Source organism: Arachis stenosperma, chromosome 1 (assembly GCF_014773155.1).
Source record: "Arachis stenosperma cultivar V10309 chromosome 1, arast.V10309.gnm1.PFL2, whole genome shotgun sequence".
Classification (NCBI taxonomy): domain Eukaryota; kingdom Viridiplantae; phylum Streptophyta; class Magnoliopsida; order Fabales; family Fabaceae; genus Arachis; species Arachis stenosperma.
The window spans coordinates 81,132,703-81,201,268 of record NC_080377.1 but is presented as its reverse complement, the minus strand read 5'-3'; the positions used below and the strand labels follow the sequence as shown (position 1 = coordinate 81,201,268).

At 39.7% G+C, this 68,566-nt stretch overlaps 2 protein-coding genes across 8 annotated transcripts; both read right to left on the bottom strand.

The window, feature by feature from the left end:
• Positions 1-22,357: 22,357 nt before the first annotated feature.
• Positions 22,358-34,006, bottom strand: LOC130966156 (pentatricopeptide repeat-containing protein At3g48250, chloroplastic-like). Of its 7 annotated transcripts, none has more exons than XM_057890935.1 (4): positions 31,921-34,006; positions 30,504-30,791; positions 29,166-29,475; positions 22,358-29,089 (listed from the first exon to the last, which is right to left on the bottom strand). In XM_057890935.1, the coding sequence occupies exon 1, from the start codon at positions 33,982-33,984 to the stop codon at positions 32,053-32,055; it is 1,932 nt and encodes a 643-aa protein (XP_057746918.1). In that variant the 5' UTR covers positions 33,985-34,006; the 3' UTR covers positions 22,358-29,089; positions 29,166-29,475; positions 30,504-30,791; positions 31,921-32,052. The 7 variants fall into 7 exon arrangements, with proteins under 7 accessions (XP_057746918.1, XP_057746924.1, XP_057746933.1 ...); XM_057890941.1 differs by having other exon boundaries at positions 22,358-29,475; positions 30,504-30,597; positions 30,677-30,791; XM_057890950.1 differs by having other exon boundaries at positions 22,358-29,439; positions 30,504-30,597; positions 30,677-30,791.
• Positions 28,131-28,541, bottom strand: LOC130981527 (uncharacterized). The gene has a single exon (XM_057905116.1). The coding sequence runs from the start codon at positions 28,539-28,541 to the stop codon at positions 28,131-28,133; it is 411 nt and encodes a 136-aa protein (XP_057761099.1).
• Positions 34,007-68,566: the final 34,560 nt, after the last annotated feature.

The following is a 68,566-nucleotide window of genomic DNA, read 5'->3' as shown; positions in this document are numbered from 1 at the left end:
GTGTCATCATTCTTTCTACTAAGATTTCCAGATTAGTGATCCTCTGAGAGTCTTGTGGACTGGGTTGGTTGTGGGGTGTTAGGGGTTGGAAGGGTGTGTAGTGTGGTTGCAAGGTTGGGAAATTGGGATTGTTGTAGCTGAAGTCCCTTTGTTCATGATAGTGAGATTCCCTCATTCTTAGATACGAATGTGGTTTCCATGGTGGAAATTGTGCTTTCACTGTAGTAGAATGGAGAAAGTCAATTTGTCTAGCTATTGACCCCAATTGTTACTGAGTTTGCTGATGTAGCTGTTTGCTTTGATTCATGATTGCCTTCATTCCTTCAAGATTCTTTATCTCCTCATCTGAAGTTGCATTCTATGGAGTCTCAGGTGAGTGTTGGTTGTTGGCTCTCTTGTTCTTGAGCTCTGTAGTTCCTTGGCCAGCTGCTGTTGCTTTGAAGAGGTTATCTAAGACGTAATCCACTGCTCTCCTTGTTTCTGGGGTCAATCCTATATAGAACGCTCGGAAGTCCTCTTTGTCATTTGCTTTCTTGTATTTTTCCCCTGGTTTGAACAATGATTCTTCCTCTCCTTGTGTGAATGGCTCAATCCCCTCTTTCATCTTGATGTTTTGTTGGGATGAGGAGAATTTGGTCAGAAATTTGGTAACCAATTCGTCCCAACTAGTAATACTGCCCTGGGGCATAGTTTCGAGCCATTGTGCAGCTTCATCCCTTAATGAGAAGGGAAATAACGAGAGCTTCCAGGTGTCATGATTTACACCTTCGAGATTGACAACACCACAAGTTCTCAGAAAAGTGGATATATGCTGTTTAGGATCCTCCAATGGACTTCCACCATAGGAGCAATTGTTCTTGATTAGTGTAACGAGTTGCGGCTTCATGTTGTGGTGTTTTTCTTTCGAAATTTCTTCTTCAATGATAGCCTTCCCTCGTGCCTCTCTTTTTTTCTGTGACATAATTCAACAAACGGAACACACAGTGGTATTTTTGAAAATGGAGTGTAATCAGTTGAGGCAAAACTTCAAATGGTTAGTGGGCTAGTAGAGGCAAATCTTCAAACAGTTAGTGGGTTAGAACAGAGAACAAAAATAAAGAAAATGCTTGATCTAGACTTCTCACTCACTTAATCATTGTTGATCTAATCAATCCCCGGCAACGGCGCCAAAAACTTGATGGGAAATTTTTTGGTTGAAGAATGAATCTCTCCTAAAAACAACACCAATCTAACCGGCAAGTGCACCGGGTCGCATCAAGTAATAAAAACTCACGGGAGTGAGGTCGATCCCACAGGGATTGAAGGATTGAGCAATTTTAGTTTAGTGGTTGAATTAGTCAAGCGAATCAAGATTTGGTTGATTGAGTTGCAGAATTTAAATTTGCATTAGAAGTAAAGAGAACAAGGATTAAAGTGCTGAATCTTAAAGAACAAGAAATTAAATGGCAGAAACTTAGATTGCAAGAAATGTAAATTGCAAGAATCCTAAATGACAAGAAATGTAAATGGCTTGAAATGTAAAGGGGATTGGGACTTAGATTTGCAGGAATTAAACCAAGAGAAATTAAATTGCATTAGACAGAAAGGTAAATGGGAATTGGGACTTGATTGAATTCGAACAGACAGGCAAATTTAAACAAATAAAGCAAGTGCAGAAAATTGAAAATGGTGAAATGTGATCTCAGGACCCAGAGACTAGAAAACCAAGTCTAGATCTCAATGCCTTCCTAGATCCAACAAGAACAATAGAAAAGGAATTGTAAATTGCAGGGAAATTAAATGAGAAAGCAAGTAGCAGAAATGAAATTCAATTTGCAGTAAAAGTAAACAAGATCCAAGGTGAGATTGAAACAGAATTCCTTCAATTCTCCAACCCAAGATCCAAGACAAGTGTAATTGAAAGTGAAAGCAATTAAAACTAAGAGGAAGAGAATGGAATTCTCCTTCCCCAAACTAAGAAACTAAAGATCACTCTCTGTAAATGAAAAATAAAAGGAAAGCTCTATGAAAAATTCTAAAAAGGGAACTCCCCCAATAAATTGAATTCTAGCCTATTTATACACTTTCTTCAATTGATCTTCAAGCCTTGAGTTGGGCCTTTGCTCTTGGTGGAATTGGGTTGAAAGAGGCCTTGGTTGATTGCTCTTGAAGCTTGGAGAGAAACCCAAGTGAACCAATTGAACCGGATGTGAGTTTTGCAAAGTTGGTTTCAAAGTTAGCCTCAAAGTTAGGGGGCTAACTTCAAGGCTAACTTTTTCTAGCAGCAAACACATTTTCCTGCATCTCACGTTGGGGCCAACGTTAGGGGGCTAACTTTGACCCTAACGTTGGCCTTGCTTAGTGTTGGAGTGGCGCCAACGTTAGCCTTCAAGTTAGGGGGCTAACGTTGGCGCAAACGTTGCAGCCCTGGAAGAGATTACTCATGCCAACGTTAGCCTCCAAGTTAGGGGGCTAACGTTGGCGCTAACGTGGGCACACCCTGGGGAAGATTTCATATGCCAACGTTAGCCTCCAAGTTAGGGGGCTAACGTTGGCGCAAACGTGGCTAGCCCTGGGAGGAATTTTTAGCTTCCAACGTTAGCCTCCAAGTTAGGGGGCTAACGTTGAGGCTAACTTCAACTCCAACTTCATTCTTCCTGATTCAATTGCATTTGTTTCATTGTCTTCTCTTAGCTTCTAGCCATTCCTTCTCACTTCAATCCTTTTCCAAGCTTTCTTCACCTATCATAAATCAACCAACCACATCAAAGCTATGCTTGAAATCATGAGATGTTCATTCTATCCTTAATATGCACCAATTATGGCATCAAACCTCATGAAAAAGCATTAATTCACATATGGTTGATTCAATCAAAGGAAGCATGAAAATCTACCTAAATTGGCTTGCTTGTAGCTTAAGAAAGTGCATAATTCAAGTGAAAACAAAAGAAAAAGACTAGTGAAACTAGGCTAAGATGACTTGTCATCACCTACAACATAACCCTCAACCATACTCACAAGCCTTTCCATACCAAGCACCTTTTCATGACCCATACTCATCATACAACCAACCATCCATACCATATCCTTATGACCATTATGAGCAAGAACCTTTAGACCCACCACAACCCTACCAAGATTACTACCAAGAACCACCTCAATACACACAATCTCCACAACCTTACCAAGAAGAACCACCTTCCTATTGTGAACCCTCTCTCTAAAACGATGAACCTTCCTACCCACCACAAGCCCCAATAGACGATTCTCTCACTTTGTTACTTCAAGGACAAGAGGCCATGAAGCGGGATACACTTGAGTTTGTGACCAACTTGACCAAGGTAGTGTCTACCTTAGCCTACTAATGCTTGAATACTCAAGGTACTTCCGTGACCACATGTGAAAGGTCAAAAGAAGAGCAGAGCATGAAGGAGAAATTGGAAAATTCGGTGGAAAAGGAGGAGTCAAATTTTGTGTTGGAACAATTGGAGGAGCCTATGGTTATTGAAGAAAAGGAAGAAGTGGTTGAAGATTTAGGAGATGTTGAAAGTCCATGGGAATGTAGCATCATGGAAAACTCTCCCAAGAAGCTTGACATTGATGTTGAGGAGGGTGCACAACCTCCAAGGCATGTCATCGTTGGAGACTTGGAAGAAGCTTATCAAGAGATGGATTCAATCATGGATGAATTTCTCTCTACAATGGAATCCTCACCCATTGGACATGGAGTTGAAATTATAGAGAAGTGTGCACAACCTCCCAAGGAAAGCGAAAATGGCGTGGTGTATATTGAAATTGAAGAATATGAAGAGGTTGATCAAGAGATGAACTCATTCATCAATGAATTTCTATCCAAAATTGAATCACCTCTCATTAGACAAGATGAAGTTCTTGAAGACAACACCAAGCCAAGTGAAAAAGGGGAAAATGTTGAAATTGAAGGAGCTTGTGAAGAGGTGGAAACAATCAAAGAAGAGCACAAGGAAGTGGACCTTGCATTGTCTAAGTGTGGGGAAGCCTCCCTTCCCAAATCGCCATCCAATACGACATTTAAGTGGGTAAAATCTCTGTCCCTAAGCTTTAATTTCTCACTTGAATATGGTTTGATTGAAAATGATGGTCAACTTAGAACTCTTTGTGGAATTAAAAGTAAGAGTGAGTTGTGTAGTGGTTGGAAAGTAGGTGTTAAGCTCATCAAGGTCAAGGCCTCAAGGTATAGGGATGATGTTGGGACAAGGATCACTTTGTATGGATCTAGAAGGAAGCATTGGTAGAGTAAAGAGAATTCTGTGTGTCCACCACATTTATGTCAACCACCCATCCAACAAAATCATGGAACTCAACTAACGGATGGATGCGAAGATAAGATATGGGATCCCGGTTCGCTATGTGAAGACCAACTAGAGGAACTCATATCTTGGGTAGAACTCTGCCCAAGTTTAATAAAAATGGTTGGAATTTCTGTCAACCAATTGAGGAGCAAAGATCCTTGGAGATTCAAGGATGAGTACAAACATAAGCCACCATGACAAGGAGCTTCTCAAAATGTCCAACTTAAGGACTTAAACTAAAAGTGCTAGGTGGGAGACACCCCACCATGGTAAACTCTTTCCACTCTTTTAAATTTGCCTAATAAGTGATTTGAGTTACCATTGTAGGTAGATGTTTTCATACAAATTTGTTTGTACAACTTAATTGTTAGCTTAGTCACATGCATGTTGTGTTTAGTAGTAGATGAATAATATCAAAAATAATTGTATTTTTGTGAATTGTATGATGATTGAGTGAATAAGAGTTGTGAACACTAAGGGGAGCACCCAGCAATTTGTTTTTTTTAAAAAAAAAAAAAAAGGGTGGACGCGCGCGCACCATGTACGCGCACGCGTCCCTGTGGGGATGCACCACGAGCCACATTCCCGAGAGTTGGGCCTCCCTTGGGCAAACGTTATGCCTTGAGCCAAAGACGATCCACGCGGACGCGCACAACGTGCGTGTGCGCCGTTTTTAAGAACATGAACGTTCACGCGAACGCGCACATGACGCGTCCGCGCCGATTCGCTGCTGCAATTGATTGAGCCAAACCCCAGAGAGTTGAGCCATTTCTGGGCTAACCTTAAGCCCCTGGCCCAACTTGCTTCGCGCGGACGCGCCCTTGCCGCGTGCGCGCCATCTTGTCATAAATCATCACCTTACGCGGACGCGCACTTGCCGCGCGCGCGCCCTTGTGTGCTGCCACCAAACTGAGCCAAGGACCCGAGAGTTGGGCGTGCCTCAAGCCCATTCTAAGCCTCAGGCCCAATCTCTTATACGCGTGCGCGCACTGTACGCGCACGCGCCTATGCCTATTATGCCATTCCACGCTAGAGCGCACTGCACGCTCACGCGTGGATCCCCATTCCTCCCGATGCGCGCGGACGCGTACATGCCGCGTGCGCGCCGATCCGATAGCGAGATTCCTAGGCCATTCTCCAGAGAGTTAGGCCTGAGTTGGGCCAACTCTAAGCCCCTAGCCCAACTCCATGCACGTGTGCGCGCACTGTACTCGCACGCGTCCCCTCCTATATTGCTCATCCACGCTCAGGCGCGCTGTACGCGCACGCGTAGGTCCCGAGTTTCATCAAGGGACGCGGACGCGCAAGGTGCGCGCCCGCGCCGATTCAAAAAAAATGGGAACCCTAATACGCGAAGAACGTTGCGCCGCAGCGCACTTCCCCCCCATTTCCTCTTCTTCTTCCTCCTCTCAACCTCCATACCGCCGCGGCAGCAGCGACAGCCACCACCGTCGGTCCACCATCTCCACCGCCTCCTTTCTTTTTCTTCTCTCTCTCTTTCATCACCACTCACCACATTATCTCTCTCGTCCATCCGCCTCCGCCCGAACACCAACCACCACCGCGCCACCATCTCCGCTGCCACACTGTCACCACTGCCGGCGGCTCACTCCATCTCTACCCCTCCTTCACATTCTTCCATCGCTACCCTCTTTCACCGTCACCGACCCCCCCTCAGTTCCACATTCTTCCAATCACCCCCGCCGCCGCTCGTCTTTCCGGCCACCGTTCACGGCGGTGCCAGTTCCTGTTCCTGGCACTATTACCCCCCCAGTTTCCTTTCCATTCTTACCTCTTCTCTGCTCCCAGGTTCCTGCTCCATTTTTGTATTTTTTTTCTGTTTTTCCTTTTCTTTTTGTTCATGTATGCTAGTACTGTATTGCTTGGTAGTTAGTTTAAATTCTGATTTTGTATGTTAGGTTAGATAGAAATAATTGCGGTTAGGTAGCTAGGGCTGGATAGAGGATTCTAGGCCTGATAAGTGCTCCGTATGTGCTTACTTGCTGTCTGTTTATTTGGAAGTTGTATGCTGCTTTTGGACTGTTCTTATGCATTTCTTGTTGCCTGAATACTATGCCACTGCTACTGTGCTTGTTTGATGTTGTTTCTGTGCTAATTGTGCTAATTTGTTATCCGGGAACGTCCAATTTTAAGCCGGAATGCTGCCCGATTTTCAAGGAAATTAGTCCATTTTGGTCTTTAATTCAATTTTGGGCAAAATTCCGTTTCCTTTTTGACTTCCCAGATTTGCATTATTCATTGTGAACATGAATCACAACTTCTCTTTTCATTAAGCATAAATATCATCATACCAATAATCCACTTTCCTAACCCACTAATTTCTTTAATCATCTAACTTCCACTCACCTTTAACCATTTTTAACAATCCTTTCAAAGAATTGATGATATTATTGACCTTTGAATATGAGTTGTTGATTTTAATAAAGCTTGCTTTCTTGGTTTAATTGTTCATTTTTGCATATTCATTGCAACATCATGATTATTCTTTGATAATTGTATCCTGAACATGCCTTCTTTGCTACATGCTAAATGTTTTATATATTCAATCATATTTTTCAGGATGTCGGATAAAGGCAAAGCCATAGCCACCACCTCGAAGAAGAGAAAACACTCTACCCCCTCCATTCCTTCCATCTACAAGCATTATGCTAAGAACCCATTGAATGATGAGGAAAAAGAAAACCAGTTATTGCCTTCCACCAACCCGGACAAATTCCCCAACCTATACTGTGAGCTCCGGTTTTCTAGATATCGAACCACAAAGCTAAACATTGAGAAGAAGTTACTTCTACCTAATGATGTGAGACGGTCCATTACCGGTCGGATCCTTGATTTGGGCATTGACTTTGTTGACCGGGAATTGGGTGATATCAACATATCTTGGGTGAAGGAATTCTACTGCAACTTCTTCCGCCCAACTTTGGATTCGGTTCAGGTGAGGGGTAGGGAGATTATGATTACCGAGACTGCGATTGAGGAGGCGCTACAGTGCCGCCATGTCCCCGATGAGCTGTGTGCCCATCAGCAGGATGAGTTAGCCATACACAGCATGACTTTTGATTATGAGGCACTCAGGACTGTTATTGGGATACCAGATGCCACATGGGTTATGGATGCCAGCAACACCAAGCCGAAAGGGATGCTATTTACTCATCTGACTCGTGAGGCCAAGACTTGGCAAATGATATTCGCTTGCTATGTCCTTCCCACCACCCACTTCTCTGAGATTCCTATGGAGATGCTTCTACTGATTGGGTGTGTTATAGAGGGGAAGGAGGTCTCTTTCCCTAGGCTTATCAGACAGTGCATGTGGCGGGCGCATATTCGTGGCCTACTCCCATTTCCTACACTGGTCACGAGTATGGCGGCCCTAGCTGAGGTCCCATGGCTGGACGATAATGTGCGACCGCCACCCCCTGATGCTGATGACAGGGAGGTCACTATCCCCTGGGGTGGTTGGGTGCACGAGAGGCCACCTGCTAGACGCCGCTCTCGGGCTAGAACTGTCATTGGGACACCTTCACCATCGGCCCCTACAGCTGCCCCATCATCCTCCACAGCAGCTCCTTCATCATCTACTGATCCTACAGCAGCACCTGAGCCTACTTATCTCCTGGTCCAGCGTCTCTTTCGGTTCTTGGAGCGAGAGCGACGCCATGTTAGACGCCGATTAGACCGGATGGATCAGGCACTGATTTCTTTGGGTGCTGAGCTACCTCCGCTCCCCGATTCTCCAGCCTCCGATGAGCAGGATCATCAGGAGGAGGCTGCGGAGGCACCAGTTCAGCCGGATACCCATGACACTACAGCACCACCAGAGACTCAGGAGGAGCCGGTCCCACAGTCACAGTCAGAGTCAGCACCTATCGTTGCACCTCCCACTGATCCTCCAGTTTAGCATCGAGGACGATGCTTGGTTTTAAGTGTGGGGAGGGCACCGGTAGCATTATTTGGGAACCGGTGAACTTTTCAGCCTAGTTATCTTATTTTGCACATTTTGTATATATTTTGATGCATTTCTAGTTATTTTGGATACTTTTATTGCCTATTTTGGATTTTAGATATTTTGATGTTTGGATATTTTTAGATGTTTTTGATGATAGATTCCGTACTTTTAGTTGGATTTTTCTTTATACATTCTGCATATCTTTATTTTTAGTTGAGATTGTGATTAGAAATCATACTTTGAATTTCAAATACTTAGCCACCCTTTTTGCATAAGATATTGGTTTTAAGTGAAAAAGGAAAGGGTGAACTAAGAAAAAAAATTTTTTGGATTTTTCAATCACAACAATGCTTAGTCAAACATTGAGATTTTTCAAGAAGTTTAAATAGAAGGCATTAACCCAATTGATTGAAAGAGAATTTTTGAAACTTGCTTGAATTTCATACCTTGTGAAGCATGTATTGAATTAAGAACACAAGCTTGTGAGACTTGAGCCTATTGATGTGGTTACATTTTATAACCACTTATTTTCCATTCTTGTGTGAAATTGTTCTCTTTCTATGATTGTAATCCTTGATTTGCTTGATTCTATATGTCCATTTATTTCTTGTATTTATGCATTTGTATGATTGAGGCCATTGCTTCATTAGCCACTTACCCAAATAGCCAACCTTTTACTCTCCATTGTTAGCCAATTTTGAGCCTATGCTTAACCAATTTATTCTCAATTTAGCTCATTACAAGCCCAAGGCGGAAAACCAATGAAAAGTCCTTGTTTGGATCTTTAATTAGCCTAGGCTAGTGAGAGTGCTTATTATTCAAGTTGGTGAGGTTTGGGAACATTGAATGGGATAAAAGGGGTAGTACACTTTCATGTTTAGGAATTGGGTACATATTCATGTATTGATTAAATGTAAAGACCTTATGCATTGATGTTCTTGTATGTAGTTTGAAAGAAGAAAAAGAAAAAAAAAGTATATAAAAAAAATGAAAAAAAAGAAAATAAATAGAAAAAGGAAGAAAAAGAAGAAAAAGAAAGAATAAAAAGGGGACAAAATGCCCCCAAAGTGAAGTCAATAAAAAGGAATCAATGCATAGGTGTTGTGAAATTAAAAAGGAATACATGAGTATGTAAGAAAAAGTGAAGAATGGGTAGTTAGATTAGTGCTTAATTGTATAGGTCATTAAATAGGTTAGGTGGGAAAGTCTATGTTTATCAAAGATTCAATCCTAGTCCACTTAACCATAAATGATCCTACCTTGACCCTAACCCCATTACAACCTAAATGAAAGACCTCATGATGATGAATGTATGCATGCATTGAATAAGTGTTGATTGTTAGAAGAGAATCAAATTTTGGAAAACATGATTAGAAGTGAATTGAGTGAATTAACCCTTAAACACTTGAGTGAATAGAGCGGATATACATCCGGTGAGGGTTCAAAAGTTCAATCACATGTATTCACCCATATTATCCATATTCTTGCAAGTTTAAATTCTTTTTTATAATTCAATACAATTGTGGTTTGGAATTAATTCCTATTACCTAGCCCTTGTGCTCACACATGCTCTCTTGGAAATTGATTTGTTTGAACTAAGCATTTCCATTTGCTTAGATAATTGCATTTAGATAGGACTCATGTAGTTTAGTTGCATTCAATGTCATGACCCTTAGTTCCTTCTTATTTTAGCATGAGGACATGCTAAGGTTTAAGTGTGGGGAGGTTGACAAACCCCAATTTGAGGGTTTGTCTTGTATTGAATTTAGAGCATTTTGATAGCCTTTTGTCACATTTAGCCTAGGAATTAGCATGATTTCGTAATCTCTCCCGTATTTGTGCTTAAGTGTAAAAACATGCTTTTTAAGTCTCATTTTGATGAATTCTATTTCCTCTTTGATTCCATAAGATGCCTTGATATGTTTGTTAGTAATCTCAGGATGGAATAGGCTAGGCATGGATCAAAGGAAGCAAGGAAGGAAGCATACAAATGGAGAGAAGCATAAAAAGTCAAAGAAGCAAAGTCAGCCAAGCACGCGCACGCGCACAAGGCGCTCGCGCGCACATTGCGAGACAGGCCAAGGACGCGCACGCGTACCATGCGCGCACGCGCCGATGATGGCACATGACCTCATTAAGGCAACACGTGCCTGGCGATTTTGGGAAGGTTTCAGCAACCAACTTTGGCGCCAAAATGCATATAAGAGCCAAGGATTGAAGGGGATTGACATGACATTCACACATTCACATCCATAGACTAATTCTAGATAATTAGATAGATAGTTTTAGTTTTAGTTTTCTAGAGAGAGAAGCTCTCACTTCTCTCTAGAATTAGGATTAGGATTAGGTTTAGTTCTTAGATTTAGATTTAGATTCATCTTCTTCTACTTCTATCTTCTCAATTCCTTGTTGTTACATTCATTCTTCTTCCATTCTTTATTTGCAATTTCCTTTATGTTGTTCTTATATTTTGTTGTAGATCTAGTATTGTTTCTTCTACTTTCTCTTCCAATTCAATAAAGGTAATTTATAATAAAAGTGTTTCTTTTGATTGTTGTTGTTAATTTCTTTCAATAATTGTTGTTAGATTTCATTCTTGTTGTTGATCTACTATGTTTTCCTTTTATGCCTTCCAAGTGTTTGATGAAATGCTTGGTTGGATTTTAGTGTAGGATTTTGTGTTCTTGGCTTGAGAAGGTAACTTAGGATTTCTTGAGTCACTAGTGTCCAATTGATTGCTAGTTGATAGCCATTAACTCTAGCCTTCATTAATCCAATTAGTGGAAAGCTAGGACTTATGGACTAGGATTGATATAACTCACTTGACTTTCCTTTGTTAATTGATTTAAGGATGACTAAGTGGGATTAATCCTTGCAACTACCATACTTGTGGCTAGTGATAATGATGAAGACCCTTGACAACCAAATCTTGCCAAGACCATTTTGTTAATAAAGTTTTCTTACTATTTACTATTCATGTTTCTCATCTAAAACCCCAAAATAACTCACAACCAATAACAAGACACTTTATTGTAAATCCTAGGGAGAACGACCCGAGGTTTAAATACTTCGGTTTATAGATTTTAGGGATTTGTACTTGTGACAAACAAATTTTTGTATGAAAGGATTAGTGATTGGTTTAGAAACTATACTTTACAACGAGATTTTTATTAGTGAAATTCTAAACCGTCAAAAATCCAATCGTCAGAGATCTTGAGAGTTTGTGTGGCTTATGGATGAGAGAAAATGCTTAACCTCCTCTCATGACAATTGGATCAAGGAATTGGCAAGATTGATTGTGATTAGAGAGATTGGATTGCCAAGGAATTGGGATCCAATCAATTTCAATCCGCCATAGATCTATTCAGATGAGGGCCATTCTGCGCATTCAACGCCCAACAAGGGAATGGAGGTTTAATTTTCTTAACCCATATCTTTTCCAAATCCTATCTTTTTAATCTTATCTTCTAAACAAGAATCTTTCAACCATCACCTTTTAATTTCAAATTCTTTTCAAATCTAAAATCTTTTCAAATATTTCTCAATTCTTTTCCAAATCTTTTTCAAAATTTCATATCCTTTTCAATTCTTTTTCAAATCCTTTATTAAACTTTCAAAACTTTTCCATATCTTTAATAACTTATATCTTATCTATCTTTATCTTTTTCATATCTTTAATACCCTAACAATTTTAAAATTTATCTTTCCTATCTTTTACTAAAATTTGAATCATATCTTTATTATCTTTTATCTAATTTAATTTTTGAAAACCCACCCTATCCCATACAATCTGAACCTCACCCCATGCTCCTCCATCTTCCATTTGAATTCTTCTCCTCCTTTTCGCCTTCTTTCTCTTCTTTTTGCTCAGGGACCAACAATAATTTTAAGTTTGGTGTGGAAAGAGCCTTGCTCTCTCATTCATTCGAACTCCATGGCTCCAAAGAGTGGAAGATCCACTTCAAGAAGCAAGAAAGAAGACTACCTACCAACACCAATAACTGTTTTCAAACCTTTCATATTCTACACCAAGCAGCATGAGGAACATTACAAAATAATGAGCAAGAGGACAGTGATCTCGAAGGCCATATTCGACTTAAGGAAGATGAGTACCCGAAAATTCAAGAGCAGATTCGAAAGAGAGGCTGGGAAACGCTGTGGATTACAAACAAGCAAAAGAAAGATGGACAAGGGTTCTATACTTTTCGAACCATGGTCCGAGGGAAGACTTTCTATTTCCATCTTGACAAGGTGAGAGAGATCTTTAAATTACCTCCACAAAAAGATGATCCAGAATCCTTTAATAGGAGGGTACAAGCCAATCCAAAGCTGGATCAGGTCCTAGAGGACATATGTCTGCCTGGAGCTCAATGGATCAATGACACAAAGGGAAAACCAAACCAACCGAGAAGAGTGGACCTCAAACCAGTTGCTAGGAGCTGGCTAGACTTCATTGGGCGCTCCATACTCCGCACTAGCAAATAGTCTGAAGTCACTCTTAAAAAAGCTATGATGATTTATTGCATCATGATGGGGAATGATATACAAGTTTGCAAATAGGATGCTAACTCAAGCCAGATTGGCCTTTCCCAACCTTATCTCTCGCCTATGTAACGAGGTTGGAGTCCTGATTAACAGAGACTCATGTATTCCCACAGACAACCGAATTACCAAGAGGAAGACACTTGAGGCTCAGCAAGAACAGAATAATCCCCCAATTGAATATTGGACTAAGTTGGAAGCATCTGTCGCACAATTGCAATCCACTCTGGATCAATTGAGAGAGGAGCAAAAGGACCAACCTTGCATGCTTTGCAAATTGGTTAAGGAACAAGAGAAGCAGGGGCGTGAACTAGAAGAGCTGAAGCGTCAGAAGTTATCCCCTAAAGAGAATAATGACCACCATGATGAAAGTGATTGAGTTTCATCCTATCTAAGTCTAATTTTTATTTTTCTGTCTTTTAATTTAAGAATTGTATGATCACTATTAGGATTTTATTTTTAGTTATTTCCCTTCTGTCAATTAAATATGAAATACTCCTCTTATCATTCCATTGAACTTAAATAAAATTTCAAATTTGTTAAGAAGTAAGTACATAAACTCGAGTTATATAATAAGAATAGTCCAATTAATTGATGTGGTGGCATTGCTTTTACTTTCTGAATGCATGAATCAACAGTGCATATTTGATGTTGGAGTAAAGAATGTTGGTTCTTGAAAGAATGATGGAAAAGGTGAAGTATTATTGGTAATATGAAAAATCCGATTATTGATTCTTGAAGCAAGAAAAAGCAGCAAAAAAAGAAGAGAAAAAGCCAATAGCTCCTTAAACCAAAAGGCAAGAGCAAGAAAAAGAAAGAAAGAGAAAAAGCCAATAGCTCTTTAAACCAAAAGGCAAGAGAAAGAATCCAAGGCTTTGAGCATCAATGGTTAGGAGGGCCTAAAAGAAACAAAATCTTAGCCTAAAAAGTTCAAATGAGCTCCTCCCCTAACTAAATGCTTATGGTGTGAAGGTGTCAAGTGAAAAGCTTGAGACTGAGCAGTTAAAGTCATGATTCCAAAAGCAAAAGAGTGTGCCTAAGAACTATGGACACCACTGGTTGGGGATTCTAGCAAAGCTAAATCACAATCCTAAGGGGGTTCCCTAGTCAAGTGTCTGTGGTGTTTATGTATCCGGTGGTAATACTGGAAAACAAAGCGCTTAGGGTCACGGCCATGTTCTAAAAGAAGCTGTGTTCAAGAATAAAAAAGAACTAAACTAAGAGAGCCAATAATATTATCCAGATTCTGAATTCTTAAAGACATCAACACTTCTGAGCTTCAAAGGATAGTGAGATGCCAAAATTGTTCAGAAGTAATAAGTTACAAGCCCCGCTCATTAATTGGAACTGAGCTTCATTGAAAAAATTCTGAGACTCATTGTATCCTTCTCTTCTTTCTCATCCTACCTTGTTTTTGGTTGCTTGGAGACAAGCAACAATTTAAGTTTGGTATTCTGATGAGCGGATATTTTATACGCTTTTTGGCATCATTTTCATATTGTTTTAGTTATGTTTTGTTTAAGTTTCATTATATTTTCATAGGTTTTAGTGCAAAATTCACATTTTTTATTCTACTTTGAGTTTTTTTATGATGATTTTTTAGGTAATTTCTTGCAGAAATTGAGGAGCTTTGGCAAAGTCCAGTTCAGAGGCAAGGAAAGCGTAGCAGATGTTGTTAGAATCTGACCACCATGCACTCAAACACACATTTTCTGAAGCTAAAGAGGTCCAAATAACACTTTCTAAATGGCGTTGGAAAGCTAACTTCCATAGTTTTCCAGCAATATACAATGGTCTATACTTTTCTTCGAAGGAGACTGCCCATACTGGGTGTTGAACTCCAAGGAGCTACATCATGGCTGGCGTTCAACGCCCCAAGGAGACAAGCCAGCGTTGAACGCCCAAGAACCACCCCATTCCTGGCGTTCAACACCCACCAAAGCAAAAGGCAGCGCCACTCACCCCCTAATGGGCGTTCAACGCCCATTCCTCAAAGTTGGATGCCAAGCTCAGCCCAAGTACTCAAACAAAGTGGGTCCAAGGATGGATTTTTGCACCTCTAGTCTAGTTTATCATACTTCTTGTACTTCTTAGTTTTATATTAGTATAAGTAGAACAAAGATCACAATTGTTAAGACTTTTGATCTTCTACCTCATCTTTAAGTTTTGCTTTCTGTAAAAGCATGAGCGACTAAACCTCCTAAGTTAGGGTTAAAAACTCTGCCGATTCTCATGGATTAATAATATTACTGTTCTATTTCATAACACTTTTGATTCCATTCTCTTGTGCATTTTCATTCGTCATCTAATGAATTGAGGATGACCCATGACAATCATCCTTATTCTACATGGGTTCCATGTAAGTCCTGCCCGGATAGCATTGAACCACAAGCTAGAGAATGCACTGCGGATTCTAAGAGCGTGCCTGGGCGACCTTGGATATGTGATAGATAATCCCGTTGATCGTGTGTTACTAAGGTTTTGGTGGTGTCAAGGCTAGAGTATGAGAAGCAGTGTTCCATGATCCAGAAAATCCGACCTTGTTATGGCGTTTTGAGTAGGATCGCGAAGGGGAGTGGATTGCTTAGGTCTTCACCTTCGACTATGGTGGGAAGCTATGAGTTAACCTGATGAGGATGCTACATGGGTTGCTTGGATATGGTGGACTGCTATGGTTTAGAAGAGACTAACTTAATGAGGATGCTACATGAGTTAGTCAATTATGGCTGCCATTGAATGAGTCATTTGTTGTTGAAATAGACAGTAAGAAAAGTTAGTCTGGAAAAATACGCAGCTCCAAAGCCTTAACTAACTATCCATCATTGCTTTTACACTAATCTGGTATTTCGTTGTTAATATTTTATTTATGCTTTCAAACAAACAACCATCTTTTCTAATTGCATGACTAAGATTTACAAGATAGCCTTTGTTTGCTCAATCCGACAATCTCCATGGGATTCGACCCTCACTCACCTGAGGTATTACTTGGACGACCCGGTGCACTTACAAGTTCAATTATATGGAGTTCAATTTAACGCACCAACTGAGCCTAAGTTAGGCCAAGCCCAACATATATAAACCCTAACTTAAAGTCATTCAGCATAACACACTGCCCATTTTGTGTCTCATGCAGAAATAAAGGAAGAGAAGTGAAAAGAGAGAAACCCTAAGCTCCATAAATACTCAAATCACCATAACTTCTTCTCCAGTGCTCTGATTGCCGCACCATTTGTGGCCATGCGAAGTCCTCGTCATCCTCTACAATTCTATCTAAAAAGATTGGTAAGATTTGCAAGTTCTCACACCCCATTTTTGCAGTATATGATAATTTTGAGCTTTGGATTTTGAGAAATCTTGTGGATTGGTTGTTTAGGAGTGCTTTACTATGAGCCGTTGGTGAATTTCATCAACCAATTCTGTAGATTTAGGTAAGGAATCCTCAAATCCTTGTGATTCATGAATTTTATGAACCCTATGTCGATGTATGTATGAAATTGTGTGCATTAGAGTATTGGGTACACTTTTGGAAATTGGAAATTGCTTGTGGAAGTGTTGGGTGGAGCTTAAAGCTGAGACTTGGTGAAATTACACAAGTAGAAAGCTTGATTTGACTTCCAAGAGGTACCGTCTTAATTTCATTTAAATATCCTATAATGTTGTATGAAATCCTGGGCAAAATATTTCTAGGATTAGGTTTGGAATGTCTATTTGGTTGGTATTGATATGTGTAGATGATATGTTGTGGTAATTAATGATTGGGATAAGAATTGTGTGATTTTGCCTAGTTCTTGTGTTGTGAAAATTGATGATTTGGATGATGATTTTATGTTTATGAATTATGTATTGAATTGGTGATTTTGGGGCGGAGGCAGTGAATTTGGGCCGGAGGCCGAAAAAAGGTAAGGATGGTAAGTGTTCTAAGGGTTACCTAAAACTGTAGGTCGATCTCAGACGAGATCTTCTATACCGGTTGGAGCTGTTATATATGACTTGATGATGATGGCCGGAGCCGCCGGGTCCGACTTGTTGGACTTGGTGGTGCTGCTGATCCTTCGTCAAAGTTGGACTTGGTGGTGCTGCTAATCCTTCGTCACTGGAGGGTAGTGGTACTTGCAAGGGACTCCGATGCTTAAGTTAGCAAGGGTATTAAGCAGGTTTTTAGTAGAATCAGAGTATGAGTTATACTTGGGTGCTCCAGTGTATTTATAAGAGTGTGGAATGATCTTTCTGGAGATAAGATAGTTATCTTATCTTATCTTTGGGTGAAGTCATCTTATCTTCAAGGGAACCGCCCTTATCTCGATAGGCTTTGGGCTGCCTTCGAATTTGGGTCGTGTTCCTCTGTTTGGGCCCTTTTTGGGCTCTCCTGGTGATTTGGCCGAGCTCTTGGAGAAGAGGTCGGATAGTTCGGACCTGAAAAAGTCGGTTGGCTTGTCATCGATCGTCTTGGGTCGGACATCTTCGACCCAGGGTATGAACAGTGCCCCTGCTCGAGTACGGTTTCCTTTTTGTGGTTGAGTCCTTAGTTTTAGGACTTCAATCCTTCTCTGGTGAAGCCAATCTTGAGCATTGCCTCTTTTCTTCTTTGTAGAGCTTCCCTTTGAATACGGAGCGTTTCATTTGTTTCTTTTAAATTTGAAACAGACGTTCCTTCTCTTGGGAATGTGCGAGGGTTTTTAATGCCTTATTAATTTCTTTAATGCTTCGTTTCTTTCGCCTCCCGCTTTCATTTTCGAATCACTCTCTTTGTTTTGCTGTAACTTCCCCTTTTCTCTCTATTCTTTTGTTTCGTTTTGACCTACCTGAGACTTCTCTTCTTGAGAGGGCGATCCTTGCTGGCGTCGTTTTAGTTGCATGTTTTCAACCTTCAATCAGTTTATCGTCTCCTTTTTCTCTACAGGTTGGCTTTCTTTCTTCCTCTTTTACGCTCTTTCATTTTAAAGTTCTGTTTGGCCATGAAAAGCTTTGATCTTGCTTGCATTTGCGTTGCAAAATTTGAATCTTTTCTCTATTTTTGTTGTATCTGTTTGCTGCCCTAATGTGTGTTCTGGGAGTTTCTTCATTTTTTTATGAATCTTGTCGCATTTCTTGATAGTTGACGCTTTTAGGGTTTTGCATATAGCTACTGTTTCTGCTTGTATCTTCGATTTTGTTGCTTTTGGAGTGATAAGTTTGCTTGATTCTGAAAAAAGGTTGCTTTTTTGATGTATAATAGTTCTCTTTATAGAAGGGTGATTTTGATAGCTTTTTTTGGTTTGTGAAAGTTCTTTTCAAAGTGTCTCTTGTTTTGAGAAGAAGGTTATTCTCTTGCTGGGAGACGTCGGGTCGTAGGTTTTAGTCCTTACTCTGTTACTGCTTCCAAAGGATGCCCCAAGACTTTGGGTTGTGTCCTGGGGTTTCCTTTTTTGTTATTTCTGATATTCTGTATGCTGTAGTTTTGAGTTTGTATCCATTTTTGTCTGAGCTGTTCTTCCTCACTTTGCCCGAGTTGATTGATTAGTAACCCCCCTTTTTTCCTTTTTGTAGGAATAGTTGATCCATGTCTTCCCATAAGAATATTGTCGAGACATCCTCCCAAGTTCCTGCTGGCATGGCCGACTGGGTGGATTCTATAGTTCTTTTATGTATTTCGCTGGTTTACTTTGAATTTTGTGAGCAACTTAGGAAATTCCATAGGATTTGTAGTAATGGTAGTGATGAGAAGAACTATGAGCTTGTATCCCCTACTTCTGAAGAGAGAGTTTGTTTTTTCACTCGGGCTGATGGAGATCACCCTTTTTTCTATGCGTACGACTTCTTTTTTAGTCAGATGAACATTACTCTTTCTTTTACTCCTTTTGAGACCAACCTGTTGTGGTCTTGTAATGTGGCTCCGTCCAAACTCTATCCCAATTCCTCGGATTTTATAAAAATCTTCCAGTTACTGTGTCATGAATTGGGTGTACAACCTTCCCAATCCCTCTTCTTTTATCTCTTTTTTCTGACAAAGCCTGGTGTGGTTAAGAAGAATACCGCCTGGGTTTCCTTTCGAGCTTCCCAGGAAAAAAGGTTTTTTCCATGTATGATGAATCCTTCTGCGATGTTAAGAACTATTTTTTCAAGATTCGAGCTGTTGAATAAGCTCGTCCCTTTTTCCTGGATGAGAATGATGAACCTGCTTTTTCTTTGGAGTGGCAACAAAATGTAGTGGTATCTAGATATTCTTGGGAGATGTTGGATGAGGTCGAGCAAACCCTTGTAACTGTGTTGGAAGAGAACTGGGGGCAGCCTCCCCATCTCGATACCAAAAAATTTCTAGGAGATCCTTCACTTCTCCGAGCTGAGCTGGGTAGTGGTCAACTTTTTTTGTATCTGTTGTGTTGCTTTATTTTGTTGAGTTTATCCCTTTTCTTTTCGATTTATAACTTGGTTTCTTTATTGCATATTTTCAGAGATGGTTAAAAATAATGATGCTATGAAGGCCTTTAAAAACGCGAAGAAGGCAACTGTTGTCCTAAACCTCTCGGCCAAGGTTCCTGGGGAGGGATCGTCTAAGGTTTCCTTGAAGAGGTCGACCTCGGACGCTTCTGGACCCAAAAAAGTCATCCCGACTCCTATCGTCTGGCTGGCCTCATCCGTTCCTCCTCTGCCGACCTCTAGTGCTGCCTCCCCGTCTGTTGCCGGCCCTTCTCCCAAGAAGCAGAGAACTGCTGAGCCTTTTAGTTTGGATGCCCCTGATTTTGATGCCATGGGATTTATCGATAAGCAAATTTCTCCTTATGGTATTATGCCTACGGATGATGTATCCATCCTTCACCATCTGGAATTTATTACCCGAAACAGTGTTAAAATGGCGCACATGGGAGCGGCCTTGTTCTGGACTTCTCAGGATGTTCATGTTCATGCCATTAAGGCTTTCATGGAGGAGGCCAAGTCGGAGTATGATAGGATCAAGGGAATGAACGAGGAGCTCGAAAGAAAGGTGGCGAAACTGGAGAAAGAGTTGGAGGGTGAAAAGGTTCGGGCTACAGCGGCTAAGGCTCTGGCAGATCTGTCTGAGGAGATGGCCTAGAAGCACAAGGATAGCTATGTCCGGACTTATAGAGAGATGGTAGAGTTCCGGAAGAGTTTAGAGTATGCTCGATCTGACTATGTCGAGCTTCAGGGTCATCTTGTGAGTAGTGTGACTGTTGCTTTTGAGAATTTGAAGGATCAAATTCGAGTTCTTGCGCCCGAGCTCGACCTTACCCTTTTTAGTTTAGATAACATTGTAAAAGATGGTAAGATTGTCCCTGATGACCCTGATGATGATGATGATGTCATTCCTCCTCCCGTTTCTTCTGCCAAGGCCTCTGTTATCCTGCCTTCCTCAACTCTGGCAGTTGAAGTTGGTCAGCCGGAGTCTCATCCTGATGTCCAAATTCTGGACCGGGATGATGGGACGGTAGATACAGTACCCCTTTAAACTCGCCCTCCTTCTCCTCGAGATGCTGCTACTAGGAAGTCTTTGGATCCTCTATAATTTTTCTGATGTATTTGTGTATAGCTTGGTCTTGTGGGCTTTTGAACTCTTTATTTTGTAAGTTGTGATCTTGACTTTGGATATTCTAGTTACTTTTTTAGCAACCTTATTTTGAAAAACAAAAATAGTTTCTCTTGCACTTGGGGTTGGTGATGACAGGTCATCATATACCCATTTTTCAAGCTAATTTCACTTGTTTTACTAGTCTTTATGCACTTTCTTGTATCCTAAGTAAGCAATTTGGAATGAAAATGCATAACTTCTTTAAGTCAAGCAACCACCATTAAATTGATGCTAAATCATGAGGTTTAAGCAAGAATTAATTAATTTTTAATGAATTATAAACCTTATGAGTTTAGAGATACTTTGAGTGGTTGTTTTGGTTTCTTGTAGGTGAAGAAAGGAAGAAAAGAGGAAAAACGTGGCTTAAGAAAGCGTGGCCCAAGGGAAGAAGGAATGTGGCGCATAGAAGGAGGAAGCAAACATTGCCCTCCACAAGGGCACACTGCCCTCCAGGAGAGCAACATAATGAACCAAGTCTTGAAAAGCAACATTGCCCTGCCCACAACAAGGGCGGAGCACAATTTGATGCTAAGAATCAAAGAGAGCAAAAACTCTGCCCTGCCCTCCTCAAGAGCAATATCGGGCTTCACCCAAGAAAAATTCAAAGGAAATTGCTTCATAATGCTTCCTATGGGTTTCGAACCCAAGGACAAAGAGGAAAGGAGTAGCGCTCAAGCACAATAAAATCAAGCAAAAATTGGCTTGCTTTCATTCTCCCTGGATCGAACACGGCACCATGAGGAAACAAGGAACTAAGCATTACTTTGGTGCCAAGAAAACCAAAGAAAAAGAAGCAGCGTGTGCCTCCACCAAGTTTCGAACTTGGAACCTCACCATTGATAACATTGCCCTGCCCTCCGCGAGGGCAGGGCAGCATTTTGTGATGCACGGCCAGCGCACAAGATTGGCACGCACCAAGGGAGTCTCGGCCAGCAGCAGCGCGCACGGGCAGAATCTGGCGCACCAAGAAAACTCTGTCCTGCCCTCCACAAGGGCAGGCAGCATTTTGATGCATCACACGAACCAACACGCACGCACGAGGCCGCATGCACCATTTCCTGCTCTGCCCTCCACAAGGGCAGGGCAACCTCCTGGGAGCTACTTTCTCATGGGCTGAAATTGGAATAAAAATCCAATTAAATTCATTTCTTCACCAAATCAAAAGCCCATCCAAATTCAAAAATCCAAGAATAGAAAGTGTATAAATAGGAGATAGTTTGATGTAATTAGGACCTTTCTTTTTACTTTTGGATTGAGAGCTTCTTTTGATTTTTGAATTTTTACATTTTGAAACTTCATCTTCTCTGAGAGCTTTGAACTGAGGTTTGAGAGAATTGGGGAGGAGAATTGATCTCTCTTCTTCCTCGTTCTTGCTTGAGCACTTTTTACTTTTCTTGTTTGAGTATTGGGTGTGAAGAATTGAGGAATTTCTATCTCAATCTCCATTTAAGATCTCTTTGATTACCTCACTACATAATTGAATTGAATCCAATTTCCTTTACTGCTTCCTCTTTAATTTCTTGTTAATTGCTTTGTGAATTTGGATCTGAGAAGGCAATTGAGATCTAGACTTTGCTATCTAGTCTCTGGAGTCCTGAGATCCCATTTTCCTTTTGGTTCTTCTGTGAACCCCTGCTGCAATTTAATTTCATTTTCTGTTGAGATCTAACAGAATTCAAATCATCTCTTGCTTTGATAATTGTTGCAATTTAATTTCCCTTGCTTGAATTCTGAAATCCCAGTCCTCAAATCCCTTTTCCATTCAAGCAATTTATATTTCTTGCACTTTAAGTTACTGCAATTTACATTTCTTGCACTTTAAGTTTCAGTCATTTAATTTCTTGTTCTTTAAGATTCAGCTCTTTTACTTTCAGTTCTCTTTAATTTCTGCAATTCTTCCTTCCCCCTTTACATTTTCTGTCATTTACTTACTGTTGGATACAAAATCACTCAACCAATACTTGATTCGCCTGACTAAATCAACCACCGAACTAAAATTGCTCAATCCTTCAATCCCTGTGGGATCGACCTCACTCCCGTGAGTTTTATTACTTGATGCGACCCGGTACACTTGCCGTTGAGTTTTGTGTTGGATCGTTTTCCACACATCAGTTGGCTTCAAGCGGCCTCTTGAGTCTGTTTTATGGTAACAGCTTTGTTTCTTTTGATATGCTTACCTGCAGCTTTCTTTAGCACTTTTCGGGAATCTTCAGAGTGTGGAAGTCTTATTTGTCCAACCTCTTTTGATTGTCTTTTGTGCTTTGTTTGTTTCCTGCCTTAGTTGAAGTGTCCTTTTTAAAGCAGGTTGTTTGTTTGAGTATTCTTTGACTGAATACTTTGTAAATTGATTTTGGCGAGGCCGTGGTCTTTCGGGTCGAGTTGTCTCCCTTTTGACACGCGCCTTTTGTTGGTTGATTCTCTTTTGTTGATCTTTTCTTGAGTTATTTCTAGTAATCCCTTGGGTTTACTTTTTATAACTCTGTCGCTTTTGGTCGCCTCGGGCTGACTTCTTCATGTAGGTCAACCCCCAAGTTATTTTGAGTAATCCATTTTATTTGGACCTTGTCCGGTCTATTTTTTATGGTTTACTTTGTATAACTTTTGTAGCTTTCTGGGCCGACTTCGTCGTATGAGCCCCTTCGAAGTTATTTCTAGTAATCCGTTTTGTTTGGACCTTGTCAAGTCTCTTTTTACGGATTACTTTTTATAACTTTATGTAGCTTTAGTCCAACTTCTTCTTGTCGGTCCCTTTAGAAGTTATTTCTAGTAATCCGTTTTATTTGGACCTTGTCAGGTCTCTTTTTACGGATTACTTTTTATAACTTTTTGTAGCTTTAGTCCGACTTCTTCTTGTCGGTCCCTTTAGAAGTTATTTCTAGTAATCCGCTTTTTAGTGCAGGTCAGGCCTCTTTTTAGGGATTACTTTTTATAATTTTTTCTCGCTTTGATCTGATCCGACTTCTTTTGCGTCGGTCCATTCCAAGTTATTTCTTAGCAATCCATTTTTGTTTCAGACCTCGTCAGGCCTCTATTCATGGATTGCTTTTTATAACTTCTTGCATTATTCTATTTTTATTGCTTTTCATCTTTACTGATTTTGTAGAGTTTGATCCTCGCTTGGTCGATCTTTGATGAATTCGATTTTCATTCTTTGTCGATCACATCGGGTAGTGAATTTGGTTTTCACTTTTGCCGATCTGTAACTTTATAATCAGACGATGAATTTTGCGTTTTCAGAATAATGCGTCTTGATAAAGTGATTTTGTAGGAAATCTGAAAAACTTTATTCAAAATAGAAAATATGCGAAATATATACATGTGGGTGCTTACCCTAGGTAATTTTGTAGATCTTGGCATGGTGCCTCATTAAAAAACCTCTTTTAGGAAAAAGAGTGCACCTTTGTCCTAAGATCTTTTATTACCTTTTAACTATAATACCTTCTTAGATTGCAGGCGTGCCATGATCTCGATAGCTCTCGGCCCTCGAGTTCGGACACTTTGTAGTAACCTTTTCCCAGTACCTCTGTGATTCGATAAGGTCCTTTCCAATTAGCTGCTAGCTTTCCGTCTCCGGGTCGACTTGTTTCGATATCATTTCGGATTAGGATGAGGTCATTGTTGGCGAAGCTTTGTTGCACTACCTTTTGATTGTATCTTAAGGCCATGCGGCGTTTTAGTGCTTCTTCTCTGATCCGAGCTCTTTCTCGGACTTCTGAGAGTAGGCCGAGCTCTTCCCTTTGGAGTCGGGGGTTAGCTTCTTCGCTGTAGAGGATCGTTCTGGAAAATCCTTCTTCAACTTCTACCAGTATCATTGCCGCCATTCCATAAGCCAATCGGAAGGGTGATTCTTTTGTGGTGGAGTGTGGAGTTGTCCGATATGCCCATAGGACTTGTGGGAGTTCTTCGGCCCAGGCTCCTTTGCGTCCTGTAGCCTCCATTTTAACCTGGCTAGTATGACTTTATTGGCAGCTTCTGCTTGTCCATTAGCCTACGGGTGTTCCACGGATGTGAATTGGTGCTTTATCTTCAGGTCAGCTACCAATTTTCTAAATCCTGCGTCTGTGAACTGAGTGCCATGCCTTGTGGTGATGGAGTAAGGAACCCCAAACCTCGTAATAATGTTCCTATCTAGGAAATTCCAACTTCTTTGGGCCGTGGCATTGGCTAAGGGCTCTGCCTCTATCCATTTTGTGAAATAATCTACCCCTACAATGAGAAACTTAACCTGTCCCGACCCTTGTGGGAAGGACCCGAGAAGGTCGAGTCCCCACTTTGCAAATGGCCAAGGTGATGTCACGCTGATGAGCTCCTCTGGTGGGGCGACATGGAAGTTAGCATGTTTCTGACATGGTGGACACGTCTTAATGTACTCGGTGGCTTCTTTTTGCAAAGTCGGCCAAAAGAATCTGGCTCGGAGTACTTTTTTGGCTAGGGCTCGTGCTCCGAGATGGTTCCCACAGGCGCCAATATGTATCTTTTCCAATATCTCTTGTGTTAGAGATCAGTACACATTTTAGTAGAGATGTCGAAATTCCTCTCTTGTATAGAATGTTGTTTATGATGGTGTAATATTGTGCCTCCCATTTTAACCTATTTGCCTCCTGCTTAGCTGTAAGGAGTATATCTAATTTGAGGTAGTTAATTATGGGAGTCATCCATCCTTGATCTTGGCCTGATATGGCTGCGATTTTTTCTTCTTCTGAGATTGACAGGTTTTGTAGTACTTCCTGCATGAGGCTCCTATTATTGCCCCCCGGTTTGGTGCTGGCTAATTTTGAGAGTACATCAGCTCGAGCATTCTGTTCCCGAGGTATATGTTGGATTTCATATTCCTGGAATTGCCCGAGTTGTTCCCTGGTTTTGGCTTGGTAGGTCCCTACTATTTGCGAGGTGACAACCTGTGAGTCGCTAAAGATGACAAGTTTTTGGGCTCCGACTTCTTTAGTCAGCTTCAAAGCAGCCAATAACACCTCATACTCAGCCTGGTTATTGGAAGCAGGGAACTCAAACTTTAGTGAGAGTTCGATTTGGGTTTCCTGATTAATTTCTATTATCACGCCTGCTCCGCTCCCGGTTTTATTGGAAGATTTGTCCACGTAAAGTTTCCACTTTGTAGGGATTTTCGGAGTGTCAGTGTATTCTACAATGAAGTCGGCCAAATACCGTGATTTGATCGCTGTCCGAGCTTCATATTGGAGGTCGAATTCGGACAACTCGACTGCCCACTGTAGGATTCTCCCCGCTAAATCTATTTTCTGCAGAATGCTGGTTGGTCCGAACCTTGATGGTATGAGCCTGGAAGTATGGACGAAGTGGTTGAGAGGTTAATATGAGAGCGTAGGTGAACATCTCTATCTTTTGATAGTTCAGTTCGGACCCTTATAGTGCTTTGCTGATGAAGTATATAGGTTACTGTCCACTTTCGTCCTTTTGAACTAGTGCCAAGGCTACTATTGCCCGGCTTCCTACTGCTAGGTATAATATGAGTGCTTCTCCTTCCCGAGGTCGACTAAGAACGGGTGGTTGTCCTAGGAATCTTTTGAAATCCTGGAAAGCTAGCTCGCACTCTGATGTCCATTCGAACTTCTTTCCCTTCCTTAGCGTAGCGTAGAAGGGGAGAGATCTTATGGCTGATTTTGCTAGAAATCTGGACAAGGCTGACAGTCGCCCATTGAGTTATTGCACTTCTTTGACACAGGTCAGGCTTTTCATGTTGAGTATGGCCTGGCACTTGTCCGAGTTTGCTTCAATTCCTCTTTGTGTGAGCATGAATCCTAAGAATTTGCCAGCTTTTACTGCGAAGGTGCATTTCGCAAGGTTAAGTCGCATGCCATGCTTTCTTATGGTATTGAACACTTGGGCGAGGTCGGACAGTAATAATTCCTCGCGTTGTGTCTTGACTAGCATATCGTCCACGTATACCTCCATTAGTTTTCCAATGTGATTTGTGAATACTTTCTTCATTAACCTTTGGTAGGTAGCTCCTGCGTTTTTGAGTCCGAATGGCATGACGACGTAGCAATAGTTCGCTTTGGGTGTTAAGAATGAGGTTTTTTCTTGATCAGGTGGGTACATCGGGATTTGATTGTATCTTGAATAGGCATCCATAAATGAGAGGTACTTGTATCCGGAAAAGGCGTCCACTAGAGTGTCGATGTTTGGGAGTGGATAAAGATCTTTTGGGCAAGCTTTGTTGAGGTCGGTGTAATCAGTGCACATCCGCCACTTCCCATTTGACTTTTTCACCAAGACAACATTGGCTAGCCATAGTGGGTACTTGACTTCTCTAATGAATCCTGCCTCTAGTAGAGCTTGCACCTGTTCTTCCACAGCTTGGGATCTTTCTGGTCCGAGCTTTCTATGCCTCTGCTGTACCGGCCGAAATCCTGGATATACTGCAAGCTTGTGGCACATTAGCTTGGGGTCTATGCCCGTCATGTCTGCGGCCTTCCATGTGAAGAGGTCATTATTATCTTTTAAGAACTGTATGAGGGACTTTTTTACTTCTCCCTTTAGGATTGTGCCGATATTGGTTGTTTTATCTGGGACATCTCCGATCTAGACTTTTGGCTGTGGATGGGGTTCTTCCCGACCTCGAATTTCCTTGAGTTCGATGGTATAGATTTCTTCTCCTTTGCCTATAAGGTTCAGACTTTCATTGTAACAGCGTCGTGCTATTTTCTGGTCTCCTTTTATCGTAGCGATCTCTTCTGTAGTTGGGAACTTCATACATAGATGTGGAATTGAGACTACTGCCCCGAGCTGATTTAGCGTTGTCCGACCTATTAAGGCATTGTAGGCTGAGCTCATGTCGACCACAATATAGTCTATGTTGAGTGTCCTTGACCGGTTTCCCTTTTCAATGGTTCTGTGTAGCGAGATGTATCCAAGTGGTTGGATTGGAGTGTCTCCTAATCCGGATAAGCTGTTCGGATATGCTTTGAGCTCTTTTTCTTCCAAGCCGAGTTTATCGAAGGCGGTTTTGAGCAAGATGTCAGCTGAACTTCCTTGGATCACCAGTGTGCGGTGGAGGTTAGTGTTGGCCAATATAATAGTGATGACCATGGAATCGTCATGTCCCGAGATGACGCCAACTGCTTCCTCTTTAGTGAAAGTAATAGTAAAGAGGTCAGGTGCTCCTTCTCCTCCAGGTGATATATTTCTTTGAGGTGTCTTTTACGAGATGATTTGGAGATTCCTCCTCCCGCAAATCCTTCATGTATCATGTGAACATGTCTCTCTGGGGTACGAGGTGGTCGTTCTGTTCGTCCGACCTCTTCGTCTCTTCTTTTTCTGGGCTCATCTGTCTTACTGGCTAGGTACCGATCTAGTCTCCCTTCTCTTATCAATTTCTCTGACATTCCTCAAGTCGAAGCACTCGTCGGTGGGATGTTCATAGATTCGATGGTATTCGCAGTATTCCGTCCGATTTCCTCCTCCATCATTTTTTGCTTTTAAGTGGGCGAGGTGGTGGGATCTTTTCAGTGTGGTATACTTCTCGGTATACTTCCACGAGAGACACCCGGAGAGGGGTGTAATTGTGGTATTTCTTGATCTTCTCTCCATGCTGATCTTCTTTTTACTTAGACTCTTTATCCTTATCTCGAGAGGAGTAAAAGTATCCGAATTTCGAGGTCTCTCCTAGTCGAAAGTTTTTCTCTATATTGATGTACTTTTCTGCTCGTTCTTATACTTCATTTAGAGATGTGGAATGTTTCTTTGAGATGGAATGACTAAAAGGCCCCTCTCATAGGCCATTGATGAGACCCATAATGGCTGCTTCAGTTGGCAAACTTTGTATGTCTAGACATGCTTTGTTGAATCTTTCCAAGTAGTTGCGAAGACTTTTCCGATCTCCTTTCTTGATCCCTAACAAGCTTGGGGCGTGCTTGGCTTTGTCCTTCTGGATGGAGAATCTGGCGATGAACTTTCCTGATAAGTCGTCAAAGCTTGAGATGGACCTCGAGGGTAGGCTGTCGAACCACTTAATTGCCGTTTTGGTTAAGGTTGTTGGGAAGGCTTTGCACCGGATTGCATCCGAGGCATCGGTGAGATACATTCTGTTTTTGAAATTACTGAGATAATGGCTTGGATCTGATGTGCCGTCGTACGGGGTTATGTCGGGAGCTTTGAAGTCTTTTAGGACTTTGGCTTTCATAATCTCTTTGGTGAACGGGTCTTGATCCTTGTGGGGATTACCCTCGTGATTGAATCGAGTAGTCTTTTTTAGATCTGCTTCAAGCTATAATAGTTTGTGTTCCAGCTCTTTTCGTTGCCTAGTTTTCCTTTTGAGGTCCTTCTTGGCTGCTCGTTGATACTTGGCTTCTTTTTCGAGTTGTTTAAGACGTTCTTGTTGAGGCTGAAATGCCTCTAGGATTTCTGCATTTGGCGGACTATTATCTTTGTTTAGTTGAGGAGTATCCTTTGATGTGGCGTCCGTGTTCTTGTGCGGCATCCTGTCCTCTAGATTAGAGTTGTGGTCGTTGTCAAAGTTGTCTGCCATGATGATGGGATGACTTCCAACTTCTCCGGCAATGGCACCAATGTTTCGAGTGTTACCTGAAACTGTAGGTCGATCTCGGATGAGATCTTCTGTACTGGTCGGAGCTGTTATATCCGACTTGATGATGATGGGCGGAGCCACCGTGTTTGACATGTTGGACCTGGTGGTTGTGCTGATCCTTCGTCACCGGAGGGTGGTGGTACCTGCAAGGAACTCCGATACTTAAGTTAGCAAGGGTATTAAGTAGGTTTTTTAGTAGAATCGGAGTATGAGTTATACCTGAGTGCTCTAGTGTATTTATAATAGTGTGAAATGATCTTTCTGGAGATAAGATAGTTATCTTATCTTATCTTTGGGTGAAGTCATCTTATCTTCAAGAGAACCGCCCTTATCTCGATAGGCTTTGGGCTGCCTTTGGATTTGGGTCGTGTTCCTCTATTTGGGCTCTTTTTGAGCTCTCCTGGTGATTTGGCCGAGCTCTTGGAGAAGAGGTCGGATAGTTCGGACCTGAAGAGGTCGATTGGCTTGTCGTCGATCGTCTCGGGTCGGACATCTTCGACCCAAAGTATGAACAGTAAGTGATGAATGACTTGTGTGATAATGCATGAGTTTGAGTAGAGAATTAGTCTAGAACATGTAAAAATTGAATGGATTGATGGAATAGTGAAAATTGAGGTTTTAAAATGTGAAATTAATGTATTTTAGTTGGAATGTGTAGATTAAGTAGATTTGGATTTGATTGAGCATGAATATGTGGATAGAGTTGGTTTGGGTTCACTTTGTTAATTGAAAATGGTTTAGGCTTGTGAATCTTTGAAAAATTGATAAATTCTACTTTTTGGTAAAAACTGATTTTTGGCCAACTTCATCAGGCCGTAACTCGGTCCTCAAAGCTGGAAGACTTTCCAAAATTGATTTTTATGAAATTTCATTTTTCGATCTTTCCAATGGTTGAAAATGAATTTTGTATCAAAAGATATGAATGTTTGAAAATTGGATTGAGAAACTGAATTCTTCAATTATAAGCATTTTGAAATTCTACAGCATCATGCGTACGTGGAGGTGCCACGTGACGCGGACATTGGGCGCTACCCAATGATCTCGCGTACGCGTAGCGAAAATGCCAAAATTGCAAACTCGCATGATAAAATTCTGCTGTTTTATATTTTTCTCGTTTGTATGATTCCCTTCTAGAATTAAAAGATAAAATTATTAATTTTGTCCTATGAAACACTGATACAAACTTAAGTCATCCAAACACATTAATTTTTTGTAAGCCAAAAAAACACGACATATATGAAAAAAAAAACATTTTTTTGATATTATCTTGCTATTAAAATACAAACTAATGCTTTTAATATCTTTTTTAATGGTATAAAGTATTTAAAATATTTTTTATTTTAAAAAATAATAATATATACTATTTCAAAATTTATTTTAAGAATATAGATTAAAAATAGAGTTTAATAACCCAACACGTAATAATATTTAGATGTATCTAAATATATTCGAATAATTTTTTTTTTTTTTAAGATATAGGTGAGTAAGGAAGACGCGTGTTTTGTTCAATTTGATTCTCACAGCTTATACTTGTTAAGCAAAAGTTTAATGACTTACCACTCTTCTAAGCGGTAAAAATGAAGAAAACATTACAGAAAATGAAGATTTAGATTTGTCAACCACCACATATGATCCATTACCAGATATTAGCCTGTACGAAGCAAAATACACAGATTTTTCATTTTCCAATATGAAGGGCATGTGATCAGACATGGATAGAATAGACTTACAGGATCAACAACAAATTGCTGAATCAAATAGATATGGTTAGTCTTAAGAGTTTAGAGAGGTTTTATTCCCTCCTAAGAACTTCAAACTGAAATTATGGAGCTTTACTTATTCCACCTGCAAAACAATTTTAAAACGCTTATCAACCATGTATGGCTATTCATTAAAAAATTTTGCTCATGCTTCAGTGCCATGTTTATTAATTATTATCCATTTAGCTATCTAGGTTGAGAAATAAAGGAAACAAATAAATCTGTGACATAGATAGATGAGGAGGAGAAACAAATCAGTTTATAAACAAACGAATAAGAACATAATTCGTCCAATAACCTAAATTAATTCAAAGTTAATGACACAACAACATCATCATCCAGAAACTTATGTCATCAAAACAACAAGCAAGAATTTGTATTACTATTGAACTACATGAACCAATGAGAAATTTACAATCAAATCCAAAATAAGATTCACAATACTATTCAAGGGGTGAAAGCATTTTAAATTGTCAAAATAGCCAATGAGAAAATAAGCCATAGGACTTTCTAAAGTGAAATAACATACTGAATGATGGCCTGAAAGTCTGAAACAAATGTTTGCGAAAGAGTATTGCAAAAAATCCATTGACAAACCTGGTAGCAATCCATTAACAACAGCACAGAATAAAAGAGCAGAACCAGAATATCAGAGGGAGCAGCAATCCATTGACAACAGAACAGAAGAACCACAGCTTCACAAACCTTTTCAGTAAGGTTCTTAAGCAGTGTTTAGTTGAAAAAATCAAGCCAATAACTCAAGCATAAGCCATAATTTTGTTATAAAATAATCAGAATTTTATGCATGTAAAGCCGTCTATAAAATGACACTGCCACACTGGCCACTCATCAAAGTAAAAAAGGATGAGAATCAATGCTACAACAAAATCATATATGTAAACAAAACCAAAATTCCTTGGATAAATTTGAACTGTACCTACGTGGCAATGGACTTCATCCAAAAAAAGAATACCAATTTGTAATTTTCACTCAAATTGTCACAAAACCAGAAAGAACTCGCAAATACTCAGAAAATGACTGAGAAAAGAGGCAAAATTCAAATTTTTATACGTAATTGTGGAGATACTCAAGTCAGAGAAAGATCTCGCAAAAGACACAACCAAACCAGAAAGGAATAAAAAAGAGAGATAGAGCCACAAATAGTCACCCCCTTCAGGAGAACCAATGTGAACCAAGATATATCAGATGCATACCAGGCAGGCAAATATTAGAAGTATCAAGTAGCACTAGCAGCCTGTGCTTGTTTATCTTTCAAGCCAGTCCACCAGGGTTGGGGACTCAGCCTCAGGATGGTTTTCTAGAGGCAGCACATGTCAACGTCCGGGCTACGTGCTACCTGCAACTGCAGCCTTGCAATTCCTTACTGAACCAAAAAGTGCACGGATTTCTTTTCGTTTAGTTATATGGCGGCGACACTTACTCAATAGATCTCTGGCATCAGACTCTCTACCTTCTCTGAAGAACGATTCAAACACATGAACATAGGCGGAATGGGATTGAGGACTTTCCGTACTCCATGCCTTCAGGAACTTTACAGCATCATCCACGGTCCCAGATTTTGAAATATATCGAATAATCGATTCAATGAATGGAGGGTACTTGTGTTTCCTCATCAAACACATAAGGTCAAGTGCCTCCTCTAATTTCTCAATTTCTAATAGGCCTTCAATCAGTTTCTTATATGTACCTTGCCATGGAGATGTAACAAAATTTCTAACTGTCTCTTCAAGAAAGTTGTATGCATCCTCTATTCTCTGTTGGCTAAGAAAACAGTCAACTAAAGCACCTAACACGGCAGCATCTGGACTGCATCCCTTTTCAAACATCTTGTCAAAACAAAGTAATGCCTTATCCATTTCATTGGCAGAACAATGCCCTCGGATCAAGATGGTCCAAGTCTTGATATCAGGGATGCATCCACAAGATTCCATCTCTTCGAGCACTTTACACGCTTCTTCTAACCTCCCCATCTTGCAAAGTCCAAAAACCATTTGACTAAATGTGACATTATCAGGCTCATATCCAGAATTTCTCATACTCCCAACAATAGTTTCAGCTTCATCAAATTTCCCAGCACCTGCCAAAGACCTATGGACTCCATCATAGATTGCCTTTGGGAGAGTATGCCGGTTCAACTCATATTTATTTATTATTCTGAATATTAAATCTAAATTTGGTGTATGACTATCTGAGATGTGCACTAAAAGGGAACTGCAGTCCTGATCCGATGGCTTGCATGATCCATCCATCATAAGCTCATAAAGCTCAACAGCATCCTCTATCATCCTATTCTTTCGAAGCTGCCTCGATATTTTTGTATATGTATCAACATCCAATTCATAACCTACACTCTTCATTTCCTCTATGACTTCCCAAAACTCATTAATTCTATTAGCCCTAGCAAGAGTTCTTGCAATTGCATTATAAGTCACTGCATTTTGCTCATAACCAGATTGCTCACCAACCCAACGAAAGAATCGGTACGCTTTCAAAGGACAACCTCTAAGTTCTTTAACAACCCTCGCTACAAAATTATCAAACAGATGAATGTTAAGTTTCCCCAATTTCTCCATAACCTCAATACCCCATTCAGACGCTGTAATAATACCAACCACATTGTTGACAACACTCTCCCTTGCATTTTCCCGAATCATTTGTTTATAAAAGTGGGCAAGACCCTCACAATCACTCTTCAAATTATCCCTCTTAAAAGCAGCTAAAATTGGCAAATAAGTTTCAGTATCAAGAAAGAATCCATTTTTCTTCATGGCTACTAGAGTTATCCAAAATTGTTCCCTAGTTTCCTTCTTGGCCAAGATCCTAACAACTAAACTATACACTGAGGAACTTGGTCTGAACCATTGTTTCTCGCTGACCCAGTTGAAAAAACACGAAGCTTTAATTGGGTTTTTATCCAAATTCTTCAAAACGTAAATAACAGTTTCATGGGTCAAAAAGAGGCAACACTTGTCTAACTCTAGCTCTAACCATTGGGACCAATCGCTCGTCAAAACAAGCTCCAATATGGAGCTTGGTTTTGAAGAAAAGAAGAATCTGTGATGAATGCTTGAAAAGCGGTGATTGCAAGAGTGATGATTCGAAAGGGAAGAAGGTGAAGGTGCAGTAGTAGTGTTGAGAGAAAAGTGAGTCACCTGGTTCAGAGCGAGTTGGAGTGACCGAGTTTCAATGTGTCGGGTGGCGAGAGACGAGTCGAGGAATCGGAGGGAACGGGTAATTGTCTTTAGACGATTCATCATCACTATAGACAGCGACGAAGCAAACGTTGGAACTCCCAAATCCGAATGGGAGGAGGGAGGAGAAGGTATAGACCAAATCGAAATGGGCCTCTTCTTCTATTGGGTTTATTCGCATGCCCAACTTACTGGCCCAATTAATTCTCTACATTGTGCTGGTAGACCCAAATAGAAAAATAAAATCTACAGGACAAATACTACGTAAAAAAATTAAGAGAAAGCTACATTTTGATAGATCTTTTTGTGTAGAACGGTATATGTCTTTTGTGGAATACTAATATGAGTATTAATGTTTATATATGGAGTGATAATATTAAGACTAATATTGAAGATAAAAAAGATAATAGGTGAATTGGTAATTTAATACCAAAAAAAAAAAAGAATAGATTGGTAATTTTATTTATAGTTACCCTAAGTATAATCAGAGAAGAAAATTATAGGAGGATTTTGTAGTTAACGAAGAAGATAATTAAATCTCTTAAATTTTTTTTGGCGACTTTAATGATATTTTATATCAAGATAAAAAGTGAGAGATGTATCTTAAACCCTAGAAACAAATCGAGGAATTTAGATTTTTTTTGTAAATAGTAATGGTTTAATAGATTTGAACTTAAAAGAAAGTAAATTTACGTGGTTTAGCAATCTCAAGAATGACTTCATTACCAGGAAAAGATTGGACAAAGTCCTAGCTAATTGGTAATGGTGTAAAATATACCAAAATGTTATTTTAATCGAATGACCAGTAATAATTCGGATCATTGCCTGATTGTCCTAGTTTTGGAGTCGAAAAATAAGTACACAACAAAATTTAAATATGAGGCATTTTGGGAGAATCATAAAAAGTGTGCAGATACAATTAGAAGAGGATGGAATAGAAAAATAAATAGGATACAGGGGTTGGATAAGCACTTAGATAAGTTAAAGAACTGCAAAGAGAAGCTTAAAGGTTGGAGTAAAAAGACTTCCACTCGAGCATACAAAGAAATAAGAAAACTTGGTGAGAAAATTCAGAAACTCCAAGCTTTAACATTATTGAACGAACAATACGAGCAAATTAATGTGGCTAAGGGAAGGATCGAACAATTAAGGAAGCACGAGAAAAAAATTTGGGGATAAAGAGCGAAATTAAAATTCCTCAAATGGGAGGATATAAAAATACTAAATTTTTTATGTAGCCACCATACAAAGAATGGATACAAATAGGATTCAGAAAATGAAAAATGATCAAGGAGAATGGATAAGTGAAAACCAAGAAATTTTACACCATATTGAGAAATACTACAAAAATTTGTTTTCAGCCTAACAAACACTAACTTAAAGTATTATTTAAGAAAATTTTCTAAAAGGATAATAAGAAAAATGAATGAAGAACTTTTGAAAAAAATCGCTGTAGAAGAAGTTAAGAAGGCAATTTTTAGCATGGAAAGTCCTAAGGACCCTGGACCAGATGGACTTAATGGATTATTTTACCAAAAGTACTGGAAAGATATCAAAGAAGAAATATTAGAGGTGGTAAGTGAATTTTTTAATAAATGGGTGTTACATTAGGAAATTAGTGAGACTATAATTGTCTTGATACTAAAAGTGAAACCGCTAGAAAGTTTGAATCACCTGAGACCGATAAGTTGCTATAACTTTATCTATAAAATAATTTTAAAAATCTTAGGAATGAGATTAAGGAAAGTGTTAGGCGTGTTGGTGTTTCCTACTCAAAGTCATTCGTTAGTGGAAGGCTAATTTAGGATAACATTGTTATAGTTCAAGAGGTCTTTCATAGACTAAGGAGGAAAGATGGAATGGAAGAAAAAAAACATGGCAATTAAGTTGGACATGAGTAAGGCATATGATCGAATGAGTGAAAATTTGTAAAGAAGGTCCTAAAGACCTTTGGTTTTCGAAAAGAATAGAACGAGTTGATTATGAAGTGTGTCACAGGAGCATCCTACAGATTTAAGGTGAATGGGATATTATCATACAGAATTTTTCTCCAAAAAGGTTTGAGACAAGGAGATTCTTTGTCACCATATTTATTTATAATTGCAGCTAAATTCTTTTCAATTTTGATGTATGAGGCGCAGTAAAAAGGAATAATCACAAGATTCAGAATGAGCCCAACAGCTCCAATCATATCCCATCTTCTATTTATTGACGACTTGATGAGCAGATATTTTATACCCTTTTTGGCACTATTTTCTTAGTCTTTTAATATATTTTCTTAAGTTTTAGTATATTTTAGTACAAAAATCACTTTTTGGATGCTACTTTGAGTTTTTGGTGGTTTTTCTATGATTTTAGGTGATTTTTGGGTGAATTTGGCATGTTTTGGCAAAGTCTGATTCAGAGGCAAAGAAAGGATAAAAGATGCTATCAGATCCTGACCTCCGTGTACTCAAACGTCCATTTCTGGATCTCCAGAGGTCCAATTGATGCGCTTTCAATGGCGTTGGAAATATAACTTCCAGAGCTTTCTAGCAATATATAATAGTTTATACCTTTTTTGGAAATGGCTGCCTAAAATGGATGTTGGACACCCAACTTACCCCCCCTTTCTGGCGTTCAACGCCCCAAAAGGACCAAGGCCAGGGCATTCAATGCCACCAAGGGAGCATCAAGGCAGCATGGATACCCCCTAGTGGGCGTTCAATGCCCACTTCTCCAAGTTGGACGCCAAGCTCAACCCAAACACTCACTTCTCCAAGTTGGACGCCAAGCTCAACCCAAACACTCACCAAGGAATGCTGCCAATGGATTCTAGCCTATACCATGAAGACTCTAATCTCGGATTCAGATGCCCCATTGTCAGAGGGGAGTCGATGTGAATCGTTGATTAGAAATCCAAGAGATATACATTCAAGCTTGTCTTCATGTAGAACGGAAGTGGTTGTCAATCATGCGTTCATAAGTGAGAATGGTGATGAGTGTCACATAATCATCACATTCATCATGTTTTTGTGTGTGAATGAATAACTTAGAACAGGAATAAGCATGAATTGAATAGAAGATTGTAGTAATTGTCTTAATACTCGAGGAACAGCAGAGCTCCACACCTTAATCTATGGTGTGTAGAAACTTCACCGTTGAAAATACATAAGTGAAAATAAGGTAGGTGATGAGCGGATATTTTATACACTTTTTGGGGGTAATTTCATATAGTTTTTAGTATGTTTTAGTTAGTTTTTAGTATATTTCTATTAGTTTTTAGGAAAAATTTATATTTCTAGACTTTACAATGAGTTTGTGTGTTTTTCTGTGATTTCAGGTATTTTCTGGCTAAAATTGAAGGAGCTGAGCAAAAATCTTATTTAGGCTAAAAAAGGACTGCTGATGTTGTTGGATTCTGACCTCCCTGCACTCGGAATGAATTTTTTGGAGCTGCAGGAGTCCAATTGGCGCGCTCTCAATTGGTTTGGAAAGTAGACATCCAGGACTTTCCAGTAATATATAATAGTCTATACTTTGAGCGAAGATAAACAACGTAAACTGGCGTTTAATGCCAGTCCCATGTTGCATTCTGGCGTTGAACGCCAAAAACAGGTTGCAAGTTGGAGTTGAACGCCAGAAACAGGTTACAACCTGACGTTTAACTCCAGAAACAGCCCAGGCACATGAGAAGCTCAAGTCTCAGCCCCAGCACACACCAAGTGGGCCTCAGAAGTAGATTTCTGCACTATCCATCTTAGTCTACTCATTTTCTGTAAGCCTAGGTTACTAGTTTAGTATTTAAACAACTTTTAGAGACTTGTTTTGTATCTCATGACATTTTTTAGATTTGAACTTTGTACTCTTTGACGGCATGAGTCTCTAAACTCCATTGTTGGGGGTGAGGAGCTCTGCAGCGTCTCGATGAATTAATGCAATTATTTCTGTTTTCTATTCAAACATGCTTGTTCCTATCTAAGATGTTCATTCGCACTTCAATATGAAGAAGGTGATGATCCGTGACACTCATCACCATTATCAACCTATGAACGCGTGCCTGACAACCACCTTCATTCTACCTTCGATTAAATGAATATCTCTTGGACTCTTTAATCAGAGTCTTCATGGTATAAGCTAGAATTCATTGGCAGCATCCTTGAGAATCTAGAAAGTCTAAACCTTGTATGTGGTATTCCGAGTAGGATTCAGGGATTGGATGACTGTGACGAGCTTCAAACTTATGAGTGTTGGGTGTAGTGACAGACGCAAAAGGATCAATGGATCCTATTCCGATATGATCGAGAACCGACAGATGATTAGTCGTGCTGTGACAGAGCATTTGGACCATTTTCACTGAGAGGATGGGAAGTAGCCATTGAAAATGGTGACGCCCTATATACAGCTTGCCATGGAAGGAGCCTTGCATGTTTGAAAGTGAGAAAGCATTATGTTGCAGGGATTCAGAAGACAAAGCATCTCTAAAACTCCAACATATTCTCCATTATTGCGTAACAAGTACTTATTTTATGCCCTTTCACTTTTTACAATTGAAACTAAAGAACCCTATTGGTATCCTGACTAAGAATAATAAGATAACCATAGCTTGCTTCAAGCCAACAATCTCCATGGGATTCGACCCTTACTCACGTAAGGTATTACTTGGACGACCCAATGCACTTGATAGTTAGTTGTGCGGATTGCAAAAGTGTGATTGCAATTTTGTGCACCAAGTTTTTGGCGCCGTTGCCAGGGACTGTTTGAGTTTGAACAGTTGACGGTGAATCTTGTTGCTTAGATTAGGAAAATTTTGTCTTTTTGGTTTAGAGTCACTAGAATTGCATCTTTTATTATCCCTTTTAAAAACTTTTTCTTCAAAAATATTATTTTTCTTTATTAACTGTTAGTTTTTCAGTGAGTCTAGTTACATGTTTTAAGTTTGGTGTCCTTTGTGTTTTTGTCATCAAAAAATTAGTTTTTATCTATTCAATCCTTGCATTTGTTAAATGTGTCTATTTTCTTGGGAATAGTTGCCCCATTGAGTTTTCTTTTTAAAATCTTTTTCAAAAATATTTTTTTTATTAAATCTTGTGCCAAACTTTAAGTTTGGTGTTCTCTTGTTAATTTTTCTTTAGTTTTCAAAAATTTATTGTGGTTTTCTAAAAATTTTAAGTTTGGTGTTCTTTCTTTTGTTCTTGGTGTTCTTGTGAGTCTTCAAAATGTTCTTGAGTCTTCTTTGTGTTTTGATCTTAAAATTTTTAAGTTTGGTGTTCCTTGGTGTTTTCCCTCCAAAATTTTCGAAAGCAAGGAACATTAGATCTAAAATTTTAAGTCTTGTGTCTTTTGTGTGTTTTTCTCTTTCATAAAAAAAATTCAAAAAAAAATTATCTTTTCTAACTATTTTTAAGCAAGTATTTTGAAAATTTTCATAAAAATTCAGATTTCAATTTCAAAATTTTCAAAATCTCATCTTTTTAAGATTTAAAAAAAATCACATCTTTTTCAAAAATATCCTAACCACTTTTTCTCTCCTCACTTTTTCGAAAATTTTTAAAATATTTTTTTAAATTTTATTTTCATTTTTTATTATAGTTTTTATTTTATTTTATTTTATTATTTTGAAAATTATTTTTTTTATATAATAAAATAAATAAAATAAATCCACATCATCTCCCTTTCTCCATCATGGCCTAAGCGAAAATGAACAGTTCAGAAGGACTCTGGGGTCATATGCTAACCCTACTACTGCTTCATATGGGAGTAGTATCTGTATACCCTCCATCGGAGTCAGTAGTTTTGAGTTGAATCCTCAGCTCATTATCATGGTGCAGCAAAGTTGTTAGTATTTCGGTCTTCCACAGGAAGAACCTACAGAGTTTCTGGCACAGTTTTTACAAATTGCTGACACAGTACATGATAAGGAAGTAGATAAAGATGTCTACAGATTATTACTGTTTTCATTTGCTGTAAAAGACCAAGCTAAGAGGTGGTTAAATAACCAACCTAAGGCTAGCATAAGGACATGGAAACAACTGTCAGAAAAATTCCTGAATCAATATTTCCCTCCAAAACGGATGACACAGCTAAGGCTGAGCATCCAAGGTTTTAAACAAGGAGATAATAAATCACTTTATGATGCTTGAGAGAGGTACAAAGAGATGCTAAGAAAATGCCCCTCTGAAATATTTTCAAAGTGGGTGCAGTTAGACATCTTCTATTATGGGCTTACAGAGAAAGCTCAGATTTCTCTAGACCACTCAGCTGGTGGATCTATACACATGAGAAAGACAATTGAAGAGGCTCAAGAGCTCATTGATAGAGTTGCCAGAAATCAGCATCTGTACTTAAATAATGAGTCTTCCATGAAAGAAGAAGCTAAAACAGTAACTACTGTACTCAGTCCTGCATAACAAGTTACTGAATTCAATTAGCAATTAGATTTTCTAACAAAACAGCTAGCCAAATTCAAGGAGATATTGCAAGAAACAAGGATGACTAATATGAATATGGATGTGCAATTGAAGCAAACAGAACAGCAGTTATCAAAACAAATAGCAGAAGAGTGCCAAGCAGTTCAATTACGAAGTGGAAAAACATTAAATACCTCACTTCAAGGCAGCAAGAAGCCAAGAAATGAACAAACTCCTACCCAAAATCCCTTTGAGGATAGTAAGAGCCCAGAGAGGAACAATTCTGGCATTCAAATGCCGGAAAAGGGTGAAGGACTGGCGTTGAACGCCAAACCCATGCTCAGTTCTGGCGTTCAAACGCCATAAATAGGCAAGGAGATGGCGTTGAACGCCCAAAGGAAGCTCAGTTCTGGCGTTCAGACGCTAGAAATAGGTAAGGAGTTGGTGTCTAACGCCACTCCAGCTTCCATCCCTGGCATTCAAATGCCAGTGGGGAGCAGACACATACAAGTGCTGATAGCAATCCTTCTAAAAAGGCTTCTCAACTTACATCTGTAGGTAATAAACCTGCAGTAACTAAGGTTGAGGAATACAAAGCCAAAATGCCTTATCCTCAGAAAATCCGCCAAGCAGAACATGATAAGCAATTTGCCCGCTTTGCAAACTATCTCATGACTCTTGAAATAAAGATTTCGTTTGTAGAGGCACTTGAGCAAATACCCTCTTATGCTAAATTCATGAAAGAGATCTTAAGTCATAAGAAGGATTGGTGAGAAACTAAAAAAGTTTACCTCACTGAAAAATGCAGTGCAGTCATTCAGAAAAGCTTACCAGAAAAGCTTAAAGATCCTGAAAGCTTTATGATACCATGCACATTAGAGGGTACTTGTACCAAGCAAGCTCTATGTGATCTTGGGGCAAGTATCAACCTAATACCTGCATCCACTATCAGAAAGCTTGGTTTGACTGAAGAAGTCAAACCAACCCGGATATGTCTCCAACTTGCTGATGGCTCCATTAAATACCCATCAGGCATTATTGAAGACATAATTGTCAAGGTTGGGCCATTTGCCTTTCCCACTGACTTTGTGGTGTTGGAAATGGAGGAGCACAAGAGTGCAACTCTCATTCTAGGAAGACCTTTCCTAGCAACTGGACGAACCCTCATTGACGTCCAATAAGGGGAAGTAACCCTAACATGAGGACGAGTTTAAGTTGAATGTTGTCAAAGCTATGCAGCATCCAGACACCCCAAATGACTGTATGAGCATTGATATTATTGACTCTCTAGTAAAAGAGGTCAATATGATTGAGAGTCTCGAATCAGAGCTAGAGGATATCTTTAAAGATGCTCAGCCTGATCTGGAGGAACCAGAGAGAATAATAGAAACTCTGAAAATCCCTCAGGAAGAGGAGAAACCTCCCAAACCTGAGCTCAAACCATTACCACCATCCCTGAAATATGCATTTCTGGGAGAAGGTGATACCTTTCCTGTAATCATAAGCTCTACCTTAGAGCCACAGGAAGAGGAAGCACTAATTCAAGTGCTAAGGACACACAAGATAGCTCTTTGGTGGTCTATCAGTGATCTTAAGGGCATTAGCCTAGCCAGATGCATGCACAAGATCCTATTAGAGGGTGACGATAAGCCAGTGGTTCAACCACAGAGGCGGCTGAATCCAGCCATGAAGGAGGTGGTGTAGAAGGAGGTCACTAAATTACTAGAGGCTGGGATTATTTATCCCATTTCTGATAGCCCCTGGGTAAGCCCTGTCCAAGTCGTCCCTAAGAAGGGTGGTATGACAGTGGTTCATAATTAAAAAAATGAACTGGTTCTTACAAGAACAGTTACAGGGTGGCGTATGTGTATTGATTACAGAAGGCTCAATACAGCTACCAGAAAGGATCATTTTCTTTTACCATTCATAGACCAAATGCTAGAAAGACTAGCAGGTCATGAATACTACTGCTTCCTGGATGGATATTCAGGTTATAATCAAATTGCAGTAGATCCCCAAGATCAAGAGAAAACAGCATTCACATGTCCATCCGGCGTATTTGCATACAGAAGGATGCCATTTGGTCTGTGCAATGCACCTGCAACCTTTCAAAGATGCATGCTCTCTATTTTCTTTGATATGATGGAAAAATTTCTGGAAGTCTTCATGGATGACTTTTTAGTATTTGGAGATTCATTCAGCTCCTGTCTTGACCATCTAGCACTTGTTCTAAAGAAGTGCCAAGAGACTAACCTAGTTTTAAATTGAGAAAAATGTCACTTTATGGTGACTGAAGGAATTGTCATTGGGCACAAAATTTCGAACAAGGGAATAGAGGTGGATCAAGCTAAGGGAGAGGTAATTGAAAAATTACCACCACCTGTAAATGTTAAGGCAATCAGAAGCTTTCTGGACATGCAGGACTCTATAGGAGGTTTATAAAAGATTTTTCAAAAATTGCCAAACCTCTGAGTAATCTGCTAGCTGCTAACACGCCATTCATCTTTGATAAGGAGTGGTTGTAGGCATTTGAGACTTTGAAAGCTAAGCTGGTCACAGCACCAGACTGGACATTACCATTTGAACTAATGTGTGATGCCAGTGACCATGCCATTGGTGCAGTGTTGGGACAAAGAAATGATAAGCTTCTGCACGTCATTTATTATGCCAGTCGTGTTTTAAATGACGCATAGAAGAACTACACAACCACGGAAAAAGAGTTACTTGCAGTGGTTTACGCCATTGACAAGTTCAGATCTTATTTAGTAGGATCAAAAGTGATTGTGTACACTGATCATGCTACTCTTAAATATCTACTCACAAAGTAGGATTCAAAACCCAGACTTATCAGATGGGTATTGCTTCTGCAAGAGTTTGATATAGAAATAAGAGACAGAAAAGGGACAGAGAACCAAGTAGCAGATCACCTGTTCCGAATAAAACCAGTAGAAGGGGCTTCCCTCACTCTTACTGAGATCTCTAAAAACTTTCCGGATGAGCAACTCTTTGCCATCCAGAAAGTGCCATGGTTTGCAGACATTGCAAACTACAAGGCAGTGAAATTCATACCCAAAGAGTACAGTAGGCAGCAATCAAAGAAATTGATCACGGATGCAAAGTACTATCTTTGGGATGAACTATATCTCTTCAAGAGATGTGCAGACGGAGTAATCCATAGATGTGTGCCTAAAGAAGAAGCACAGAAGATCCTCTGGCACTGCCATGGATCACAATATGGAGGACATTTTGGAAATGAGCAAACAGCCACAAGAGTCCTCTACCGTGGCTTCTACTGGCCTACTTTCTATAAAGACTCCCGAGTGTTTGTACTTAATTGTGACAGTTGCTAAAGATCTGGAAATCTGCCTCACAGTTATGCCATGCCTCAACAAGGGATCTTGGAGAATGAGTTGTTTAATGTATGGGGTATTGACTTCATGGGACCTTTCCCACCATCATACTCAAACACTTTTATTCTGGTGGCAGTGGATTATGTATCTAAATAGGTGGAAGCTATTGCAACACCCACTAATGATACTAAGACAGTGCTGAAATTCCTCCAGAAACACATCTTCAGCAGATTTGGTATCCCTAGAGTACTAATCAGTAATGGGGGCACTCATTTCTGCAATAAACAGCTTTACTCTGCTTTGGTTCGATCTGAAGTTAGCCACAGGGTGGCCTCTCCATATCATCCACAGACAAATGGGCAAGCTAAAGTCTCTAATAGAGAACTTAAAAGAATCCTGGAACAGACTGTGATTAACCGTAGAAGGGATTGGGCAAGAAGCTTGGATGATGCTCTGTGGGCATACAAAACAGCATTTAAGACCCCTATAGGGACTTTTCCATACCAGCTTGTGTATGGAAAAGCCTGTCACTTTCCAGTGGAACTGGAACATAAGGCCTACTGGGCAACCAGATTCCTAAACCTTGATGCCAAGTTAGCTGGAGAAAAACGTCTGCTCCAGTTAAATGAGCTAGAGGAATTCAGACTCAATGCTTTCGAAAATGCAAAAATTTACAAAGAGAAAGCAAAAAGATGGCATGATAAGAAGCTGTCATCCACAGTCTTTGAGCCAGGGCAGAAAGTTCTGCTATTTAATTTTAGGCTCAGATTATTCCCCGGGAAATTAAAATCCCGGTGGAGAGGTCCATATGTGATTACAAGTGTGTCACCATATGGATACATAGAGCTTCAGGATAATGACTCTAACAAAAAGTTCATTGTTAATAGACAGAGAGTCAAGCATTATCTTGAAAGCAATTTTGAGCAAGAATGCTCAAAACTGACACTTAATTAAAGCTCGGTCATAGTCCAGCTAAGGACAATAAAGAAGCGCTTGCTGGGAGGCAACCCAGCCATTAACAAAGCCTATTTTTCAATTAATTGATTTTTATAGGTTCATATTAATTTTCTTCAAGGTAAAATGGCAATTGCATGAGTTCACAGAGTTACAGAAAGATTCAGAGGATAAAACAGCCAAAAAGAAGCTCACCGGTACGAAAAAGTCAGTAAGAGCTGTTTTGGGCGTTGAACGCCCAAAAAAAGCATCTACTGGGCGTTCAACGCCAGTAAAGATAGCCATCTGGGCGTTAAACGCCAGAAAGAAGCATCTTCTGGGCGTTTAACGCTAGATTTACAACGTCTTGGGCATTCAGAAAAACGCCTAGTGACAAAGGAGTTTCTGGCGTTTAACGCCAGCTAGAAGCAACAGCTGGCCGTTAAACGCACAGGAGAAGCTACAACTGGGCGTTAAACACCCAAAACATACAGCGTTTGGGCGTTTAACGCCAGGATTGTGGGGAGGAGGTGAATTCATTTTCAACTCAAATTTTTTTCCATTTTTTATGTTTCAATTCATGATTTCCTGCATAAACATGTTACAAACTCTCATATTTCAATTCCAAAAATTTTAATCCTAAATTTTCAAAGATATCAAATGTATCTTAATTCATAAACACAAATCCTTTTCAAATCCCCTCCAACTTCTTTTCAAATTTTTTCAAAACTCAATTATCTTTTCAAATTCATCTCAAATCTTTTTTTAAATAAAAATTCAGATTTATCTTTTTCAAATATCTTTCATAACTTTTCAATTTTAAATTAAATCTTTTTCCTATCATACTTATCTTTCACAAATCATATATTCTATCTTATATTTTTCAAAATTTTTGAAACCAACCCCCTCCCTTTAAATCCACATTTGGCCTCTCCCCTCTCCTCCACAATTCAAAATTAGCTCTCATCCTATCCCTCTCCTTTCCTTTCTTTTGCTTGAGGACAAGCAAACATCTAAGTTTGGTGTGTTTATTCGTGATCACTAAGCCATACCCACTAAGATTATGGCTCCTAAGGGAAAACAAACCACTCCAAGAGGCAAGAAAGAGAATATTCCAAAACCACTTTGGAATCAAGGGAAGTTCTTAACCAAAGAACATTCAGACCATTACTACAAAATAATGGGTCTAAGGTCAGTGATCCCGGAAGTTAAATTCGATCTGAAAGAAGACGAATATCCGAAGATCCAAGAGCAAATTCAAAACAGGAGCTGGAAAATCCTAGCTAATCCTGAAACAAAAATGGGAAGGAACATGGTTCAGGAATTCTACTCTAATCTGTGGCAAACAGATAGGTAGAGATAAGTTGGAGCCACCTTCTATGACTATCGAACTCTGGTCAGAGGAAAGATTGTTCACCTTCACCCTGACAAAATCAGGGAGGTCTTTAAGCTGAAAGATGACCCAGACTCCTTTAATAGGAGAATGATGAGAACACATAAGGGCTTGGACAAAATTTTAGAGGACATATGCCTCCCTGGAACCAAGCGGACAACCAGCACAAAGGGTGTTCCAAATCAACTTAAGAGAGAAGATCTCAAACCAGTCACCAGAGGCTGGCTGGACTTCATTGGGCGTTCCATCTTACCCACTAGCAACCGCTTTGAAATCACCATCAAAAGAGCAGTAATGATCCATTGCATTATGTTGGGAAAAGAAGTGGAAGTTCATCAGCTGATTTCTTGTGAACTTTACACAATTACAAACAAGAACTCCAAAGATGCCAAATTGGCTTATCCAAGCCTAATCTCTATGCTATGTAAAGATGCTGGAGTGAATATGGGAGTAACTGAGTACATCTCAGTTGAGCGACCAAAAACCAAAAAGTCAATGGAAGGACAACTGATGAGCGGATAATTTATACGTTTTTCGGTATTGTTTTTAGGTAGTTTTTAGTATGATCTAGTTACTTTTAGGGATGTTTTCATTAGTTTTTATGCTAAATTCATATTTCTGGACTTTACTATGAGTTTGTGTGTTTTTCTGTGATTTCAAGTATTTTCTGGCTGAAATTGAGGGACCTGAGCAAAACTCTGATAGGAGGCTGACAAAGGACTGCTGATGCTGTTGGAATCTGACCTCCCTGCACTCGAAATGAATTTTTTGGAGCTACAGAAATAGAAATGGCACGCTCTCAACGGCGTTGGAAAGTAGACATCTAGAGCTTTCCAGCAATATATAATAGTCCATACTTTATTTGAGATTTGATGACGTAAACTGGCGCTCAACGCCAGTTTCATGCTGCATTTTGGAGTCAAACGCCAGAAACACGTCACGAACCAGAGTTGAACGCCCAAAACACGTTACAACTTGGCGTTCAACTCCAAAAGAAGCCTCAGCTCGTGTAACATTCAAGCTCAGCCCAAACATACACCAAGTGGGCTCCGGAAGTGGATTTATGCATCAATCACTTACTTCTGTAAACCCTAGTAGCTAGTTTAGTATAAATAGAACATTTTACTATTGTATTCAGTGTCTTTTGACCACGTTACATTCTTGGTCTCAGTTTTGTTTTATTCTTCATCTTAGGAGGCCATTGATCACGTTTTGGGGGCTGGCCATTCGGCCATGCCTGAACCTTTCACTTATGTATTTTCAACAGTGGAGTTTCTACACACCATAGATTAAGGGTGTGGAGCTCTGCTGTACCTCAAGTTTTAATACAATTACTATTATTTTCTATTCAATTCTCTTTATTCCTATTCTAAGATATTTGTTGCACATCAACTTGATGAATGTGATGATCCGTGACACTCATTATCATTCTCACCTATGAACGCGCGTGACTGACAACCACTTCCGTTCTATCTTAGACCGGGCGCATATCTCTTGGATTCCTTAATCAGAATCTTAGTGGTATAAGCTAGAATTGATGGCGGAATTCATGGGAATCCGGAAGGTCTAACCTTGTCTGTGGTATTCCGAGTAGGATTCCGGGATTGAATGACTGTGACGAGCTTCAAACTTCTGAAGGCTGGGCGTTCGTGACAGACGCAAAAGAATCAAGGGATTCTATTCCAACCTGATTGAGAACCGACAGACGATTAGCCGTGCTGTGACAGAGCATTTGGACATTTTTCACTGAGAGGATGGGATGTAGCCATTGACAACGGTGATGCCTACATACAGCTTACCATGGAAAGGAGTAAGAGGGATTGAAGGAAGAAGTAGGAAAGTAGAAAAAGAAAGGGCACAGTATCTCCATACGCTTATCTGAAATTCCCACTATTAATTTACATAAGTATTTCTATCCCTTTATTTTATTTATCTTTTAAATATCTAATCCAATTACATTTGACTCTACCTGACTGGATTTACAAGATGACTATAGCTTGCTTCATACCAACAATCTCTGTGGGATCGACCCTTACTCACGTAAGGTATTACTTGGATGACCCAGTACACTTGCTGGTTAAGTTGAACGGAGTTGTGTCCACACATAGCAAAGAGCCATTATAATTATTCCATACAACAACAAAGAATACAACATTGATGATCACAATTTCGTCCACCAAGTTTTTGGCGCCGGTGCCGGGGATTGTTGAGTTTGAACAACTGACGGTTCATCTTGTTGCTCAGATTAGGTAATTTTCTTTTCAAAAATTTTTCAAAAATCTTTTTCAAAATTTTTCTTTTCTTTTTCGTTTTTCCAAAAATATTTTCGAAAAAAATAATAAAAATACAAAAAAATCATAAAATCATAAAAATAAAAATATTTTGTGTTTCTTGTTTGAGTCTTGTGTCATGTTTTAAGTTTGGTGTCAATTGCATGTTTTAAAAATTTTTTTGCATTTTTTCGAAAATTCATGCATTCATAGTGTTCTTCATGATCTTCAAGTTGTTCTTGGTAAGTCTTCTTGTTTGATCTTGATGATTTCTTGTTTTGTGTCTTTTATTGTTTTTCATGTGCATTTTTGCATTCATAGTGTCCAAGCATCAAAGATTTCTAAGTTTGGTGTCTTGCATGTTTTCTTTGCATCAAAAATTTTTCAAAAAATATGTTCTTGATGTTCATCATGATCTTCAAAGTGTTCTTGGTGTTCATCTTGACATTCATAGTGTTCTTGCATGCATCATATGTTTTGATTCATAATTCTCATGTTGTGAGTCATTTTTATGTTTTTCTCTCTCATAATTAAAATTTCAAAAATCAAAAAAATATATTTTCCTTATTTCTCTTCTAATTTTCGAAAATTTGAGTTGACTTAGTCAAAAATTTTTAAAATTAGTTGTTTCTCATGAGTCAAGTCAAATTTTCAATTTTAAAAATCTTATCTTTTCAAAAATTAAATCTTTTTTATTTTTTTTATTTTTTTGAAAATCTTTTTAAATATTTTTCAAAAAATCTTTTTCTTAATTTTATCTTGATTTTTGAAAATTATACTAACAAGTAATATGATTGATTCAAAAATTTGAAGTTTGTTACTTTCTTGTTAAGAAAGGTTCAATCTTTAAATTTTAGAATCTTATCTTTTAGTTTTTTGTTAGTTAAGTAATCAATTTTAATTTTAAAAATTAAATCTATCTTATCTTATCTTTTTATCATATCTTTTTCAAAATTTTATCTTTTTCAATAATTTGATTTTAAAATATCTTTTCTAAACTTCTTATCTTCTTATCTTCTTATCTTTTCAAATTTGATTTTAATATCTTTTTCAACTAACTATTTGACTTTTTGTTTGTTTCTTATCTTTTTCAAAACCACCTAACTGCTTTTCCCTCTTCAATTTTCGAAAATATCTCATCTCTTTTTCAAAAATTCTTTTAATTGTTTTAAATTTTAATTTTAATTATATCTTATCTTAAATTTTCGAAAATCATTAACTACTTTTTCAAAATTATTTTCGAATTCTCCCTCTCTTCTCTTCTTCTATTTATCTATTTATTTACTAACACTTCTCTTTACCTCTCTTCATCTCCAATCATTGCCTCTATCCTCACCCTTGTGATTGGATTCTCCACTCTTATTCCTTTCTTCTTCTACTAATAATAAGGATCCTCTTTGTCCAGATATAGAGGATTCCTCTTCCTTTTTCTTTTTCTCTTCTCTTTCATATGAGCAGGAATAAGAAAAAAGGCATCTTTGTTGAAGCTGATGCAAAACCTGAAAGGACTCTGAAAAGGAAACTAAGAGAAGCTAAATTACAACAATCTAGAGGCAACCTTTCTGAAATTTTCGAACAAGAGAAGGAGATGGCAGCCGAACCCAACAACAATAATACAAGGAGGATGCTTGGTGATTTCCCTAAACCAACGTCCAAGTTTGATGGAAGAAGCATCTCAATTCCTGCCATTGGAGCAAACAATTTTGAGCTGAAACCTTAATTAGTTGCTTTGATGCAACAGAACTGCAAGTTTCATGGACTTCCATCTGAAGATCCTTATCAGTTTTTAACTGAGTTCTTGCATATTTGTGAGACTGTTAAGACAAATGGAGTAGATCCTGAAGTCTACAGGCTCATGCTTTTCCCTTTTGCTGTAAGAGACAGAGCTAGAACATGGTTGGACTCACAACCTAAAGATAGCCTGGACTCCTGGGATAAGCTGGTCACGGCCTTCTTGGATAAATTCTTTCCTCCTCAAAAGTTGAGCAAGCTTAGAGTGGATGTTCAGACCTTCAAGCAAAAAGATGGTGAATCCTTCTATGAAGCTTGGGAAAGATACAAGCAGATGACCAAAAAGTGTCTTTCTGACATGTTTTCAGAATGGACCATATTAGATATATTCTATTATGGTCTATTTGAGTTTTCCAAAATATCATTGGACCATTCTGCAGGTGGATCCATTCACCTAAAGAAAATGCCTGCAGAAGCTCAAGAACTTATTGACATGGTTGCAAATAACCAATTCATGTACACTTCTGAGAGGAATTCCGTGAATAATGGGACACCTCAGAGGAAGGGAGTTCTTGAAATTGATGCTCTGAATGCCATATTGGCTCAGAACAAAGTGTTGACTCAGCAAGACAACATGATTTCTCAAAGTCTGAATGGATGGCAAAATACATCCAACAATACTAAAGAGGCAGCTTCTGAAGAAGCTTATGATCTTGAGAATCCTGCAATAGCAGACGTAAATTATATGGGTGAACCTTATGGAAACACCTATAATTCATCATGGAGAAATCATCCAAATTTCTCATGGAAGGATCAACAAAAGCTCAACAAGGCTTTAATAATGGTGGAAGAAACAGGCTAAGCAATAACAAGCCTTTTCCATCATCTTTTCAGCAACAGACAGAAAATTCTGAGCAGAGCCCCTCTAATTTAGCAAATTTAGTCTCTGATCTGTCTAAGGCCACTTTAAGCTTCATGAGTGAAACAAGATCCTCCATTAGAAATTTGGAGGCACAAGTGGGCCAGCTAAGTAAGAAAATCATTGAAACTCCTCCCAGTATTCTCCCAAGCAATACAGAAGAGAATCCAAAAGGAGAGTGCAAGGCCATTGATGTGATCAAAATGGCTGAATGCACAAGGGAGGAGAAGGACGAAAATCCTAGTGAGGAGGACCTCCTGGGACGTCTCTCAAGCAAGAAGGAGTTTCCTATTAAGGATCCAAAGGAATCTGAGGCTCATATAGAGACTATAGAGATTCCATTAAATCTCCTTCTGCCATTCATGAGCTCTGAAGACTATTCTTCCTCAGAAGAGGATGAAGATGTGACTGGAGAGCAAGTTGCTCAATATTTAGGAGCTATCATGAAGCTGAATGCCAAGTTGTTTGGTAATGAGACTTGGGAAAGTGAAACTCCCTTGCTCATTAGTGAACTAGATACCTGGATTCAGCAAATTTTATCTCAAAAGAGACAAGATCCTGGCAAGTTCTTAATACCTTGTACCATAGGCACCATGACCTTTGAAAAAGCTCTTTGTGATCTTGGGTCAGGGATTAATTTTATGCCACTCTCTGTAATAGAGAAGCTGGGGATCATTGAGGTACAACCTGCCTTGTTTTCATTACAATTGGCAGACAAGTCATTAAGACAAACTTATGGATTAGTAGAGGACGTGTTAGTAAAGGTTGAAGGCCTTTATATCCCTGCTGATTTCATAATCTTAGACACTAGGAAGGAAGAGGATGAATGCATCATCCTTGGAAGACCTTTCCTAGCCACAGTAGGAGCTGTGATAGATGTCAACAGAGGTGAATTAGTCCTTCAATTGAATGGGGACTACCTTGTGTTTAAGGCACATGGCCATTCCTCTGTGACAAAAGAGAGTAAGCATGAAGAGCTTCTCTCAGTATAGAGTCAAACAGAGCCTCCACAGTCAAACTCTAAGTTTGGTGTTGGGAGCCCACAACCAAACACTAAGTTTGGTGTTAAGACCCCATATCCAAACTCTAAGTTTGGTGTTGGGAGTTTTACAACATTGACCAGATCACCTTTGTGGCTCCATGAGAGCCCACTGTCAAGCTAATGACATTAAAAGAGCGCTTGTTGGGAGGCAACCCAATTTTTATTTATCTAATTTTTATTTTATTTTATTTTTATTTTGTGTTTTATTAGGTACATGATCATGTGGAGTCACGAAAAAAATATAAAAATTAAAAACAGAATCAAAAAACGCAGAAGAAAAATCACACCCTGGAGGGAGGACATACTGGCGTTCAACGCTAGTAACGAGCATCTGGCTGGCGTTCAACGCCAGAACAGAGCATGAATCTGGCGCTGAACGCCAGAAACAAGCAACATCTTGGCGTTTGAGCGCCAGGAATGTGCCTTGAGGAAAGCTGGCGCTGAACGCCAGTAACAAGCATGGAACTGGCATTCAACGCCAGAAACATGCTATACATGGGCGTTAAACGCCAAGAGTGTACATCATCTCGGCGTTTAAACGCCAGAATGGTGTGCAAAGGCATTTTACATGCCTAATTGGTGCAGGGATGTAAATCCTTGACACCTCAGGATCTGTGGACCCCACAGGATCATCTCAGGATCTGTGGACCCCATAGGATCCCCACCTAACATATTCCCACCTTACCTCCTAATCCTATAACACTCTTCCCCAAAACACACTCCCCAACAACTTCAATCTCTCTTCCCAATTACCCCCTTCACCACTCATATCCATCCACTCTTCCCCATAAACCCCACTCACCCTCAAAATTCAAAAAAACTTTCCCACCCAAACCCATCCTAAATGACCGAAACTACACCTACTCCCTTCCCTATATAAATCCTCCATTCTACTTCATTTTCACACAACACAACCCCCTCTTCTATACCTTGGCCGAATACACCTCCCTCTCACTCTCCTCCATATTTTCTCTTCTTCTTCTTCTTTTCTTTCTTCTCTTGCTCGAGGGTGAGTAATATTTTAAGTTTAGTGTGGTAAAAGCATTAGCTTTTTTTTTCCATTACCATTAATGGCACCTAAGGCCGGAGAAACCTCTAGAAAAGGGAAAGGGAAGACAAAAGCTTCCACCTCTGAGTCATGGGAGATGGAAAGATTCATCTCCAAAGCCCATCAAGACCACTTCTATGATGTTGTGGCCAAGAAGAAGGTGATCCCTGAGGTCCTTTTCAAGCTCAAGAAAGATGAGTATCCGGAGATCCGACATGAGATCCAAAGAAGAGGTTGGGAAGTTCTAACCAACCCCATTCAACAAGTCAGAATATTAATGGTTCAAGAGTTCTATGCCAATGCATGGATCACTAGGAACCATGATCAAAGTGAGAACCCAAATCCAAAGAATTATCTTACAATGGTTCGGGGGAAATACTTAGATTTTAGTCCGTAAAATGTGAGGTTGGCGTTCAACTTGCCCATGATGCAAGGAGATGCACGCCCCTACACTAAAAGGGTAAACTTTAATCAAAGGTTGGACCAAGTCCTTATGGACATATGTGTGGAAGGAGCTCAATGGAAAAGAGACTCCAAAGGCAAGCCGGTTCAACTAAGAAGACTGGACCTTAATCCTATGGCTAGAGGATGGTTGGAGTTTATCCAACGCTCCATCATCCCTACTAGCAACCGATCCGAAGTTACTGTGGATCAGGCCATCGTGATTCACAGCATCATGAATGGAGAGGAAGTAGAAGTTCATGAAGTCATCTCCCTTGAATTCTACAAAATAGCCGAAAAGCCCTCCACCATGGCAAGGCTAGCTTTTCCTCATCTTATTTGCCATCTATGTTACTCAGCTGGAGTTATCATAGAAGGAGACATCCTCATTGAGGAGGATAAGCCCATCACTAAGAAAAGGATGGAGCAAACAAGAGAGCCCACTCATGGAACCCAAGAGACGCATGAGGAAGCTCATCACCAAGAAATCCCGGAGATGCCTCAAGGGATGCACTTTCCTCCCAACAACTATTGGGAACAACTCAACACTTCCTTAGAAGATTTGAGTTACAATGTGGAACAATTAAGGGTGGAACATCAAGAGCACTCCATCATTCTCCATGAAATAAGAGAAGATCAAAGAGCAATGAGGGAGGAGCAACAAAGGCAAGGAAGGAACATAGAAGAGCTTAAGGACATCATTGGTCCTTCAAGAAGAAGACGCCACTAAGGTGGACTCATTCCTTATTCTTATATTTTTCTGCTTTTCGGTTTTTATATTATATGTTCATCTATGTTTTGTGTCCCTACTTCATGATCATTAGTATTTAGTAACTATGTCTTAAGGCTATGAATAATTCCATTAATCCTTCACGTCTCTTAAATGAAAAATGTTTTTAATTCAAAAGAACAAGAAGTACATGAATTTCACATTTATCCTTGAATTTAGTTTAATTATATTGATGTGGTAACAATACTTTTTGTTTTCTGAATGAATGATTGAACAGTGCATATTTTTGATCTTATTGTTTATGAATGTTAAAATTGTTGGTTCTTGAAAGAATGATGAACAAAGAAAAATGTTATTGATGATCTGAAAAATCATGAAATTGATTCTTGAAGCAAAAAAAAGTAGTGAAAAAGCAAAAGCTTGCGGAAAAAAAAATTGGCAAAAAAAATAGAAATAAAAAGAAAAAGCAAGCAGAAAAAGCCAATAGCCCTTAAAACCAAAAGGCAAGGGTAAAAAAGATCCAAGGCTTTGAGCATCAATGGATAGAAGGGCCCAAGGAAATAAAATCCAGGCCTAAGCAGCTAAATCAAGCTGTCCCTAACCATGTGCTTGTGGCATGCAGGTCCAAGTGAAAAGCTTGAGACTGAGTGGTTAAAGTCGTGATCCAAAGAAAAAAGAGTGTGCTTAAGAGCTCTGGACACCTCTAACTGGGGACTCTAGCAAAGTTGAGTCAGAATCTGAAAAGGTTCACCCAGTCATGTGTTTGTGGCATTTATGTATCCGGTGGTAATACTGAAAAACAAAGTGCATAGGGCCACGGCCAAGACTTATGAAAGTAGCTGTGTTCAAAAATCAACATACTTAACTAGGAGAATCAATAACACTATCCGAAATTCTAACTTCCTAGAGAAGCCAATCAGTCTAAACTTCAAAGGAAAAAGTGAGATGCCAAAACTGTTCAGAAGCAAAAAGCTACAAGTCCCGCTCATCTAATTAGAACTAATATTCATTGATATTTTGGGATTTATAGTATATTCTCTTCTTTTTATCCTATTTGATTTTCAGTTGCTTGGGGACAAGCAACAATTTAAGTTTGGTGTTGTGATGAGCGGATAATTTATACGCTTTTTGGCATTATTTTTAGGTAGTTTTTAGTATGATCTAGTTACTTTTAGGGATGTTTTCATTAGTTTTTATGCTAAATTCATATTTCTGGACTTTACTATGAGTTTGTGTGTTTTTCTGTGATTTCAGGTATTTTTTGGCTGAAATTGAGGGACCTGAGCAAAACTCTGATAGGAGGCTGACAAAGGACTGCTGATGATGTTGGAATCTGACCTCTCTGCACTCGAAATGAATGTTTTGGAGCTACAGAACTCCAAATGGCGCGCTCTCAACGGCGTTGGAAAATAGACATCTAGAGCTTTCCAGCAATATATAATAGTCCATACTTTATTTGAGATTTAACGACGTAAACTGGCGCTCAACGCCAGTTTCATGCTGCATTTTGGAGTCAAATGCCAGAAACACGTCACGAACCAGAGTTGAACACCCAAAACACGTTACAACTTGGCGTTCAACTCCAAAAGAAGCCTCAGCTCGTGTAACATTCAAGCTCATTCCAAACATACACCAAGTGGGCCCCGAAAGTGGATTTATGCATCAATCAGTTACTTCTGTAAACCCTAGTAGCTAGTTTAGTATAAATAGAACATTTTACTATTGTATTCAGTGTCTTTTGACCACGTTACATCCTTGGTCTCATTTTTGTTTTATTCTTCATCTTAGGAGGCCATTGATCACGTTTTGGGGGCTGGCCATTCGGCCATGCCTGAACCTTTCACTTATGTATTTTCAACGGTGGAGTTTCTACACACCATAGATTAAGGGTGTGGAGCTCTGCTGTACCTCAAGCTTTAATACAATTACTATTATTTTCTATTCAATTCTCTTTATTCCTATTCTAAGATATTCGTTGCACTTCAACTTGATGAATGTGATGATCCGTGACACTCATCATCATTCTCACCTATGAACGCGCGTGACTGACAACCACTTCCGTTCTATCTTAGACTGGGCGCATATCTCTTAGATTCCTTAATCAGAATCTTCGTGGTATAAGCTAGAATTGATGGCGGCATTCATGGGAATCCGGAAGGTCTAACCTTGTCTGTGGTATTCCGAGTAGGATTCCGGGATTGAATGACTGTCACGAGCTTCAAACTCCTGAAGGCTGGGCGTTGGTGACAGACGCAAAAGAATCAAGGGATTCTATTCCAACCTGATTGAGAACCGACAGATGATTAGTCGTGCTGTGACAGAGCATTTGGACCTTTTTCACTGAGAGGATGGGATGTAGCCATTGACAACGGTGATGCCCTACATACAGCTTGCCATGGAAAAGAGTAAGAGGGATTGAAGGAAGAAGTAGGAAAGTAGAAAAAGAAAGGGCACAGTATCTCCATACGCTTATCTGAAATTCCCACTATTAATTTGCATAAGTATTTCTATCCCTTTATTTTATTTATCTTTTAAATATCTAATCCAATTACATTTGACTCTACCTGACTGGGATTTACAAGATGACTATAGCTTACTTCATACCAACAATCTCTGTGGGATCGACCTTTACTCACGTAAAGTATTACTTGGATGACCCAGTACACTTGCTGGTTAAGTTGAACGAAGTTGTGTCCACACATAGCAAAGAGCCATTATAATTATTCCATACAACAACAAAGAATACAACATTGATGATCACAATTTTGTCCACCAACAACAAGTGCAAGACGACCCCATCAAGAGGAGAGCACAGTAGTTCCTCCCAGAAATCCTTCAAATTGAATACTGGGAGCGTCTTGAAGCATCTGTCACCAAGTTACAGGAAGCTATGGAGCAATTAAAGAAAGAACATCAAAATCAAAATAGCATGCTTTGCAAACTGCTTAAGGAAAAAGAGGAGCAAGGGCGTGAACTGAGGCAACTGAAGCGTCAGAAGCTATCTCTTGAAGGGCTAAACACCCCACAGATTAAAGGAGCATCCACCTCCCAAAATAAAGGTTGTTGAGTCCTAATCTTAGCTTTAACTCTGTGATAGTTGTTCTTATAGGAATTTACCTTAGAAATTATATATGAGTAATAGTAATTAGTATATCTATTTTGATTTTATCTCAAATTAAGCTATAATTTATTTTTCTCATCATCATCAAACATGAATAAAATAGTAGATTTTTAGAATAAAGAGACAATAAATTTCTTTGAGTTCTTAATAAGGAAAATTCTAATTATTTATATGTGTGTGGTGGCAATACTTTTTGTCTTCTGAATGAATGCCTGAACAGTGCATATTTTTTATATTGAATTTTATGAATGTTAAAATTGTTGGCTCCTGAAAGAATGATGAACAAGAGAAATATTATTGCTGATCTGAAAAATCATGAAATTGATTCTTGAAGCAAGAAAAAGCAGTGAAAAAAAAGCAAAAGAGGTAGAAAAAGCCAATAGCCCTTTAAACCAAAAGGCAAGGGTGAAAAAGATCCAAAGCTTTGAGCATCAATGGATAGGAGGGCCCAAGGAAGTAAATCCAGGCCTAAGCGGCTAAATCAAGCTATTCCTAACCATGTGCTTATGGCATGCAGGTCCAAGTGAAAAGCTTGAGACTGAGTGGTTAAAGTCGTGATTCAAAGCAAAAGAGTGTGCTTAAGAACTCTGGACACCTCTAATTGGGGACTTGAGCAAAGCTAAGTCACAATCTGAAAAGGTTTACCCAGTTATGTGTCTGTGGCTTTTATGTATCCGGTGGTAATACTGGAAAACAAAGTGCTTAGGGCCACGGCCAAGACTCATCAAGTAGCTGTGTTCAAGAATCAACATACTAAACTAGGAGAATCAATAATACTATCTGAATTTGGAGTTCCTATGGATACCAATCATTCTGAATTTCAAAGGATAAAGTGAGATGCCAAAACTGTTCAGAAGCAAAAAGCTACTAGTCTCGCTGATCTAGTTAGAATCTGAGCTTCACTTAAAACTCTGAGATACTATTGTTTCCTGATTTCTTTTTATCCTATTTTATTTATCTAGTTGCTTGAGGACAAGTAACAGTTTAAGTTTGGTGTTGTGATGAGCGGATATTTTATACGCTTTTTGGGGGTAATTTCATATAGTTTTTAGTATGTTTTAGTTAGTTTTTAGTATATTTCTATTAGTTTTTAGGCAAAATTCATATTTTTGAACTTTACTATGAGTTTGTATGTTTTTTTGTGATTTCAGGTATTTTTTGGTTGAAATTGAAGGAGCTGAGCAAAAATCAGATTTAGGCTGAAAAAGGACTGCTGATGTTGTTGGATTCTGACCTCCCTGCACTCGGAATGGATTTTTTGGAGCTACAGAAGTCCAATTGGTACGTTCTCAATTGGGTTGGAAAGTAGACATCCAGGGCTTTCTAGAAATTTATAATAGTCCATACTTTTCGTAAAGATAAATGATGTAAACTGGCGTTTAACGCCAGTTCCATGTTGCATTCTGGCATTGAACGCTAGAAATAGGTTGCAAGTTGGAGTTGAACACCAGAAATAGGTTACAACCTGACGTTTAACTCCAGAAATAGCCCAGGCACATGAGAAGCTCAAGTCTCAGCCCCAGCACACACCAAGTGGGCCCCAGAAGTGGATTTCTGCACTATCCATTCTAGTCTACTCATTTTCTGTAAACCTAGGTTACTAGTTTAGTATTTAAACAACTTTTAGAGACTTATTTTGTATCTCATGACATTTTTTAGATCTGAACTTTATACTCTTTGATGGCATGAGTCTCTAAACTCCATTGTTGGGGGTGAGGAGCTCTGCAGCGTCTCGATGAATTAATGCAATTATTTTTGTTTTCTATTCAAACACGCTTGTTCCTATCTAAGATGTTCATTCGCACTTCAATATGAAGAAGGTGATAATCCGTGACACTCATCACCATTCTCAACCTATGAACGCGTGCCTGACAACCACCTCCGTTCTACCTTCGATTGAATGAATATCTCTTGGACTCTTTAATCAGAGTCTTCGTGGTATAAGCTAGAATCCATTGGCAGCATCCTTGAGAATCTGGAAAGTCTAAACCTTGTCTGTGGTATTCCGAGTAGGATTCAGGGATTGGATGACTGTGACGAGCTTCAAACTCGCAAGTGTTGGGCGTAGTTACAGACGCAAAAGGTTCAATGGATCCTATTCCGACATGATCGAGAACCGACAGATGATTAGCCGTGCTGTGACAGAACATTTGGACCATTTTCACTGAGAGGATGGGAAGTAGCCATTGACAATGGTGACGCCCTACATACAGCTTGCCATGGAAGGAGCCTTGCATGTTTGAAAGTGAGAAAGCATTATGTTGCAGGGATTCAAAAGATAAAGCATCTCCAAAACTCCAACATATTCTCCATTATTGCGTAACAAGTACTTATTTTATGCCCTTTCACTTTTTACAATTGAAACTAAAGAACCCTATTGGTATCCTAACTAAGAATAATAAGATAACCATAGCTTGCTTCCAACCAACAATCTCCGTGGGATTCGACCCTTACTCACGTAAGGTATTACTTGGACGACCCAGTGCACTTGCTGGTTAGTTGTGCGGATTGCAAAAGTGTGATTGCAATTTCGTGCACCAGTAGGCATGGCCGAATGGCCAGCCCCCATAAAAGTCTAAGATAGCATGAAACTGGTCAAAGATAGATCCCTAATACAATAGTAATAAGTTCTATTTATACTAAACTAGTTACTAAGGTTACAAAAATGAGTAAATGATGCAGAAATCCACTTCTGGGCCCACTTTGTGTGTTCTTGGGCTGAGCATTGAAGCTTTCACGTGTAGAGGTCTTCCTTGGAGTTAAAATCTAGTTTGTAACTTGTTTCTGGCATTTAACTCTACTTTGCAACTTGTTTCTGGCGTTTAACGCCAGAATAGGGCAGAAAGCTGGCGTTAAACGGCAGTTTGCGTAGTCTAAACTCGGGCAAAGTATGGACTATTATGTATTGCTGGAAAGCCCTGAATGTCTACTTTCCAACGCAGTGAAGAGCGCGCCATTTAAACTTCTGTAGCTCCAAAAATTCTATTTCGAGTGCAGGGAGGTCAGAATCCAACAGCATCAGCAGTCCTTTGTCAGCCTCTGAATCAGATTTTTGCTCAGGTTCCTCAATTTCAGCCAGAAAATACGTAAAATCATAGAAAAACACAGAAACTCATAGTAAAAGTCTAGAAATGTGAATTTTGCTTAAAAACTAATAAAAATATACTAAAAACTACTAAAAACTATGTAAGAACAATGCCAAAAAGCGTATAAATTATCCGCTCATCACAACACCAAACTTAAATTGTTGCTTGTCCCCAAGCAACTGAAAATCAAATAGGATAAAAAGAAGAGAATATACAATGAATCTCACAATATCAATGAAACTTAGTCTCAATTAAATGAGCGGGGCTAGTAGCTTTTTTCTTCTGAACAGTTTTGGCATCTCACTTTATCCTTTGAAATTCAGAATGATTGGCATCTATAGGAACTCAGAATTTTGGATAGTGTTATTGATTCTCCTAGTTCAGTGTGTTGATTCTTGAACACAGTTACTTTATGAGTCTTGGCCGTGGCCCTAAGCACTTTGTTTTCCAGTATTACCACCGGATACATAAATGCCACAGATACATAACTGGGTGAACCTTTTCAGATTGTGACTTAGTTTTGCTAAAGTCCCCAATTAGAGGTGTCTAGAGTTCTTAAGCACACTCTTTTTGCTTTGGATCATGACTTTAACCACTCAGTCTCAAGCTTTTCACTTGGACTTTCATGCCACAAGCACATGGTTATGGACAGCTTGATTTAGCCGCTTAGGCTTGAATTTTATTTCCTTGGGCCCTCCTATCCATTAATGCTCAAAGCCTTGGATCCTTTTTACCCTTGCCTTTTGGTTTAAAGGGCTATTGGCTTTTTCTGCTTGCTTTTTCTCTTTTTTTTTCTTGGAATTTTCACCACTTTGTTTTTTTTTTCGCAAGCTTTTTTCTTTTTCACTACTTTTTCTTGCTTCAAGAATCAATTTCATAATTTTTCAGATTATCAATAACATTTCTCTTTGTTCATCATTCTTTCAAGAGCCAATAATTTTAACATTCATAAACTTCACTATAAAAAATATGCAATGTTCAAGCATTCATTCAGAAAACAAAAAGTATTGCCACCACATCAAAATAGTTAAACTAATTTCAAGATAAAATTTGAAATCCAAGTACTTCTTGTTCTTTTGTATTTAAGCACATTTTTTATTTAAGAGAGGTGAAGGACTCATGGAATTATTCATAGCTTTAAGACATAGACACTTGACACTAATGATCATGTAGTGAAGACACAAACATGGATAACACATAAAGCTCAAAACTGAAAACAGAAAAATAAATAGACAAGGAGATTAAGGAATGAGTCCACCTTAGTGAGGGTGGCGTCGTCCTATTGAAGAACCAATGGTCCTCTTGAGCTCCTCTATGTCTCGTCCTTGCCTTTGTTGCTCCTCCCTCATGGTTCTTTGATCTTCTCTAATCTCATGGAGAATGATGGAGTGCTCCTGGTGCTTCACCTTTAGTTAGTCCATGTTGTAACTCAAGCCTTCTAAGGAGGTGTTGAGTTGTTTCCAATAGTTATGTGGAGGAAATTGCATCCCTTGAGGCATCTCAGGGATTTCTTGAAGAGGATCTTCCTCATGCTCTTGTTGAGATCCATGAATGGGCTCTCTTGTTTGCTCCATCCTTTTCTTAGTGATGGGATTATCCTCTTCAATGAGGATTTCTCCTTCTATGTCAATCCCAGCCAAATTGCATAGGTGACAAATGAGATGAGAAAAGGCTAACCTTGCCAAGGTGGATGACTTGTCAGCCACCTTATAGAGTTCTAGAGGTATGATCTCATGAACTTCCACTTCCTCCCCAATCATGATACCGTAGATCATGATGGCCCAATCCACAGTCACTTCAGATCGGTTGCTAGTAGGAATGATGGAGTGTTGGATGAACTCCAACCATCCTCTAGCCACAGGCTTAAGGTCTGGTCTTCTCAATTGAACCGGATTGCCTCTTGAGTCTCTTTTCCATTGAGCTCCTTCCACACATATGTCCATGAGGACTTGGTCCAACCTTTGATCAAAGTTGACCCTTCTAGTGTAGGGGCGTGCGTTTTCTTGCATAATTGGCAAGTGGAATGCCAACCTTACATTTTCCGGACTGAAATCTAAGTATTTCCCCCGAACCATTGTAAGCCAATTCTTTGGATTTGGGTTCATACTTTGATCATGGTTCCTAGTGATCTATGCATTGGCATAGAACTCTTGAACCCTTAAGATTCTGACTTGTTAAATGGGGTTGGTGAGAACTTCCCAACATCTTCTTCGGATCTCATGTCGGATCTCCGGATACTCATTTTTTTTTAGCATGAAAGGGACCTTAGGGATCACCTTCTTTTTGGCCACAACTTCATAGAAGTGGTCTTAATGGACCTTTGAGATGAATTTCTCCATCTCTCATGACTCGGAGGTGGAAGCTTTTGCCTTCCCTTTCCTCTTTCTAGAGGTCTTTCCGGTCTTAGGTGCCATAAATGGTTAGGAAAAAACAAAAAGCAATGCTTTTACCACACAAAACTTAAAATATTTTCTCGTCCTCAAGCAAAGGAAGAAAGTAAGAAGGGGGAGAAGAAGAAAAATAGAGGAGATATGGGTTATAGGTGGTTCGGCCAAGAGGGAGGAAAGGTGTTTGTGTTGTGTGAATATGAAGGAGTAATGAGGGGTTTATATAGCGGTGAGGGGAGGGTTAGGATTTGGTCATTAGGGTTGGGTTTGGGAGGGAAAAGTGTTTGAATTTGAAAGTGAGGTAAGTGGGGTTTTTGGGGAAGAGATTTGGAGGTGATTGGTGTAGAGGTGATGGGGAAGAGTGAATGAGTTGATTAGTGAGGGATATTTGGGGAAGAGTATTGTGGATGGGAAGGTGGGAATCCTGTGGGGTCCACAGATCCTGAGGGGTCAAGGATGTATCATCCCTGCTCCTATTAGGCGTGTAAATGCCCTTACAGTGCAATCCTGGCGTTTAACGCCAGATTACTGCTTGTTTTTGGCGTTAAACGCCATCTTTTATTCCTTTTCTGGCGTTAAATGCCAGCCTGCAACCTGTTTCTGGCATTTAACGCCAGATTGTAGCCTGTTTCTGGCTTTTAATGCCAGTCTGGTGCTTGTTTCTGACGTTTAATGCCCAGAATGGTGCCAGACTGGGCGTTAAATGCCCTTTCTGCTACCCTTACTGGCGTTTAAACGCCAGTAAGTCTCTCCTCCAGGGTGTGCTATTTTTAATGCTGTTTTTGATTTCTCTTAGATTTTTGCAGTTATTTTTGTGACTCCACATAATCGTCAACCTAAAAAAAAGAAAATAGCATAGATAAATAAAATTGGGTTATGTTCATACCCAGGATCAAGCCATCCAACCTGAGATATTTAGTGACAGAGCAATCGACCTCTTCAGGTGCGACTATCCGACCTCTTCTTAAAGAGATCGGCCGAATTGCCAGGAAAGCCCAGTAAAGAGCCCAAATAGAGGAACACGACCTAAATCCACGGGCAGCCCAAGCCTAAAGAGATAAGGATGGTTCCCTTGAAAATACGAGGACCTCACTCAAAGATAAGATAAGATAACTTACTTATCTTATCTAAAAAGGTCACTCAGCACCATTATAAATACGCTGGAGCACCCAGGTATAACTTATACTCTGATTCTACTAAAAACATGCTTAATACCCTTGCTAACTTAAGTATCGGAGTCCCTTGCAGGTACCACCACCCTCCGGTGATGAAGGATCAGCACCCCCATCAAGCCCAGCAAGTCGAACATGTCAGCTCCAACCCGTACAGGAGATCTCGTCCGAGATCGACCTACAGTTTCAAGTAACCCTCGGAACATTGGCGCCGTTGCCGGGGAACCTGGAAGTCATCCCATCATCATGGCGGACGACAATGACAACGACCATGATTCAGGTCTAAAAGATAGAATGCCGCACAAAAACACGGACACTTCACCAAGCCCGGGAGCACTTGAGACGCTTCAAGATTGTTTAAAACAACTTGAGGAAGAAGCCCAACATCAGCGAGAAGCTGGGAAGGACCTACAAAGGGAGATAAGGCGATGCCGGGAATTGGAGGACAAACGCCTAAAACTCGAAGCCGATCTCAAAGCCAAAGCGACCCGATCCACTCATAAGAACAGCTCCCGCGAGGACCAAGATCCATTTACCAAGGAGATCATGAAGACCAAAATCCCAAAAGACTTTAAGCTCCCGGATATGGCTTTATACGATGGCACGACAGATCCCAGCCATCACCTCAGTAATTTCAGGAGTCGAATGTACCTCACTGATGCCTCAGACGCAGTCCGCTGCAAAGCCTTCCCGACTACCTTAACAAAAATGGCGATTAAGTGGTTCAACAATCTACCCCCCAGGTCCATCTCAAGCTTCGACGACCTAGCCAAAAAGTTTCTAGCCAAATTCTCTATCCAGAAAGACAAAGCCAAGCACGCCCCAAGTCTATTAGGAATCAAACAACGAGATCGGGAAAGTCTCCGCAGCTACATGGAAAGATTCAACAAAGCATGTCTAGACATACAAAGTCTGCCCACAGAAGCAGCCATCATGGGCCTCATCAATGGCCTACAAGAAAGGCCTTTTAGCCAATCCATATCAAAGAAGCATCCCACCTCTCTAAATGAGGTACAAGAATGAGCCGAGAAGTATATCAACAGGGAGAAAAAGGCTCGACTAGGAGAGACCTCAAAATTTGGATTCTTCTACTCCTCCCAAGATAAGGACAAAGAATCCAAGAAAAAAGGAGATCGACAGGGGGAAAAGATAAAAAAATACCACAATTATATCCCTCTCCGAGTATCCCTTGTGGATGTCTACAAAGAAGTATGCCATACTAAAAAGATACCCCCAGCTCGACCACCCAAAAGCAAAAAAGAAGGAGGAAACCGATCAGAATATTGAGAATATCATGGAATCTGTTCCGGGGGTTACCTGAAACTGTAGGTCGATCTCGGTCGAGATCTTCTGTGTTGGTCGGAGCCGACGTGTCCGGCAGGTGTATAGCGGCCGGAGCTGGTGTGTCCGACTTGTTGGACTTGGTGATGGTGCTGATCCTTCGTCCCCGGAGGGTGGGGGGTACCTGGGTGCTCCAGTGTATTTATAATGGTGAGATGTGGCCTTCCGTGGATAAGATAAGTTAGTTATCTTATCTTATCTTTATCTTATCTTTAAGTGAGGTCATCTTTATCTTTTTAAGGGAACCGCCCTTCTTTCTGTAAGCTTGGGCTGCCTTAGGATTTGGGGCGTGTTCCTCTATTTGGGCCCTTCTTTTGGCTTTCTTGGGACTTGACCGAGCTCTTTGGGAAGAGGTCGGGTTGTCCTGACCTGAAGAGGTCGGTCGCTTTGTCCGTCGAATATCCCGGGTCGGTCAGCTCGACCCAGGGTATGAACAGTGCCCCTGCTTGAGCTCGGTCTTCTTTTTGAGGTCGAGTCCTTGACTTCGGTCCTTCTTTAGTGAAGCCGAACTCAAGCATTTTGTCGATTCCTTTGTAGAAGCTTTGAATGTAGAACATTTTCTTTTTTAAAAAAATGCGCGCTTCTATACCGGCACTTTTTTAGGAACGTGCAAGGGTTTAATGCTTTTAATTTTGAGCAATAATTGCCTCGTTTCCCCTAGGCTCTTTACTTTGGATTTTGAAAACCTAAAATGGTTTCTCTCCTTTTGCTCTTTCGTAACTTCTTTTCTTAGTTCTCTCCACTCTCTGTTTTTCATTTTGCATTTCTGCTTTCCTTTCGTTGCGGTGTCATTTGGTGTTGGAGCTTGGGGTCTTTGTATTTCCTGCGACATTATTGTTGTTCGCATTCCCAAATTTTGTCTCCCTCCTTTGGTTTTCGTTGAAGCTCGCTGCTCTTTTCAGGTTGGTACTAGCTTATCTCGCTTTTTCGTAGCTTCGTCTTTAATTTTGGTGAAGTTCTGGTTTTGCATGTTTGAAAGGTTGTATCTTTTTTGCGATCTTATATTTACCTGTTTGCTGCGATATGCTTTTCCTATGGTTTTTCTTGGAATTTTGAGGCTTTCTGAGTTTTTACTGTTGCTTTTGGTCGTTTTTGATACTAGTACGAAATCTGCATCTGTTTCTCATTTTTGGAGATTGCTTCCTGTCTGATTTTTGAAAAAAGGTTGCTCCTTTAATAGTCTTGTGCTCGATGCTTGGGAGTGGTTTTTGCTTGGTAGGCTTGTAATGATTTGCTGTGTTTTCTTTTGATGAAAAGCGCTTGTTGTTTTGAATTCTTTTTTGAGAAATGCTGGGATGTGATCTGTAGAGTATTTCTGGAAACCTTGCTTTGTTGCTGCCTCCAAAGGATGTCCCAGGACTTGGGTTTGAGTCTTGGGGTTTTCCTTTTCGTGGTTTCATCTTCTGAGAAGTGTTGACCGATTTGTTTTTTCCCTTTGTCTGAGATGTTTGTAGTAACCTTATTTTCTTTTCTTACATTGTAGGATTAGTTGGCCTCATGTCTTCTCGCAATAATATTGTAGAGATGTCGTCCAAAGTTCCCGAGGGGATGTCCAATTGGCTGGACTCCCTTGTTTTCTTGTGTGTTTTTGTTGTAGATGCAGAGTTTTGCATAGAACTGAGGAAGCGCCATAGGATTTGTGGTAACAATGCCCGTGAGGAAGATTACGAGCTTGTTGCCCCTGATTCTGACGAGAGAGTTTGCTTTCCGACTTCTGTTAAGGGAGAGCGTCCCTTCTTTTATACTTACGAATACTCTTTTAGTTAGTTGAACGTTTCTTTTCCTTTTACTGCTTTTGAAACCGACCTGTTGTGGTCTAATGAGCGGATAATTTATACGCTTTTTGGCATTATTTTTAGTATGTTTTTAGTATATTTTAGTTAGTTTTTATTACATTTTTATTAGTTTTTAGTTAAAATTCACTTTTCTGGGCTTTACTATGAGTTTGTGTGTTTTTCTGTGATTTCAGGTATTTTCTGGCTGAAATTGAGGGACCTGAGCAAAAATCTGATTTAGAGGCTGAAAAGGATTGCAGATGCTGTTGGATTCTGACCTCTCTGCACTCGAAGTGGATTTTCTGGAGCTACAGAAGCCCAATTGGCGCGATCTCAATTGCGTTGGAAACTAGACATTCTGGGCTTTCCAGCAATGTATAATAGTCCATACTTTGTCTGAGATTTGATGGCCCAAACCGGCGTTACAAATCAGCTTCAGAATTCCCAGCGTTTAACGCCGGAACTGGCACAAAAATTGGAGTTAAACGCCCGAACTGGCATAAAAGCTGGCGTTTAACTCCAGAAAAAGTCTCTACACATGAAAGCTTCAATGCTCAGCCCAAGCACACACCAAGTGGACCCCGGAAGTGGATTTTTACGTCATTTACTCATTTCTATATACCCTAGGTTACTAGTTCACTATTAATAGGATCTTTTGATATTGTATCTTTACCTCATGACACTTTACACGTTTCTTATTGTATCTTCTATGGCATGAGTCTCTAAACCCCATGGTTGGGGGTGAGGAGCTCTGCTGTGTCTTGATGGATTAATGCAATTACTACTGTTTTTCAGTCAATCACGCTTGCTTTCATTCTAAGATACCACTTGTTCTTCAACCTGATGAATGTGATGATCTGTGATACTCATCATCATTCTCACCTATGAACGTGTGCCTGACAATCACCTCCGTTCTACTTTTGATTGAGTGTGTATCTCTTGGATTCTTTAATCAGAATCTTCGTGGTATAAGCTAGAATTGATGGCGGCATTCAAGAGAATCCGGAAGGTCTAAACCTTGTCTGTGGTATTCTGAGTAGGATTCAAGGATTGAATGACTGTGACGAGCTTCAAACTCCTGAGGGCTGGGCGTTAGTGACAGACGCAAAAGAATCACTGGATTCTATTCCAACCTGATTGAGAACCGACAGATGAATAGCTGTGCTGTGACAGAGCGCGTTGAACATTTTCACTGAGAGGATGGGAGGTAGCCATTGACAACGGTGAAACCCTACATACAGCTTGCCATGGAAGGAGCCTTGCGTGTTTGAAGAAGAAGACAGTAGGAAAGCAGAAATTCAGAAGATAGAGCATCTCCAAAACCTCAACCTGTTCTCCATTACTGCAAAACAAGTACTTATTTCATGTTCTTTTACTTTTCACAATTAAACCTGATAATTATTGATATCCTGACTAAGAGTTACAAGATAACCATAGCTTGCTTTAAGCCGACAATCTCCGTGGGATCGACCCTTACTCACGTAAGGTATTACTTGGACGACCTAGTAATTTCGTGCACC

Excerpts from the sequence above, each read along its gene's own strand:
- LOC130981527 (XM_057905116.1), bottom strand. The coding sequence starts at position 28,541 with ATGAAAGCCAAAGTCCTAAAAGACTTCAAAGCTCCCGACATAACCCCG.
- LOC130966156 (XM_057890926.1), bottom strand. The coding sequence starts at position 33,984 with ATGATGAATCGTCTAAAGACAATTACCCGTTCCCTCCGATTCCTCGAC.